This window comes from Furipterus horrens, unplaced genomic scaffold (genome assembly GCF_987537825.1).
Source record: "Furipterus horrens unplaced genomic scaffold, mFurHor1.1.pri manual_scaffold_17, whole genome shotgun sequence".
NCBI lineage: Eukaryota > Metazoa > Chordata > Mammalia > Chiroptera > Furipteridae > Furipterus > Furipterus horrens.
Genome location: NW_028327187.1, coordinates 56,471,487 through 56,543,575, shown reverse-complemented (window position 1 = coordinate 56,543,575; position 72,089 = coordinate 56,471,487). Strand labels below are relative to the sequence as shown.

At 39.8% G+C, this 72,089-nt stretch overlaps 1 protein-coding gene across 1 annotated transcript; it reads left to right on the top strand.

Moving 5' to 3' along the window:
* Positions 1-39,294: 39,294 nt before the first annotated feature.
* Positions 39,295-70,613, top strand: FAM199X (family with sequence similarity 199, X-linked). The gene is made up of 6 exons (XM_090264365.1): positions 39,295-39,825; positions 51,811-52,030; positions 61,622-61,771; positions 62,019-62,180; positions 63,619-63,885; positions 68,606-70,613. The coding sequence occupies exons 1-6, from the start codon at positions 39,629-39,631 to the stop codon at positions 68,774-68,776; spliced, it is 1,167 nt and encodes a 388-aa protein (XP_090120491.1). The 5' UTR covers positions 39,295-39,628; the 3' UTR covers positions 68,777-70,613.
* The last annotated feature ends 1,476 nt before the right edge of the window (positions 70,614-72,089 follow it).

Here is a 72,089-nt window from a genome sequence, read left to right as displayed (position 1 = left end):
AGCTTAAATGTACTGCAGTGGAAGAAGGAATGCAAAAACTAAAAACATGCCAGGGAGTCAAAAAGAACTCAGTGGCCAACTTGGGCTTTCCATAGCCCCAACTATTCATTTAATTTACAGTCATTTTAATTTCTCTGATTCAGGTGTAGATTGTTGCCATCTTTACAAAGACATCAGGATGGCAATGGGCTGGCAATGAGGAGTCATTTTTGCAGAAACAGAATGGACTTCATCCACAGATTGATATTCAGGTTCAGTCGTTTTTTTGTTTGTTTGTTTGTTTGTTTGTTTTGGGGGGGAATCAGGCAATGGGTTTATTGAGGGAAAAAGAGGAAATGGGGGTGGAGGGGAGAGGCAACTCCCAGACCAAATCAAGGGCCCATAGGAGCAAGAGGAATGGGGAGCAAGGGAATGGGGAATTGGGAATGGGGATTCCCAGTCCTCCTCGTGGGCCCATAGTAGTCCCCAGGTTCAGTCGTTTTAAGTGTGTTCCTCAATTTTGATGACAGATGTCTGGGTATCTCATAGTTCTACAATTTTGTATATATTTCTGGAACATTTACAACATATTTACATAAATACAACATAAAGAAGGTTCAATGTCTTTTATTTTATTTGATAATGCTTCCCATGGAATTTCAACACACCAAAATAAGCCTACTTAGTTTACTATTTCTTCCAATCTTTTGAAGTGTTCCAGCAGCTCTTCTGGAGTACCCCAGAGTTTTTCCTGGGTCAAGACTCTGTAACTTAAATTTTGGGAGATTTCTCAAAATATATCAATAAGTTTGGACATTTGGGTAAATATTATCATATATCATCATAAAAATATTAGATTATTCACTTACCTAAGGTGACAATAAAAAAATATCAAGAGGGGAAGATGGCCGCGGAGTAGGGACAGTGTTCTCAGCTCGCTCCTGTTAAGGAGAGACTCCAGGAATGAATGCGGAGAGGAGTGACTGAGTGAGTGTGGATCTCCAATAGCGTGAACAGGGAGAAGAGCGTGGGAGCAGCATGGAGGGAGGTGGATGGGTTTACCACACACTGCAGGCTGAGTCATTCCGAGACTTGGTGCGTCTGCAGTAACAAGCCGGAGAACTCACTAGCCTAGAGCTCCGTGGAGGCTCCCCCTGCTAGGGGCTCACCGATAAGTGAATTCTTGTAGGGAGTTAAGGAGAGGAGTTGGCCGAAAAAGCCAGAGGAGGGAGAGAACAGTGAACAACCAGGACTGGGAGAAACTGTGTGATCTGAGTCTAGAGGGAAACCTCCTCAGCTGCAACCTCCGACCGAAGGCACTCAGGGCACGCACAGCACTAGAGCTAGGGCCCTACAGAACAAAGGGACAGGTTTGGGGCAAGGAGACTGGCTGCACAGAAGAGCTGCTTCGGAACTCCGGACGGGGGTGGGGAGCTCCTAAGCAAGAGAAAAGTGCATGCCCCTGGCGCTTTGAGCAATCGCGATAGAATCCCACAGAATAAAAGGCGGGTTTGGGGCTAGGAGAGAAATAGGACACACAGGGTGTGTAAGTATGGAAGAGAGCGGAGGTGGTGGTTCTGGAGTGGAGACAATTATAGGGCGGGGAGAAGGGCCCGCAGGGAAAGGCTGCTGCAGAGCTCCAGACTAGGGGAGAACTCCTGGGTAGGAGAGTGCTGCGCTGGCCGACCATACTAGAATCCTGCAGAACAAAGGGATGGTGCTGGGGCGGGGAGAGAGATAGAGCGCGCAGGCCTATAGACAGGGAAGCCAGCGGAAGCTGTAGCTCGGAATAGAGACAGTTTTGGGGCAAGGAGAAGAGCCCACGCGGGAAAGCCACTGCAGAGCTCCAGACTAGGGGAGAGGCCCTGGGCAGGAAAGTGCCACTGGGCCTGGCACTTTGACCGACTGTGCCAGAGTCCTGCAAAACAAAGGGATGATCTTGAGACAGGGAGAGAGGTAGGGTGCGCAAGCATATAGACAGGGAAGAGAGCAGAAGCTGTAGCCTGGGAATAGAGACACGACTGGAGGCAGGGCAGGGATTGCTGGCAGGCACAGGCTGGACAAACTGGGGGAAGGAGTAGCTGGACAAGCCTGAGGAGGGCTGAGGGTGCCTCAGGAGAGGACAACTAAACGCAGCTCAAAGCAGAGCGGCGGTAGGCCCACAAATAAAATACTAGCAATCCCAGAATCAAGCAGAACCCTCCTACAGCCAGCCAACAAACCAGAAAAGATTTGAAATTCATGGAATTTTGAATATGGGTGGACTCAGGAAGGAAGGAAGGAAAAACAAAGAAACAAACAAACCAAAAATACCCAGAGACTGTGCCTAAAAGTTGAATTGAGTTAAGATCCTCTCATTCTTTTATCTCTCACTCTCTCTCTAACTGCCCCACCTGTCCTTTCTTATTCTCTCTTCTTTTCTCCCCTCCTCTTCCCTCCCTTCTCTCCCCTTATCATGTCTCCCCTGCATCCTATTCTCAGTTAACTTTTTAAATTTAAGTTCTCTCCCTTTCTCTCTCTCTCCTTTCACTGCGCCAAGCACCTTCAATTTTATTAAATTTCTTTCTTTATTTTGTCCCCCTTCAGTCTACATTCGTTTTTCTTTCATCCCTTGCCCTTATTTTCCTTCTCTCCCTATAAATATTCGCTCTCTCTTTCTTTCTCTCTCCCTATTCCACTTTATATTCTAATCTTTTAATATTCAAATTATAATTCTAATCTATCCCCCTCTCCCTTCACCCTCCCATTCTTACCCCTTCACTCTTTCCACCCCATCCCCTCACTTCTTTCTCTCCCTCTTGTATTTCTCTCCTTCATCTTATCTTTTGTCAACTCTTCAATTTCAATCTTTCCCTCCCTAATATCTCCTGTTCCTCCTGATTTCCTTTCCACCCCTGTGTTCTTCCCCTCCCCCATCCTCTTGCTTTCCCATCTCTTATTCCTCTCTCTCTATAGTCTCTCTCTCTATCTTGCAATTTTATATCATGTTTTAATTTCCTAATCTTTTTTATAATATTTAATTTTTTAAATATTTTAATCCAGTCCCGCCTCTTCTTCCTCCCCTTCTTCTTGCGTTCTCTCTCCTACCCTTCTCTTCTCTACTTTCTCTCTCTCTTTCCTCTCTCCCTTCCTGTCTTGCTATTTTCTACTCTGTATTTTTATTCTTGAAAAATTCTTTCTCAATCTGTTTCCTACCTTCGAACCTCCTCAGCCCTCTCTTTCAATTTCTGGCTGTCTGTCTGCCTGGAGGTCTGTTGTGTCTATCCTCCCTCCCACGCTAATCATATAGCATATACCGATTATATAATCCTAATACTACCCACTTCCACTTTCTCACTACACACTGTAACCCTCTCCTCCTTTTCAAACAGACAGTGTAAATGTTAATTGCTGTCTTACATACCCTAGATCCCAATTGCTAATATTATTACTCTATCAACTTCCAGCTCAAAAATTACCCTTCCTTCATTTAAAACACTCCTATCTCTTTCTCCTATGAAATAAGAGTCCCAATATCTCCACAAGTATATTAATACGAGTCATTTGCAGCCTATATGAGATTTTAGTTGGGGGAGATATTGGAGGGTGTGGGTTTCTTGCCTGGGTTGTGTGATTATGTTTTAGCAGTACCTCCACAAAATATTTCAAGACAAGGTGGGCAGAGTGACTCTCAATCAACTAACCAGAGAAAAAGACCCACCAAAGAGTAGCTGAAATACAACCAGACAGGTTAAACAAATAACATCAAGGACAACACAGACGGAGATCCAAGAGGGCAGAGGAGTAAGTGGAAGCTACACTAACCTCCTCCCAGGACCAGCCAGTGTTGACTCAGCCCCACTACAACAGACAGACCGTTCCCCTCCAAGTGGCATCAGACTAAGGGGAAATAAAAGCCCTGCCTACAGGAATTAAGCTGCCATAACCACGGTCCTTAAGCCCAACTGCTAATCACAGATTGAGTAGATTAACAACCAAAGAAGACAGACAAAGGCAGTAGATCACTGGAAGTCTCCAATAGGCTGCCAAGGGCCAGTCTGGTACATGATCTGACGCTACCAGAGGCAGATCTAGGAAGAGCAGATCATTCTAAGTAGCACAAACAAACAATAGGAATCACAAAAATGGGGAGACAGAGAAACAACCCCCTATGAAAAGGAAAGGTAGGATCCCCAGAGACAGTGCTAAATGAAATAGAAGGGAGCAAAATATCAGATACAGAATTCAAAACATGGATTATGGAGAAGCTGAGTGAGCTCAGTGGAAACTACAAAGAACTCCAGGGAAACTAAAAAGAACTCCAGAAAAACTACAATGAACTTACAGAGAATTACATAAGCATGAAAAAGGACATAGAAGCTATCAATAAGAGCCAGGAGGAAATGAAGAATATGATCTCTGAATTGAAGAACACAGTAGAAAGAATTAAACGCAGGCTAGAGGAAGCAGAAGATCGGATCAGCGAGCTGGAGGACAACGTACACAAAAACTCCCAGACAATGGAACAAAATGAAAAAAGACTGAACAAGACTGAAGAGGTTCTAAGACAGCTGCAGGACAACATGGAACGTAATAATATCCGTATCATAGGAATTTCAGAAGGAGAAGAAGAAGAGCAAGGGATAGAAAACCTCTTTGAAAAACTAATGACAGAAAACTTCCCTAACATGAGGAGAGAAAGAGTCACGCAAATCCAGGAAGCACAGAGGGTCCCAATGAAGATGAACCCCAACAGGCCCACCTCAAGACACATCATAATTAAAATGGCAACATTCAAAGACAAAGAGAGATTCCTAAAAGCAGCAAGAGAGAAACAACTAATAACATACAAGGGAGCTCCAATAAGGCTATCCACAGATTTCTCAGCAGAAACACTACAAGCCAGAAGGGAATGGCAAAAAATATTCGAAGCAATGAAAAACAAAGGCCTACAACCTAGAATACTATAACCAGCAAAGCTCTCATTCAAAATGGAGGGTGAAATAAGGAGCTTCCAAGACAAAAGAAGGCTAAAAGAATACATCTCCACCAAACCAGCAATGCAAGAGATGCTAAAGGGTCTGCTTTAAGAAGATAAAGAAACAGAGAGAGACAGAGAAGAACACGAGTACAAAGGGGAAAAATGACAATGAATAAGTACTTATCGGTAATAACCTTAAATGTAAATGGATTAAATGCTCCAATTAAAAGACATAGGGTAGCTGAATGGATTAGAAAGAATGACCCACATATATGCTGTCTACAAGAGACCCAACTTAGAACAAAAGATCTACACAGACTGAAAGCAAAGGGATGGAAGAAAGTATTTCAAGCAAATGGACATGAAAAAAAGCCAGAGTAGCAATACTTATATCAGACAAAACAGATTTCACAGCAAAGTCCATAAAAAGACACAAAGAAGGGCATTTCATAATACTTAAGGGAAAAATGCACCAAGAAGATATAACCCTTATAAATATATATGCACCCAACTTAGGAGCACCCAAATATATAAGGAAAATTTTGAAAGACTCCAAGAAAGATATAGAAAGCAACACACTCATAGTAGGGGACTTTAACACCCCATTGTCTACAATGGACAGATCTTCGAAGCAAAGAAACACCAAAGATATTGAGGCACTGAACAACACTCTAGATCAAATGGACTTAGTTGATATATATAGGAGTTTTCACACCAAAGAAGCAAAATATACATTTTTCTCAAGTGCACATGGAACATTTTCCAAGATAGAACACATGGTAGGACACAAAACAAGCCTTAACAAATTCAAGAAAATTGAAATTATATCAAGCACCTTCTCAGATCACAATGGCTTAAAATTGGAAATCAACCTCAAGGAAAAAACTCAAAGACATTCAAACTCATGGGGAATGAATAACATGCTATTAAATAATGAATGGGTTAACAATGACATCAAGGAAGAAATCAAAAAGTTTCTGGAAACTAATGATAATGAACTCACAACAACCCAAAACCTATGGGTTACAGCGAAAGCAGTCCTAAGAGGAAAGTTCATAGCAATACGGGCCTATCTAAAAAAGCTAGAAGAATCTCTAATAAAAAATTTAACCCTACAGCTACAAGAACTAGAGGAAGAACCACAAGCAAAGCCCAGATCAAGTAGAAGGAAGGAAATCATCAAGATCAGAGCACAATTAAATGATATAGAGTCTAAACTAACAATTCAAAAAATCTACAAAAGTAGGAGCTGGTTCTTTGAAAAGAAAAACAAAATTGACAAGCTTCTAACCAGGCTCATCAAGAAAAAAAGAGAGAGAACCCAAATATATAAAATCAGAAACGAAAGAGGAGAAATCACAACTGATACAACAGAAATACAAAGGATTATAAGAAATTATTACGAACAACTGTATGGCAAGAAATTTGACAACCTAAAAGAAATGGACAAATTCCGGGAAACCTATAGTCTTCCCAAACTGAATCAAGAAGCAGAAAGTCTGAATAGACCAATAACAGCTAGTGAAATTGAAGCAGTAATCAAAAAACTCCCAGCACACTAAAGCCCTGGACCGGATGGCTTCACAAGTGAATTCTACAAAACATTTAGGAAAGAACTAACTCCTATCCTCCTCAGACTATTCCAAAAGATCCAAGAAGAGGGAAGACTCCCAAACTTGTTCTATGAAGCCAGTATTACCCTAATTCCAAAACCAGGTCAAGACACAACAAAGAAAGAAAACTACAGGCCAATATCGCTGATGAACATAGATGATAAAATCCTAAACAAAATATTGGCAAACCGGATCCAGCAACACATTAGAAAGATCATACACCACAATCAAGTAGCATTCATCCCAGGGATGCAAGGATGGTTTAATATTCACAAATCAATAAACGTAATACAACACATTAACAAAATGAAACACAAAAACCGCATGATCATATCAATAGATGCAGAAAAAGCATTTGATAAAGTACAACACACATTTATGATAAAAACTCTCAGCAAAATGGGAATAGAGGGAGCATACCTCAACATAATAAAGGCCATATATGAGAAACCTGAGTCAACATCATACTCAATGGGAAAAAATGACAGCATTCCCCCTGAGATCAGGAACAAGACAAGGATGTCCACTCTCTCCACTCCTATTAAACATAGTCTTGGAAGTTCTAGCCACAGCAATCAGACAAGAAAGAGAAATAAAAGTCATCCGAATTGGAAAAGAGGATGTAAAAATGTAATTATTTGCAGATGACATGATAGTGTACATAGAAAACCCTATAGACTCCACAAAAAAACTACTCAACCTAATAAGTTAATTCGGCAAATTAGCAGCATACAAAGTCAATATTAAGAAATCGAAGGCATTTTTATACACCAACAATAAAAACTCAGAGACAGAAACTGAAAGAAAAATTCAATTTACCATAGCAACAAGAAAAATAAAATACCCAGGAATAAACTTAACCAAGGAGGTAAAAGACCTGTACTCAGAAAACTACATAACACTGAAGAAAGAAATTAAAGAAGATACAAATAAATGGAAGCATATACCATGCTCATGGATGGGAAGAATCAACATCATTAAAATGTCCATACTACCCAAAGCAATTTATAGATTCAATGCAATCCCTATTAAAATACCAGCAACATATTTCACAGACCTAGAACAAATACTTCAAAAATTTATATGGAACCAAAAAAAAAAAAAAAAAAAAAAAAGCACAAATAGCCACAGCAATTTTGAGGAAGAACACAGTAGGAGGAATCACAATACCTGATATCAAACTATACTACAAGGCCACGGTAATCAAAACAATCTGGTACTGGCATAAAAACAGACATATAGGTCAATGGAACAGAATAGAGAGCCCAGAAATAAACCCGGGTTCATATGGTCAGCTAATATTTGACAAAGGGGGAAAGAACATCAAATGGGTTGAAAAGAGCCTCTTCAACAAATGGTGTTGGGAGAACTGGACAGCGACATGGAAAAAAATGAAACTAGACCACCAACTTACACCACACACAAGAATAAACTCAAGATGGATTAAAGACTTAAATGTAAGCCGTGATACCATAAAAGTCCTAGAGGAAAAAATAGGCAGGAAAATTTCAGATATCCCACGTAGCAACATTTTCACTGATATATCTCCTAAGGCAAGGGAAATAAAGGAAAGAATAAACAAATGGGACTACATCAAACTAAAAAGTTTCTGCTCAGCTAAAGAAAACATCAGCAAGATGAAAAGGAAACCAACCATATGGGAAAATATATTCGCCAATGACATCTCAGACAAGGGATTGATCTCCAAAATATATAAAGAACTCATACGACTCAACACCAGGAAGACAGACAACCCAATTAAAAAATGGGCAAAGGACCTAAACAAACACTTCTCCAAAGAAGATATACAGAGGGCCCATAGACATATGAAAGTATGCTCAACATCACTAGCCATCAGAGAGATGCAAATAAAAACCACAATGAGATACCACCTCACACCAGTCAGAATGGCCATCATCAACAAATCAACAAACAACTTGTGCTGGAGAAGATGCGGAGAAACGGGAACCCTGGTGCACTGCTGGTGGGAATGCAGACTGGTTCAGCCACTATGGAATACAGTTTGGAATTTCCTCAAAAAACTAAAAATAGAACTGCCTCTTGAAACAGTAATTCCATTGCTAGGATTATATCTGAAAATTCCTGAAACACCAATTCAAAAGAACCTATGCACTCCAATGTTCATAGCAGCACTATTTACAATAGCCAAGTGCTGGAAACAACCTAAATGCCCATCTGCAGATGAGTGGATCAAAAAAACGTGGCATATTTATGCAATGGACTTCTATGTAGCAGAAAGAAAGAAGGAACTTCTACCATTTGCAGCAACATGGATGGAACTAGAGAGAATTATGCTTAGCGAAATAAGCCAGGCAACAAAAGAAAAATACCTTATGCTGTCACCTATTACAGGAAACTAATGAACAACACAAACAAATGAGTAAAGTTGAACCAGAGCTATGTAAACAAGAAATAGACTAACAGTAATGTTGCGGTGTGAGTGAGAGAAGGGGGTAAGAAGGGGAAGGGTCAAGTCAAAAAACATGTATAAATGACCCACGGACATGGGCAACTGAGTGGGGACTGAATGTGGGGGAAGGGAGGGGCAAGGTGCAGGGAAGCAAGAGTGGGGAAAAAGTGAGACAACTGCAATGGAAAAACAAACAAAAAAATTTTTTTAGTGGGGGAAAAATGAAAATATGAAGAATGGAAATGCCAGTTCAATGAATATTAGGACAAAGATTTTCTTTCACGTTGTATATTTTTCTCCTTATTTGATCCGTCTGGAGTTTGGCATTCTAAACAAGTAAGTAATGACATAAGTTTCTTTGCATAGAACTAATAAGACCAGTTGTTAATAGAGGTTCTTTTTTTTTCTTTTTTTTTGGACCAAGTCTTTGACTGGAATGTCAAGCCTAAAGGAGACATACTTGGGCTCAGGTTGTTACCAAAAAGCCCTGAGGAACGGGGAATGACTTTCAAAGGTAATAAAAACCTGCGAGATAAAAGGTCTGGTACCATGGTTGGTTGTGCGGTCCACAGCAATCTTTCCAGGGAAGGAATGAAGGTTGTTTTCCTGAAAGATGGCTAGAAGGGACCTTAAGGCACAATGAAAAACCAGAAAGACTTGGAAAGGACAGGTGTGTACAGGCAAGGATGAATGCCAGGTATGTGGCTCAGCTTTTGTGCTATGAACAGCAGACTGAGGGTCAGCCTAAATGTTCCTTGGGTAAGTTCCAGCAAAGCAGAACTAAAGATCGTAAGTGATCATTTGCTGCTCTTGTTGTGTTTATGCAAATGAGTAGGATAAATTAAAAATGGACTTAATGTAGTCCCTTTAAAGACAAGGAGGGTAATCTTAGGGAGAAAAATCATTATTCAAGGAAAATCACAATGATCAGTAGTAGACTATAAAGTAGGGCAACTAACAGTCTTAAAAGTTTCTTCTCATTTAAAAAATGGTTTCACTTGAAAATTAAACCATGTCTGTGATATCATCAAAGATATTCAAGTTGCAGGCAAGTAGAATGTCAAGTGCCTTGCCACTGGATGTCTTCCCAATAAGACAGTCTTACAGATTTAGAGACTTGTTTGTGGGTTATGTTACATAAATTAACATGTGTTTTCTGTTTTCAAAGGGCATAAGCCTATGACTGCATTACCTGAGTGATTGTCTGTACACATAAGCCTCACTTAATCCTCTCTGCAGCGCTGCCTCCTGAGACTCAACGGTTTGACTGAACTAAATGGCTGGGTTGGTGAAGAATGGAGTGGTCTGTGGGCTTCATTTTAACACTGGTTTCTCTTTTCTATCCGAATGGCTTGGACAGAAAGGGCCCAGAGGTCTGAGAGGGGGGAAACATAAACTATTTCCCTCAGCCCAAACTAAGTATGGTGGGCAAAAGGGTTTTGGACAGGTGAGAGGTGCCTAGCACACCTTCCTCCAAAGAAGCCCTTGTTTTCTTTTTTTCTTTTTTCCTCTTTCTCCTAATGTGGAACATTGAAAAATTAATCCCTGCCTTTTGTCATCTAGTAGTTATGGATTGAATGATGTCTTTTAACACTTTTTACCAAATCTGTTGCCACCAGAACACAACAAGGATGCCAGGCTGGTAAACCAAGAACGCCGTTGTCTGGGGACAGCCAACTGACCTGGAGTCTGCACGATCCTTTCCCATGTGGGAAGGCCACCCTCCCCTCCACACTCCCACTATTGTTAGGGTTTTCTGGACCCAAGAGTAGGTAGGACGACGACCATGTCCAGCTTGAAGCAGCTAGAGGAGCTTGAGACCTTCGCCCATTGTCCTTTACAAGATTACAGAGGGTCTTAATATCTGAGAGGGAAGGATAGTGATTTTTCACGAACCATGGCTATGGACTTGGGGGGCGATTGCTGGGGGAGGGGGATGCTGGGTGGAGAGGAGTAAAGGGGAGAAAATTGGAACTATTGTAACAATATAATCAATAAAATGCATTAAAAAAGATATCAAATAAAAATATAGGTTGGCAAATATTAGTTGTTAGAATTCAGAAGATTATTTCTTAAGTAATCAAGGACTAGATCAAGACAATATAAAACTATTTTAATAAAACATAGACTCTATGCTTCCTAGGTAGAAAACTTTCCATAATATCATATCTGAAGTAGAATAAATACAAAGCAGTGTGGAGATACCTCAAAACATGAAAAATTGATCTGCCTTTTGAACCAGCAATCCCATTTTTGGGAATATATCCAAAGGAACCCAAAACACTAATTTGAACACTAATGTTCATCGCAGTGTTATTTACAATCCCCAAGATATGGAAGCAGCCTAAGTGCCTATCGGTAGAGAGTGAATAAAACAACTATAGGATATTTACACAATGGAACACTACTTGGCTATAAAAAAGAAAAAAATTTCCTTTTGTGACAGCATGGATGGACCTGGAGGACATTATGCCAAGTGAAAAAAGCCAGTCAGAGAAAGACAAATACCACGTGATCTCACTCATATGTGGAATCTAATGAACAAACTGAACTAACAAGGAAAATGGGAACAGACTCATAAAGAGCAGGATGACAGCGAAGAGGGGAGGTTGGGTGGAGGGATTGAGAAAAAAGGAAAAAGAACTCATGGACATGGACAACAGTGTGGCGCTTGCGAGTGTGAGAAACGCTCACAATAAAAACTGGGACACAGGACTTGAGCAGTAAAACGAGGCCTTTATTCACGAGTCTGCAGAGCCGGGCGCACCCTCACAGCCAGGAGAATGTGCGCCCCAAGTAGACATAGGAAACTGGTTTTATAGTCTTAGCTTCCCCACCCTGAAATTGCCACCCTAAAGTGATTATCTTTTCCATCCTGAAATTGCCACCCTAAAGTGATTATCTCTCTTGCCCTAAAGTGAGAGCGATTAGCTTCCCCGCCCTAACGCAATTAGCTCCCCCTCCCCGCTCCTTCTTCCCCGTTTCTCCATTACTGGTTACTCCGGAGTTACAATCTAACACGGTTATCTAAATGCCCCTTCTGTGGTTTGTAGATATGCCAGTGATGTCAGCTCCCTTCTCAGAGACCCTCTAATTACATTTGCCCTTAAGACCCTTTAATTACATTTGCCCTTTGTTACTAATGACTTTTCACTGGTTTGAGAGTCACTATGTCCTTGTTTCTAACAATTCCCCCCTGTCTCTTTTGGTAAATTGACTACTCAAACCATTCTATTTATCCCTTCAAATTTAAGGAGGATTTCTCAACTTTCTTCCTCATAGTTAGGATTTCCTTTGGTCTCTTGGAGGAGGAGATTATGAAAAGTTGCTGGCATTTGTTTAGTTAGTGCAGTCTCAATTAGCCTTTGAACCAAACCTCTGACGCATGGAATAATACAGCAGCCTAAAGCTGTTAGGACACCTGCTACCACTATGAGGGATACCAGAGCTGATGAGATCATTCCTTTCCAGTTGCCAAACCAGTTTTCTAACCATCCTGTTATGGGATTATCAATACCTGAGTTTTCTGCCAGTTTATTTGCTAAGATAGTTAGTCCCTGCAGGGCCTTAGTGATAGATCCATCAGGGGCTGTATTATTAGGGATAAAGGTGCAACACTGCCCCCCAAGCATTACACATACACCTCCCTTTTCTGCCAGCATCATATCCAGTGCCATCCTGTTCTCCCAAGCCACTCAACTGGTGGCATCTAATTGTTGAGCGATTCCTTCTATAGTATTCCTAGTATAATTGATAAACCTCTGTTGGTTATAATAAATATAGTTTATCTAATCAACAGAAGAGCACTGACTCAAACCCTGCTGCTATCTGATTTCTAGCTTTAAACTCATCTGGAACTCCTCTGGGGACTCCAATGGTGTCACTATAGATATGAGGATTATAGGATTCACCAGGCGCCACTGACCTTTTTTTTTTTTCCTAACAGGGGCAGTCTGGATCGGTTTTGGAAATGCTAGGGTAAATGGGATAGCCAATTGAACAGGGCACAGGTTCCACTCCACCTGTTAGGCAGGATTTTCCAGAGACTCCTCTGCCCACAATACCACCAGACATCTGTTCTGGGGATTCGGAGGGGAATATAGTTGCCGGCCCCACTGTAAAGCTGTCTCGCATTTCTGGTATGAGTGCATATTAGGAGTTCTTCCACAGGGGTACCCAAATTCGCTTCCCACCTAGAGAGGCAAGAAGAGTAATTCATGGGCCCCACTGAGTATGAAGGGAGTGAGTGAGTTCCATTAGTCCTTATAGGAGGAAAGAGGAGAGACAAGCTTCTGCAAGTCTCATTTCCCCATGCATTCTCATCCTGGTAGAGAGCGAGCATACAGGCCATTCCCGAGGGGTCAGAGTCCCAGCCTAGTGGAAATGGTACAACCTGTGCCTGGGGTCTTCCTGTGGTACAAGCATAACAGTTGCTTTTATTCAGGGATTTAATGGTAAATTTGACCCATTCTACCCAAGCATTTGCATCCCCGTATCCAGTCTCTATCTCTAAGGTCTGTCTGAGGTTTAATACCTTAAAAACTTTTACCTTGGCTGGATTATTCTGGGGTCTTTTCTGAGGTGTTTCTGAGATCTAGCTGAGAGAAGTTAGATTTTCTAGGGAAGGAGGAGTTGTCACTAAGTGAAGACCTAGCCATCCTACTGGATCTATGCCAGATATTTCCACTCCTAAGCCATAAACTCTGGTAGCCACATGGGGTTTCTGACTTAAGGCCTGTGGCTGCTTAAGTGTTAGAAGAGGGTTGCACTGGAGAGGCTGGCAGTTTGGGGGAGGAGCTTCTTTGCTTAAAGTTATTTTAGGCAAAGGAGACCAGTTTTAAAATGAAGCCCATTGACCAACCCGTACTTCGCCAACCCAACCACTTAGCTCAGCCAAACCGTTGAGTCTCAGGAGGCAGCAATGCAGATGGGCTTCTTAAGTGCGGCTTGTATGTACAGACAACCACTCAGGAAATTAGATCATAGGCTTATGCCCTATGAAAACAGAAAGACACACACATGTTAATTCACACAACACAATTCACAAACCAGTCTTTAAATTTGCAAGACTGTCTTATTGGGAAGATATCCAGTTGCAAGGCATTTGTTATTCTTCCTGCCTGTAAATCAAGCATTATTGATAATGTCACAGACCTGGTTTAACTTTTGAATGAAAACAAACTTTTAATTAAAATAAACTTTATAGACACAGCTGCACTAGTTTATAGTCTACCACTGATCATTGTGATTTTCCTCAAATCACGATTTTTCTCCCTAAGATTACCCTCCTCGTTATTAAAGGGACTGCATTAAGTCCAGTTTTAATTTAGCCTGTTCATTTACATAAATACAACAAGAGCAGCCATTGATAGCATAAATCTTTTAAGTCTGCTTCGCTGGAACTTACACAAGGAACCTTCAGGATTACCTTTAGTCTGCCCTCTGGGCACAGAAGCTGAGCCACATACCTGCCATCTGGCCTTGCCTGTAAAACCCATGCTTTTTACAAATTCTTCAAGCTTTCCATTGTGCCTAACGTTTCCTCCTAGCCATTTATCAGGGAAGCAACCTTTGTTTCTTCCCTAGAAAGATTGCCATGGACCGCACAACCACCCAAGGTGCTAGGTCTTTCCCTCATGGGCTTGCATTAGCCTAGGCATGCCTCCTTCAGGCATGACATTCCAGTCAAAGCCTCGGCTGACATTACCACCATTAGCAACTGGTCTTATTAGTTTTATGCAAAGGAAACTTATGTCACTTCTTACTTCTTTACAATGCCAAATACTGGAGGGTTCCAGTAGGGAGAAAAATATAAAGGCGTGAAGGAAAATCCTTGTCCTTCAAAACTGCATTTCCATGCATTATACCTTCTATTACTAAAACCATACAATTTCTTCTCAAAACCTTCATAAATTTCCAACAAATTTTTCATTTACATGCTTTACACTTCTTTTGGTTCCCTTTCTTTCATGTGAAGTTTTAAAATTTCCCTGGGAAACCTCAACTTTTCCTTTCAGAGCATAAACAGAACACAAGCAGCTGAGGTTTTCTTTTCCCAGGTTTAAAGCTTCCATAACTTTCTTTCTTTTTTATAATTACAACTTTCCTCAGACCTTCTGCAACATTCACAAACTTTCTAAATACCCTTTACTGCTTTAGATTTAACCATAACATGCTTCCAATCCTTGTTCTTTTCCACACGGCGAAGAACTGTACTTAAACTCAGTATCTGGCAGCTAAAAGTTCCTAGATTTGCAGAGATATTCTGCAGCTTTTTGAAGTTCCTGCTTCTCCTCCTCTCTTCTAACATACGCTTTCTGAGCTTTCCTAAGGAGTTTTTCAGTTGCTTTATTTGGCCCATTCATTTACTTTTTGCAATTTCTTACAAATATTTGGCCAGTTTCTGTTACAATGGTGACTTTTAAGAGTCCCTGTCCCACAGCATTCTCTGGATTTAGACCGGAATACTCCCTCATTTTGTCCCTGAGCTTCTGCAGGGATCTGATGGAGCTGTATTTCGAATGCCTTGGAGACATTCTGTGCATGGGGAACGGACTCCTTGATTTCCCTGATGACGAAGCTCCTAAGGTCTTTCATTTGAGCCCTAGCCTCCGGCCTGTTATCCCAATCAGGGTCTATACTGGGAAACTTCTGTTAGGCCGGGACAATTTCCTGACCGGAGGGATGTTCCCTTTCCCATATCCTCATAGCAGCCCGTCTGATCACTCCCTTCTCTTCCCCACTGAAGATGTCTAGTATAGACATTAATTCTGTCCACATGTATATGCTGGGTTCGGGGAACTGATCTAATTATTCTGCCAGTCCAAGGGGGTCCTTTACCAAGCGCTTCATATTGCGTTTGAAGTTTCTAACTTCAGTGCTTGTTGAAGGAGCATTTGACATATCTAATATGTCCTGGACCCATGGAGACCTCCCTAAGGGGAAACCGGCTGCTCTGAGGGAACGGGGAAGCTCTTTAGGTCTTGATTACATTGTTTCAATTCCTTTCTTAATTTAGATAAGTTGCCACCAGCGCCATAGGTGTCATGGGGGCGGATACTGGTGGGGTATCTGCTAGGTGTTCCTGGCCTCTTCCGTCTGTACTATCCGTCCACGGTGCCTCTGCCCAGTTGGCTGCCGGCTGGCCAGGGCTATAAGGCAATGGGAGACAGGACAGAGGGTTCCAGGCCTTATCTTTTTCTTTTTTACAGGGAAGAGACCTGCGGATCTGCTGGTAGGTGGTGATCAGCAGAGAGTATATTCCCTCTCTTCCTTAAAGGCTGATGCCTGGCCCTGGCTGTTGTGACCCAGTGGACCAAGCACCAGCCCGTGAACCAAGTGTCACCGGTTCAACTCCCAGTCAGGGCACACGACCAGGCCACACGCCAGGTCCCCAACTGGGGGCACGAGCGAGAGGCAACCACACAGCGACGCCCCTCTCTTCTTTCTCCAAAAACAAACAAACAAACAAACAATCCAAAAAAGCTGAACACACATATAAGACCAGGGCTTGACAAACCCAACATTCATCAGACCCAAATCGGGGCTAGGAGACAGATTTCCCCTAAATGGGTTCCTTTGGCCAAAGGAAACAACAATAATTTACCATTGTCTGTTCTTCCTTATTTTTGGTCCCCAACCCTAGGCCTAAAAGTTCCATTTCCCATTCTCAGCTGATTCCCGTGGCTGAATCCGGCTGTGTTCTCAACCTAACGGACCCAGCAGAGGGGCACTCCACACTCGCTTACTTGCACACAGACCGAGATGCTTCGTTCATCTCCGGCCGCTTCCCTCACAGGACAATGGACCCAGCGGAGGTGCACTCCGGCCGTTCCCTCACGGGAGAACGGACCCAGCGGAGGTGCACTCTGGCCATTTCCTCACAGGAGAACGGACCCAGCGGAGGTGCACTCCGGCCGTTTCCTTCATGGGACAACGGACCCAGCGGAGGTGCATTCTGGCCGTTCCCTAACGGGAGAACGGACCCAGCGGAGGAGCACTCTGGCCGTTTCCCTCACGGGAGGACGGACCCAGCGGAGATGCACTCCGGCCGTTTCCCTCACGGGACAACGGACCCAGCGGAGGTGCACTCCGGCCGTCTCCCTCACAGGATAGCGGACCCAGCGGAGAGGCACTCCACACTCGTACCAGCCACACACACAACTCGTACCAGCCACACGCACAACTCGTACCAGCCACATGCACAATCAGCTTCCTGAGGATGCCCAACCACCAAGGCAGTACTTAAGTCCAATTTTCCTACCTTGGCCCGTGCACGAGGTTGCCTGGTTGCCGCGGTGTTTGCTTTTGTTTCCCCCTGCGTCGATCCACTGCTGTCCCAACAAGTAGTCTCGGGTCGTTTCCGGACACTGAGGCGGGTGGGCCCTGGGTCAAGCGGGCCACCCAAAAGCGGGTAGGACGCGTCTCCCCATCTTGGCTCAGAGCCCTTCCCACACACAGGCGGAGGATCCCGGACGAGCCCCCAAATTGTGAGAAACGCTCACAATAAAAACTGGGACACAGGACTTGAGCAGTAAAACGAGGCCTTTATTCACGAGTCTGCAGAGCCGGGCACACCCTCACAGCCAGGAGAATGTGCGCCCCAAGTAGACAAAGGAAACTGGTTTTATAGTCTTAGCTTCCCCACCCTGAAATTGCCACCCTAAAGTGATTATCTTTTCCATCCTGAAATTGCCACCCTAAAGTGATTATCGTCTTTGCCCTAAAGTGAGAGCGATTAGCTTCCCCGCCCTAACGCAATTAGCTCCCCCTCCCCACTCCTTCTTCCCCGTTTCTCCATTACTGGTTACTCCGGAGTTACAATCTAACACAGTTATCTAAATGCCCCTTCTGTGGTTTGTAGATATGCCAGTGATGTCAGCTCCCTTCTCAGAGACCCTCTAATTACATTTGCCCTTAAGACCCTTTAATTACATTTGCCCTTTGTTACTAATGACTTTTCACTGGTTTGAGAGTCACTATGTCCTTGTTTCTAACACGAGGGGATGTGGGGGTAGAAGTAGGCTAAATGGTAATGAAAAAAATAAAATAAAATATTTAAAACCTTTTTTTCTTTTAGCAGTGAAAAAGATCTAGTTACTCAACATTAGCTTACTTTTGATAGTTAAGTTAGTTCAGCTAATTAAATTTCAAGTTTTTCCAGCTTAACCATATATAAAATTTCCTCTCCAGAGGCCTCTATAACTTTGTCTTTTCTACAACTTAGTTTGCCTCTCCTTAATACATTCAGAAATAGCCAACCTTATTTTAGGACAAACCTAGATCTTTAAATTCCTTCAAAAATGTATTTTTATGCCTTATATCTTCTGTTACTAAAAACATAGTTTCTTTCCATCTTAATTAGGAATTTTAATTCTTAGGAAACTTTAATTTCTAGTGACAACAAAAAAGTAAGCAGTTAGTATTCTTTAAATTGATACCTTCATGAACACATCGGATAATTTCTAAAAATATATTACCACATAGCACAATTTTTAGTGTGGCAGTACAAGACACATTTACTAATAGACTCAAATATCTTTAAATTCTCTAAAATACAGAGCTAGTAGATAAACCTATGTTCAGTAATATTTCATTAGTTTATCTTATTTGGAAATGGTCTAGATATTCAATGAATATCCGTTATTTAATTTAGCTAGCAAATCTTTAGTTTCAAGCTACCAAAGAGATTAATAAAACCACTTAAGTACAATATAGTTATTGCTGAAGAGTTAACCTAAAAGAAACCTTTTATCCAATTTTTACTTACTTAATTTACTTGCTCCTAACAATTATGTTTAAATTACCAAGGTATTTTTCTTGCAGACAAGTTTTGTAACAAAGATAGCATGAACTTATTTAACTTATACACTGAAGTGTTGAATATGATCGTGGACGCTGAGATAAATCCAGCAAGCAGAATGATTGGCCAGTAACGAACGGAGGACTGTGGCTCACTCTGACCATCAGTGGAGAATGGGAAGCCTCATCATCCTTTTATTAGGATTTCAAAAGTTACTAGAACAGGGGGTGTGACATTCCAGCCAACAATAGAAGAATTTTACAAGTGAAAAAATTCTTACAAAGTGTCATTAATATGTAAAATACAGCCAGGGTAACTCATGGTTTAGCAAGCACCTATGGGGAAGCAAAGCAGACCCACTAATCCTCAATGCCAGCTCCATTTTAAGACTTTATTAATAAGGAGGCAGATGGAGTACACAACAGAACTCGCTGTTCCCAGGATTCCATGACCCGGTGGCCTTAACAGCCTAAAGCCAAAGGTGGAGACAAGATTAGCTCATTATCTCCTGGGTCATGGGAGGATACCTGGGCGGAGAGGCATGCCAGTGCCCCTACCCAGAGATCTGTGTTCCTGCAACAATAGACCCAGGTAGAATAAAATATTATTTAATGCTGATTATTTTAAAGATATGCCTACTTAATTAAATCAAACCCAACCAGCCCAAATCATGGGATTCTGAAAAGCATTTGGATTAGACTGTTTACTAAGTTAAGATTTTGCTCAGATCACCAAAGCTTTTTATACTGCAATAATTTTTTAAAGCCATTTTTAAATTATAATCAATCATAGAATGCATTCCATTGTCTCCAAGAGGCCTGACAAACACAAACAGCAGAAAATGGAAAATGAGTGTGCACAACAAAGTTGAAAAGCTCAGAAGGCAAGAAGAGCAGCTTCAGAATGCCTGAATTTAAGGTGGCAGATTTTCTTAGAGGAGGATGGCACTGGAAAGGAGCCTGAGCACAGTACAGTTGCTGCTACATGTCTGGAGATGAAGAAGCAGATGAAGAAGATGTGGAAGGGTAAGAAGCCTTGGATGCCATTTTACTCCTGTGCTTGATACTTGCATGGGAGCAAGCCACAAAAAAAGAGGGCTTCTTCCCCTTCAGGATGGCTGCAGCACACAAGTCATGGGACAAGCTCTGACTGGGATTTGAACTCTGGCTGTTACAGTCAAATCATTTAAAACAAATAATATCAAAACAAATAATTAAAACAAATAATATAATTCAGATGTTGGTACATTTAAAGTTGTCCCAGAGATTCCTAAGCTTCTCCTTATTTTTTTGAATTCTTGTTTCTTCATTCTGTACTGATTGACTGTTTATTTCTCCCTTATGTTGGAAATCATTGATTTGAATGCAAGCTTCGTTCCTTTCACCATTGGTTTCATGTAGGTTTTTCTTTATTTTACTTAATGTAGCCTTCATTTCTTCCCTTATACATTTGCTGTACTCCATAATTTCTCTGAGCATCATTGTCACCAGTGTTTTCAACTCTACATCTTAGGTTGGCTATCTCTTTTTTGCTTAGTTTTTTTTTTTTTTTCCTTGAGTTCTGATCTTTCACTTGGGCCATTCTTCTTTGTCTCCTCAATTTGACAGCCTCCCTGTGTTTACTTCTGTCTATTAAGTAGAACTACCACACCTTTTACATTGTGAGGAGCAGAGCCTTAGGTACTCCTCAGTGTGGGGCAACCTAGTTCACTGCTTTGTGGTGCTGTGGGGGGGGGGCAGAGAGGGAACAATGCTGCTTGTTCTGCACCCACTCCTTTTTTCATCACTTCAGCCCCTTCCTATATGTGACTGGCACCCCTCTAGCTGTTGCCCTAGTGATGGTTCCCAGAGTCAGTGGGTTTACAGATGTTCTAGGACTGCAGGGCCTCTAAACAGACTCTTAAGAGACATAGGCAGTTTCTTCTGCCACCCCCATCCCCAGTTTTTCATAGCCAGAAGCAATGTGGCTTTACTGTCCTGGAACTGGAACTGTGAGCTGCCTGGTCTAGCCTGGGACTGAGATTACTCCCCAGGTGTCCCTCATGGCTTTTATAATGTGTGACTGCTCTTTCTGCTGGCCAGCCATAGCCACTGCCTTGCTGCTGCCACAGCCACCACACCATGTCCTCTCTGCTCTGGCTTTGCCCCCTGACCTGTCTAAATGAGTATTGTTTCTTTATATCTTTGTGGGTTTTTTTGGACTTCCATGGAGTTCGATTTTCTGGTAGTACTAGTTTTTTTGTTTTGAAGTATATGTAATCCCTCTTATGATTGTGGGAGGAGGCAAAGCATGTCTAACTATACCTCCATCTTGGCCAAAAGTCAGAAGTTTCATTTAGCATACTGGGTGACTTCTCTTTCCACTCTTCCCTCTTCTGTCCACTTCTGTCCACATTGGTGTGTCTGGGACCAAAGAGCCCAGCAGCAGCAAAGCTAAATGCTTTGTCATTATACTGTTTTTCCTCTACCAACTACTTGCCTTCCTTGTTTCTTATACTCCATTCCTTTTTTGTTAACCAATTTTCCTACCTCTGTTTGGGTTACTATTGCTTTGTGATAAACCAGTCCAAAACTCAGTGGCATAAAACAATCATTTTACTTTTTTCTCAGATTCTGTGCTTCTGGAACTCAGGGCACAGCAGGGATGGCTTGTGTCTGTTTGCTCCATATGTCTGGGGCCTCTGCTAAGAAGACTGAGCAGCTGGGGTCTTTAATCATCTAGAGGTGTCTTCATTCACAGGTCTCTTAGTTGATGTTGCCTATTAGCTGGAACCTCAGCTGGAGCTGCTGCCCAGAGGACCTATAGGTAGCCTCACCTTGGGCCTGGGATTTCTCAAAGAATGGCAGCCTCAGGGTAGTCTGACTTCTTACATGACAGTTAAGAACTTTAAATGTCAGTGTACCTGCAGATAAGGCAGAAGCTGCACTGCCTCTTATGGTCTAGCCTCAGAAGTCAGAGTCTCATTTCTCCCTGTCCTATTGGTTAGTACAACCAACGTCTTCCCAGATTCAAAGCAGAGGGGACATCAACCCTACTTCTCAATGGAAGGGTGACAAGGTCACATTATAGAAGAGAGTGGGGGATTAAAAATGCTGTTGTGGCCATCTTTGAAAAATACCCTCCCATCTACTTCTCTTGGCTTAAGTAAATAAGTACTCTGATCTGAATTTTTTTTTTTTTTAAGGAAAACCACCCTCAAGAGACTACTATTTTTACTGAGGCTCCTAAGTTCTGTTAGAGGGTAACCAGATGCTTTCATCCATATCCAGCCCCCAATCTTTCCTGTTCAGTGCAACTAACTTATTTCTCTGCTATATATGGCTCCTGGCAGAAAGGGAATTCAGTCTCTTACAGGCTGCTGGACCCAGCACTGATCACTCTAAGGAAAAAGCAGCCACTGACATATGGGAGCTGGCCTGACCCTCACAGTGAGGCCTTGGTGTTCTCCTGATGAACACAAACAAGTTTATAATCTATCAACATCAGACAAAGCCACATGTCACTGCAGTGACCAAGACAAATGCAAGACCACTGCAAAATCATGTCTGAAAAGATAAAACATAAATTTGACAAAACGACAAAAATAACAAAACATCCCCCTAACCTGGCTAATAGAGACTGCTGCTTCTTTACCAATTAGCCTCCTTCTAGTCTATTCCTCTAGGTAAGATTCATTAAGATGCCCAATATAGAATTGGATAACAATATACTTGTTACTTCCTAACAGAATCTAATCTAGAGCAAAGATTCACTTCTTTAAACCATCCCCCCATCACCTAACAGAAGTCCCAATCCTATAATAAATCCTTTGTAACGCCTCTGAGATGCCCCCCTTAAGTTCCCTATGGTGTGCATTCTCCCTACATGCACTGAGTAATCAACCTTATCTGTTCAAACAGGTATATGTTTGGTGATTTTTGGTTAGAGGGCACTGACAACTCCTCCAAGGACCTTAAAATTGGAGAACACATTTCTGCTGAGGTCAGTTCCAATCGCTTGAACTCCAGCTTTCTGTCAGACTTTGTGTTTGGCTTTTTCACAATACAGTTTTGAAAGACAACTATATGAATTCCTTTGACCTCCAGAAGCCATTAAAATGTCCCTATTTTTTTTACACACACACAAACACATATGTAATACACATATATGTTAAGATTAGGTCTTCCAGGTTTCCTCATCACCTTATTAAGTGCAGACAGGTTACTGTGCTAACAGTGGCAATAGCTACCCTGTCCCCAACACAGTCATGGGACCCAAGGGCAACCTGGCTGCATGCATACAGGTACTTAAGCCTCTGCTGTGGGAAAAACAATAGGTATGGACCTGGCCACTGGTTCATCAGTTGCAGATACCAGATTCTAGAATATATTTTGCCCCCTGCCAGTGAGTTATTCATTTTTCTCTAAACTTGTTTTACACAGAAAAACGTGACATTAATTATAATTACTCACTTTCCCTCTTCTTTACAGTTCTCACTCACTGATACATGGACTCTCATCCTCAGAAAAACTGTTTCAAATAAAGCAATGACCTCTCATAGCCTGTGCTTAGGTGCCAAACCTAAAACCCCACTCTACTTCAGGTCAGAGACACATACTGATTTAAAGTTGTTTAGAGAACCAGCTGTCACAAGCAGGAAATATGGACTGGAAACAATCCTGTCTGAATTTGAATTGTGGAATGATCATGTGTTTATTGCTCTGACACATATGGTCCAAAATTCTCCTTAGCATCCATCTGTCATCTATCTGCCTGCTCTCAGGTCTGTGAGATATTGAGTGTTCAAGTAAAAAAAAAAATTAAATCACTCCTGCTTAGAAATCACTTAGGACATAGTGATACATAGTTCAAACATAAGTTTTATTTGTAAATAGAAAAGTATCCTGTCTGTAAGACTAGGTGCAGATTAGATAGAGATGAAGACTGGTGAGGAGGAGAGGTATCAGGGCACAAGTATAAGTTAGAGGCTCACCAACTCACAAAACTTAATTAATAGTCAAGTGTTATGTGTGTGAGTGTTGATGGGATTCACGATATGCTATCCCAAAATATTAAACCTTGACACATTGAATATTCTAAGCTGAAGTTTGAGAAAATGGCAAAAGCAGGAAGGTCACTTTGACTGCCTGTTCCGTTCTCCCTTGAAACAGATGATAAAACCCTCATGTAAAAGATGTCCTCCTTATACCCAGAAAAAAAAAAAAAAAAACAAAAAAACCACGCATGTTTACCTCTGAAGACAAAGAGATGCCTAGAAGAATCCTAATAAACAGGCCTTACTAAGTATACTCAAGTTTACTACACTTGCCTGATGCTCCTTAACCTCTTCTATTCCTTCCATGACTGTCTGTCTACTCTTCATAAAACCTAGAATAAAATACTCAGGTCTATTTCTCTGAGTCTTTATTTCCTTATGAAGGCTCCTGTGTCACATAAAACATTAAATGCATTTGTTTCTCTCCTGTTAATGTCTTTGTCGCTTTAACTTTCAGATCCAAGTTTGGGATCCTACGAGAGTCAAGAGAAACCTTTTTCTCCTGTACCGTGTCCTGCTGACTCCCTTGGAATGTGAATATGACAGATCTTTAGATTTCTGAAACATCTAGGGAATTGGTCATCCTAATATCTTACTGGCCCCTGCAAAGGCTAATAGACCCAGACCAGTTTTTTTGGACTTTTGTGTTATGTATATATGCATGTTTGGTTTGGGGGTTTTACTTGTTTGTTTGTTTTTTTTGTAACTGGTCTGGGGGGAGATATGGAATCCAACACTGACAGCCATCTAGAATGATTAGTGTGCCCTGGTCTTTTGGGGGCTCATGGGAGGCTTTTCAAGGTAGGTAGAACTGTGGACTGCCACCCTCCTGGAAACTGTTTATGTTAATCCCTAAATGGAAGTTTCAAGTTACACCGTGGCACAGTAAGATTTGTTTTCCTCTGGGCTCTAAAGTGAATAAACTATTTCTTTTGAGGAGGGGGTTTCATTGAGGGTAAAAAAATCTACTCATCACGACTTCTCAATTCTGACTCTATCTTTCTGTGTCAACTAGATCTTCATAGTTTTTCATTTTTAACTTCAAACAATTTATTACCAGAAATGAGGAACACCTTTTTCTTTTTCCTTCAGTAATGACACAAGTCGGGGTGTGAGTTCCACTATAAACAACTAGCTACTTCTATATAACTCAGCAAAGCATCTGAAAAGAAAACAACTAATTTGTTTTTTTTTAAACAATCTATGGTAGGAGGAACACTGACATCTATGACTTAAAAAAAACGGAGGCAAATCTTGCTTTATTTTTAGTTTGGAAAGACTCTTCTTTGCTCATCTATTCAAAATATACAAACGAACAACATAAACAAAGCCATTTTATTTCATATCTACTGTGACTTAATTCAGGCATGTCTAACATTTAGGAGTGTGCCTAGTCTTCCTTAGAGATGTCCTTTCTAGTTTACTAGTGTCAGTTTTGTTCTCCAAGTGTGGTTCCAGAACCAGCGGTGTCAGCATCTCATAGCAACTTGTTAGAAATGTAAATCCGGGGGCCTACCACACGCCCTCAGAATCAGCAACTTTTCAAGCTCCACGTACAAGGGGAGGCCTTGCTCTAAGATAAGTCTGACCATTTAGCAGGGGTACTGGAGGTGCCATTGTGGTGGACAAATACTCTCACCAGGAGCAAACTAGTTTGGGCCTTAAGTGCCATTCAGTTCTCAATGTAACTGTATCTGAGCTAAGTAAGCAGGGAGGGAACATGCCTGGGAGAAAATTGCAGTTTTGCCCTGCTTATTTTATCTTCAAAATATATGTCAAATCACCCTATCAAAGACCATTGCAGATCGCACATTCAGGCGAGTTTGGTGAAAAACCCCTGTAGGTTTTCAAAACACTTGATGTATCATCTCTATCTCCTTGTATTGTAATTGCCTATCTCCAAATGCATATAGAACTAACAGGCCGTAAAGGTCGAGGATAAAGGCTAAGTTCTTGCCTCTATTGCAGTACCCAGTACAGGGCGGTTTTTTATTAAAGGGAATCAATCAACACATCAAAAATAGAATCTTAAACCAAGGACCCAATAAAAACATCCCTTAAAGGTACAATTCATATGTGCTAGTGCCCAGCCAACAATATATTTTACCCCCCTTATTTTACCCATCAGTCATCTGCTCGCTGCATGCCCCATCCCCAAAAAACCAGAAAATTCACACAGCTCAACAACACCTACACAACATAGTTTCATTCCCCCTTCGGTCACCAATTTCATCAACTCGCCCCGGGGTCCGGCAGTCACCCAGTTCTCAGTATTCCTCAACCCCTCTTACTTCCGTTCCCCTCTCCCTGCGTGGCTGGAGAAAAGACGTGCCTACGTGTTCCGCCCAAAAGAAGTACTACAAACCTCTGCCTCATCTGCTCTCACAGCTGGGGCCAACGGCCCTACTGCATGTCCTCAGAGAGCACCTGCGGCGGCACCGGCCAGATCCCAGCCTGCTGCCGGCCCTCATTTAGGGTCGGTCATAATACAGAAGCGTACCAAATATTTCCCAGGGGCCCACTGGGGTGATGTATAATGGAGCTCCCACAATCCTCCAGGCCTCAGCTCCCTCGCCATCCTGGCATTAACCCCTTCACGTCCATGTTCAGAGGTCCATCGACCTTACAAGCTGCAGATTGCTTGATTGAAAGATCCAAGTCACTTCTCTGTTAAAAGACACAAAGACCGTGCTTGTCTCCTGAGCCATAGCCATCTATTGAACCTTTTCTCAATTGGCTTGTAAGCTGAACCAATCATTTTAAAATAGGAGCTTAACTTGTTAAATAAATTAGTAACATGAGCACTTCATAATTAGGCCGTTAAGGTTCCAGATCAAACCAAACTCTAAATTTGCAGTTTCTGATTATTCACCTTGAACCTGTGCCCTTTCTACCTTCCAGTTCCCATTTCCATTTGGTTCTTATCTGACTAACGTTATACCTCAATGGTTAAGACCACAGACTTTGTAAACCTGACTTTCTGAGTTTGAATCCCTACCCTACCACTATCCAACTATGGAATCTTAGGCAAGTGATTTAAGTATCCTATTCCTTGGCCTTCTCATCTGTAGAATAGGTATAATAGTAGTAACTACTCTCAACAGAAGTTTACTGCTACCAATCCAATGTCAACAAAAGCCCCAAATCAGGGGTGAGAAAGGAAAATATACTATTCAAAAGAACAGTTTGCGAACTGTAGAAATGAAGTCTCTGGCAGGAAGGCCAGGTTCTGTTAAGAACCATAAAGGCAGCAGGCAATAAAGCAAGGGTCTCTCTCTTGAAGGCTGGCAGCAACAGAGATGACTAAAATAGCAATCGTAATAACCAGATTATGTAGTGTGTGCTCTACTATGCCACACAGGCCCCATTACTGCCTATACTGTCTAAGGCCACCAGAGATAAAGGTGCAGGATCCCTATCTCACCCAACCATTCCGCAAAGCTTGTATATTATCAAAGATTTTGCTTGTTTTAGAACAGTACTAAGAGATTCTTTAATATAATATCCTGACTCTGGCCAAAGTGGTAGTAATTTCTACATTAGCAGTCCATCAAATCAGGTATTTACCTCAGCCCAAGAGCAAAGGGAAATATCCTCTTGCACAGATTAAAACAACAACAACAACAAAAGAATCCCCATCCTTTCCCTCAGAGTCTACAGTACCCAGGGTCTTGTTATTCTTCTTGCACAACTGCCTACTGCCACTTCCAAACTTATCCTCAGGCAGTCTCCAGCGATGTTTTCAGGAGAAAGCTGGTGATGGCAAAGGGACTGGAGAAGGAGGAGAAAGTAAATACCCAAGTTTGCTGATGGTAAACCAAGCACAGATTTGTTCCCACCCCTGTACCAATTTTGTAGCTCCCTGATCTTCACTCCCTCTTGGCACTTCAGAATCTATTACTCTGCACACCTCTGGGCTTGAATTGCAGAAGAATCAACATCTTGTCTTTCTTTTTCCCCAAAACCCAACAATAGCACACATGTCTGGCCTTACTTAAAGTGTATAAGCTGAAAAAGAAAATGGAGAGAGAAAACATAAGAAGGCTTTTTTACTTAATTTCCCCGTATTTCTAGCTGTCAAATTATTAGAAAATGTCAACATAGTGGTAAATCTGTGAGAATTCTAGTTCCAGAGACCACGAAAGATAAAAATCCTTGTGTAAAGCAAAAGTGTTGACAGAAGAAAAACAGCAGACATGGGTGCCTTAAGGTCCAGTAGAAATAAAAAAAAGTCGGGGGAGGTTGGGTGCAGATCTCAGACCCAAACAAGAGATCCTACATTTACAGCTTCTTTCTCCTTAAACTCCATATCCCCATTCCAGAGACTTCATTTGTCTTGAATTCTCCTAACCAACGTGGCTCTTTCACTGATGGGCAAAAATCATGGATGCTACCACCATGTGCTAATGCTTAGCAAAGGGAGTAGGTGAGGAGACAGGATATTCCTAAACCCAATGTTAGAAAGGGAGATGGGTTCTCAGCATCCCTAGTTGTTTTCATAACATAGTTTTAGAAAGCACATCAGACATACCTTATTTTCTTTTATTTTTTACATCACACATAGTTTAAGTGTGCAACTTCTGTAGTGCTTCCTATAGTATGTTTCAGTTACATGTTTTTAAGGGCTGATCAGGGGTCCTAGCGCCCTCGACAAGACTTCTATACTGTAGTGTGTATTCACTGCTGGTGACCAGTTTAGGCCCCCTCTATAAGGCAAATAGACCCACCCCTCAGCAGTTGTGGGTGCTAGCTCTTAATTCCAGCTGCTCTCTTCTCTGGAGTATTGTACTCTGCAGAATAAGAGCTTCAATACTCTACAACATCCCTACTCTCCACACAACACTGCAACCTGCAGTCAGTGACTGGCTGATGATGATGGTACATAATGCCAACCACCTTGCCTCAAGGTGGGCCAACTCTGTTGTGCAAGTCCTAGTCCAGCTCTCCTAGTGGGGTCATGCTAAAGCTGGTCTCCAACTGGCTTAGTGTTTTTTCCCCTGCACTATCCTTCATTCCTCATTCCTCAAACATAAGACCCAAACACATCTGAAAACCAATTTCTGAGTATATTTGTTTTTAAAGTATATTTTATTGATTATGCTATTAAAGTAATCCCATTTGTCCCCTTTTCCCCCTTTTCCAGGTAACCCCCTTCCCTCCAGCAGTCCCCTTCCCTTAATTCATGTCCATGGGTCATGAATATAAGTTCCTTGGCTTCACCTGTTCCTGTACTATTCTCAACATCCGTCTATTTTGTTCCTACCAATTATGCTTCTTAATCCCTTTACCTTTTCCCCTATCACTCCCCTTACCCCTCCCAGCTGATAACCCTCCATATTATCTCTATATCTATGATTCTGTTGCTGTTCTAATTTTTTGCTTAGTTTGTTTTTGTTTTTTAGATTCAGTTGTTGATAGTTGTGAGTTTGTTGTCATTTTACTGCTCATAGATTTGATCTTTTTCTTAAATAAATCCCTTGACATTTCATATAATAAAGGCTTGGTGATGATAGACTCCTTTAATTTACCATGTCTGGGAAGTATTTTATCTGCCCTTCCATTCTAAAGGATAACTTTGCTGGAGAGGGTAATCTTCATTGTAGGTCCTTGCTTTTTCATCACTTTGAATACTTTTTGCCAGTCCCTTCTTGCCTGCAAAGTTTCTTCTGAGAAATCGTCTGACAGCCTTATGGGAACTCCTTTGTGAGTAACTCTCTTCTTTTTCTTGCTGCTTTTAAGATTCCCTCTTTATCTTTAACATTTGGCATTTTAATTATGATGTGTCTTGGTGTGGTCCTCTTTGTGTCTAGCTTGTTTGGGACTCTCAGTGCTTCCTGGACTTGTATGTCTATTTCCTGCACCAAATTTGGAAAGTTTTTCTTCATTATTTTTTCACATAAGTTTTCAATTTCTTGCTCTTCCTCTTCTTCTGGCACCCCTATGATTCAGCTGTTGGTACGTATAAAGTTGTCCCAGAGATTCCTAAGCCTCTTATTTTTTTGAATTCTTGTTTCTTCATTCTGTATCGGCTGACTGTTTATTTCTCCCTTATGTTGGAAATCATTGATTTGAATGCAAGCTTCCTTCCTTTCACCATTGGTTTCATGTGGGTTTTTCTTTATTTCACTTAGTGTAGCCTTCATTTCTTCCCTTATGCATTTGCTGTACTCAATAATTTCTCTGAGCATCGATATCACTGGTGTTTTGAACTCTGCATCTGATAGGTTGGCTATCTCCTTTTGCTTAGTTCTTTTCCTTGAGTTCTGATCTGTTCTTTCATTTGGGCCATACTTCTTTGTCTCCTCAATTTGACAGCCTCCCTGTGTTTGCTTCTTTGTATTAGGTAGAGCTTCCATAACTGTGATGTTGTAAGGGGCAGAGCTTTAGGTATTCGTCAGTGCAGGGCAACTTGTTTTACTGCTTCGTGGTGCTGTATGTGGGGAAGGACAATCCAGAGAAGGGACAATCCTGCTTGCTTGACACTTGCCCCTTTCCAGTCACTTAACCCACCTCTCATAGGTGACTGATGCCCCTCTAGCTCTTGCCCTGGTGATGGTTCCCAGAGTGGGTGGGTTTATGTACATTCTAGGACCATGGGGGCCCTCTCTAAACAAACTCTCCTGAGAGACCAGCAGTTTCTTCTGCTTGCACCAATTCCCACTGGTTTTCAGAGTCAGAAGCAATGAAACATTACTTTCCCTTGTGCTGAAACTCTGAGCTGTAGGGTCTAGCCAGGGGTTGGGATAGCTCCCCAGGTGTCCGTCCAGGCTTTTATTTGCCAGACTCGAATGGGATCACTTGTTCTGCTGGCCACAGCCACTGCTTTGCCACTGCCACCTCCCCTCCAGCGCACTGTGTCCTCTATCCTGGCTCCCCAGCTCTGCCCCTCCTACCCATCTGTATGAATAATTCCTTAAATCTTTGGTTGTTGGACTTTAATACAGTTCAATTTTCTAGCAGTTCTGCTTGATTTTTTGTCTTGAGGTAGTTGTAATCCTTCTTATGGTTGTGTGAGAAGGCAAAATGTGTCTACCTATACTTCCATCTTGGCCGGAAGTCCTGAGTATGTTTGAATACATTTCTTTGGTTGTGACGTCTCATAATTAGTTCCCTTAATTATTTATTAATTTTATTTATTTACAAATAATTATGTATTGACTTTAATTTATGATTGTAATTATTATAAAAATGTGTAATTTAGAAGAATATTTTGTTCATATCCTCTCTCCAAAAAATCAGATTATAGAGAGCTTTTGAATTGGTTGCTTTTGATTTTTCCAATGTAGCTGAAACATTCTCTATTTCATGAGGATAGATAATTAAACTAATTAAAATAATTAAAATTAAAATAATTAAAATTTTCTACTCATGTGAGAAAGGTTGGTTGTTTCTGAAAAGCCTTTTTTACATTAGTCAAATAAATTATAGTATTTATAGGTCTTGTGTGGTAATTTACTTGTGTATAAGACTGTCAATATAGCATAGGAAAGAATACTATATGAGCTCTACCTGGGAAAAGTCCAGCCGTTGTTAATGTAACAAGAAGAGTTTGCACAACATCGATGTGACCTGGAAGCCAAGGAAAGTGGACTGGAATATGCATGCATGAATAATGATGACTTCACTGTACTAGTCAGTGGGGGCAGTAGACACTGTTGAGTGAGCATGTGTCCTGTGTGGACATTGCATTCAAAATGACTGAGTAGAGCAATGAATCTACATCAAATTTTGCGTTAAGCTTGAACATTTCTCCCCTAAAACTATCTGGATGATTCAGAAGGCCGCGGCTATGGGCAACTGATGATTGGCAGCTTCACTGCGGCAATGCACCCATTCATGCATCACATCTCATGCAGAGTTTTTCAGTGACACATCAAGTCACGAAGGTGACTCAACCCCCTTACGGTCCAGATTTGGTGCCCTGCAACTTCTGGGTTTTCCCAAAAATAAAGTCACCTTTGAAAGGGAAGATATTTCAGACAGTCGATGAGATTCAGGAAAATACAATGGGGCAGCTTATAGTGTTTGGGAGAACTATGTGAGATCCAAAGAATGACTACTTTGAAGGGGACTGAGATGTGTACCTTCTTCAATAAATGTCTCATATTATGTGGCTGGATACCTTCCGGACATACCTTGTATCTATACAAAGGAGTACAGGGAGTGGCAAAAGTAGGTTTACAGTTGTTCATATGGCAAACAATACAATAATCAATAAATAATAATATAAGAATAAACTCTGTGATTCATGAACTAACAACTGTAAACTTACTTTGTCCCACACTATATATATTATTTAGTAACTGAATACATTATTCAGCAATTGGAAGATTTATTTTTGTCAATGAAAAACAACAAAGTATTTATGAGGCCTGTCCAGAAAGTATCCAGCCGCATACTATGAAAAATAGAGTCATTTATTCGAAGAATATACAAGATACAAGAAACATTGGACATAGGACAATGATGTGTCAGTCCGCTTCAAAGTAGACACCTTGGGACCTCACACAGGTCTCCCAGCATCTCTTCTACTGTTCAAAACACTCTGTAAAGTCCTTTGTTGAAATCGCCACCAGCTGCCCCATTGTCTTTTCCTGAGTCTCATAAATGGTCTGAAATCTCTTCCCTTTCAAAGGTGATTTTAGTTTTGGGAAAAGCTAGAAGCCACAGGGCACCAAAACTGCGCCCATAGTGGGGCTGAGTCACCTGGGTGATTTGAAGTGTCACCAAAACATGCTGCATGAGTTGTAATGAGTATGCAATCATGCTGTTGTGTTAAAACTGCCAATCAGCAGTTGCCCATAGCTGGGGCCATTTTTGTTGTATTGCAATCTCTCAACCAATAAAGAACATTGAGGTAGTACTCTTTATTAATTGTTTGGCCTGGAGGGGCATACTCGTGATGGACAACACCTTCCCAATAAAAACAAACAAACAAACACATTTGACATGGTCTTGATCTTGCTGCGACTTTTCCATGCCTTCTTTGGGCGTGGAGAATCAGGTGACTTCCGTTTGGACAACTGGTCCTTTGTTTCTGAATCATAGCCGTAAAACCACGATTTATCTTCAGTTATGACCTTCTTGATGAAATGTGTTTCAGTGGCAGTGGTTGGAATCAAATCATCAGCAACCGCAGCATGGTGTTCCTTCTGCTCTGGTAGCAGGAGCCACAGAACAGATTTTGCCATGACACAGTTCATGCCAAGATCCTACATCAAAATCTTGGACACAGTAGTTTTTGTGAATCTCCAGATCAGCTTCTAGTTCTCACACTGCCAGTTGCTGATCTTTGTTGATTGCAGCCCATACACGTTCAACATTCTCAGGTGTTCTGCTTGTTGCAGGCCTTCCAGAACATGGATTACTTTCAACAGATTCTCAACCATCTTTGAAGCACTTGTGCCACACTTTTCTTTGCATTGCACTCATTGCTTCACTCCTGAGAGACTTCTGATCATCTGGATAGTTTCCAAGGAGGAATGGTCTAGCTTAATGAAAAATTTGATGCAGATTTGTTGCTCCACTTACTCAGTCATTTTAAATGCAACGGCCACACAGTACACATGCTCACTCAATGGCGTCTACCACCCCCACTGACTAGTATAGTGAAGTTGTCATTGTTCATGAATGTGCATTCCAGTCCACCTGCAGTTGACTGCCAGGTTACAGCGAAATCTCACAAACCATTCTCATTATATTAACAACAGCTGGACTTTTTCTGGACAGACCTCATATGTATACTGATGAGGATATTAGTTTCCTAACTTATCTATAACAACGGTTAAATAAAAGTTTAGCAAGAGTAATTGAAGAAGGGTGAATTACCCATTCATTAAAAATTTTAAAGTACTTACGCATTGAGATGGATAGAACTACACAGGGAAATAATATATGTTATTTTCTTTTCAGAAATAAGAAGAAAATTACATGGGGCCAAATATATCAATTTTATTGTAATAATCCCCTTGTTAGTGCTTCTCAAAATTTGTTGGCAATCACCCTTTAAGTGTTTCCATAATTAGTTATGATAAATGTTACATCATCCATTGCTAATCAAAAATGTTTTCTAAGTCCATCATTTATCTTCCAAATTGCACTAGTTTTACCACAGAAATTACATGGAATTTCAGTACCACAGTGTTTCATCTAAAATACACATATTTTCTAGCCTAGTAGACAGCTAGTCATATTCTAAAAGCCCAGGTAAAATGTCACTCCTTTTGTGAATCCCTCCTCAATCTCATTTCTCCCTGGCAAAACTCATCTTTCCTTTAAATTCACTTATAAGCCTTAATACATACCTCTTTTAGACCTAGTTTCTCACTGTACTACAATTATATGCTGCATTGGTTACCAATTTTGTTTGGTTCATTAAGAACCCATTATTTTTCTATCACATAAAATACATTCAAAGGTAGGCAATTCAATACTGTCATGGTGGCTCCTTTATCTTTCTGCTGTTTTCCAGAACCAAGCTCTGCCTTCCTAGCTCAAGTTTTCCTCAGTGTATCATTATGATTGCTGTAGTTCCAGCCATCACATCCATACATGGTTGAGAACGAGTAAGAAGATAACTAAAAAAGGTGCCTGAGCTTAGCAACCTGATAGGCACCATTACTCCTACTCCCCCGCACACACACACACACACACACACACACACACACAATTATGAAGCTTTCTAGGAAGTTCCACCCAACAACTTCCACACACATACCATTGTCTTTAGTCACATGGGTGCCCCTATCTGAAAAGGCTGGGATATTACATTTTTTTTATCTGGGTACATAGCTACTCCCCCCAAAAATCAGATTTTATTACTTAGAAAGAAGTGGGAGAAAGGGTATGTGATGGTCAACTAGTGATCTCTGCCCCCCCACCTTCTTTTGTCATAACTGTTTCTTTACCTAGATTAATTCCTGGAAGGTCTAGTGTATGTCACATTCATTTTGTATTTCCATGGCCTAGAACAGTACCAGAAACTCAATTGTTTACTGTCTATTTTTTTCACCTGCAATATGAAGCATTAGTTTGTGTAATCTGCCTAGGTAAAAAAGATTCCATCTTTATCACAATAATTTTTGGTGCTTTATATTAACTATTTATATCCCTAATTAGTTAAGAAAACAAAGCTTCCTCACTTATGAAAGAGCTAAGATTCTTGATCATCATGTTACTTTATATATTTTTTAAAATATTTTATTTTTTGACTTTTAGAGAGAGGAGAAGGGAAGGAGATAAACACCAATGTGCCGGAGAAGCATTGATCGGTTGCCTCTTGCATGTCCCCAGCTGGTGACCTGGTCCACAACCTAGGCATGTGCCCTAACTGGGCTGGCACTCAATCCATTGATCCATACCAGCTAGGTATGGCGGAGGTGCCACACACCCCCTAGGCTCAGTTGGAAGTTGCTCTGTCCAGCAGAGACTTCATGACCACGGCGGAACAAGCTTCTACCCAGGACACTTCGTTATGTCTGGGGGAAGGAAGGTGACTGCCTCTCTAGTGGAGACCAGCGGCTAAACCTTCATCTAACCTTATGCCTTTTATTGAGGAGAATACATACGTGAGATACAAGGTTAAAATTCATAAATCGTCAATAGCCATTAGGCGTTTGACAGTAACACATTACTGAAGTGTTAATTATGATCTCGGATGCTGAAATAAATCAGGCAAGCAGGATTATTGGCCAGTAACAAATGGAGGACTGTGGCTCGCTCTGACCAATAGGGGAGAGTGGGAGGCCTCAGCCTCCTTTTATTAGGATTTCAAAAGTTACTAGAACAGGGGGTGTGACATTCCAGCCAACAATAGGAGAATTTTACAAGTGAAAGAATTCTTACAAAGTGTCATTAATATGTAAAATACAGCCAGGGTAACTCCTGGTTTAGGTAGCACCTGTCAAGGAAGCAAGGCAGACCCACTAATCCTCAATGCCAGCTCCATTTTAAGACTTTATTAATAAGGAGGCAGATGGAGTACACAACAGAACTCGCTGTTCCCAGGATTCCATGACCGGTGACCTCAACAGCCTAAAGCTGAAGGTGGAGACAAGATTTTCTCATCATCTCCTGGGTCATGGAACGACACCTGGGCAGAGGGGCATGAGAATGCCCCTACCCAGAGATCTGTCTTCCTGCAACACATTACACATACCAGTACAGGGGTCACAGTGACCAGTCTGTGTCAGGGTCCATAAAACATCTTAACCTGATGCAAGGTTTCATGTACTCCTTGCTAGAGATTGTTTATGTTACATTACTGATAAGGAAAGCAGAGCAAGTTCTAAAATATAATGAGCATCCTTTGATCCAATTCCCATGGCAACCCTCTGAGTGGTTGTCAGTCATGTTTCACACACAGCCTTATGTTGAGACTTAGAGACAAGCACGGCCAGAATGCTGGCGGCTCATCATGCTCAGGCCGGGGCTATAGTTTCTTAAACCACGAGGAGTGGTTGCCCAAAGCCAGGGCTCATATTACCTTAAAGTTTTTATTTTTTAAAGTTTTGTTATTCTCTAGGAATAGTCAAATACAAGGGGGGAACCCCCCAAAAGCTGAACTTATTTATAGAAAAGTGTGTATTTTTTCTTACATGTTTAAACTTCAGTTGCCTTCAAAGTACTCTCCATTCGATGCAATACACCCATCGAGACTTTTATTTCCACAGCTCAAAAGAGTTTTTGAACTTATTAATTTTGATGCCTTTTAGTGCTTCTGTCATTTTTTGTTTCACCTCTTCCACATTGGCTAAATGTTTCCATTTGAGGACGTTTTTTCATCCTGGGAAACAAAAATAGTCACTTGTTAGGAGATCGGGTGAATAGGGAAGGTGGGGCAAGGGGGTCATCCTGTTTTTGGTCAAAAAACTGGCGAACACTCAGTGTTGTGTGGGCAGGTGTGCTCGTAAATCACCGATCATTAAATGGACAAAGGCATTGAAAGAGTATTTTAAAAAATCCACTAAAGCTGAATGCAACCTCTCACAACAATGCTAGCTCGTACACTGATACAGATGGGTTCCTAGAACACTCACCCAGTGGGGGAAGCCTGTACTACAAGGGGCCTGCCCTCCAGAAGATAATTACAGATATTTTTTGGGGTTCACCCTCATGTTGTTTTGCATCACCAACAGTCCTATTTTAAATGTCAAATATCCTGACAACTTTTGATTATTTGTCCTTCCTAAGATTGAATCCTAAAGGTAAAATGAAATAAAATAATTTTCAGATTATCTTTAGTACCTAAAGCTATTTTTGAGATTTTCTAAATGCCCTCTGGATAGTCAGATGTTTTCTTTCACCTTATAAAAAGAGAGGTACTAGAAACTCTTATGTTCATTCAGTGTTGGTATTGATGAGTTGTATGTGAAGACCTGTGCAATCAGAAAAGATGCTAGGCCTTCCTGAGATTAAATATATTGGGTTGGCCCAAAAGCCCATTACGTTTTTTCTGTAAAATAAAACACTTTTGTTTTCACCAATAACTTTATTGATTTGGATATTTTAAGTATGTTGGCCATCTCCTGCTAGTGGTTTCTAGTGGGTAGAGGCCAGGAGTGCTGCTAAACATCTTCCCATGCATAAGACAGCCCCACAGCAAATAATTATTTGGCCTAAATGTCAATAGTACAAGAAACTTCACAAACCACTTTTGACACATTGGAAAAGTCACAGTACCTTTTCCATACACTGCACAAATCATTTTGCATTTTGGTTGTGTTTTTACCTTTCTTGAAATAATAAAGCATGATATGCCAAAAATGTTACGGTTTTCTTCCATCTTCAACATTAAAATACCGACACAAAAATTCAATTTTGATTTTTTTAAATGCATGCTGATATGACAGCTGTCACAATACAATCTAACAAAATTGTTTCAAATGAAGTTAAAGACAACTAAGTGCCACTAAAGCTATCTTATGGAAAAAAACCAAAGGAGCTTTTTGGCCAACCCAATATTTAATGATTTATTGAGACATTATGCCCATGTTGTCAACCATGGTTCTTGGCATCAATTCAAACATCAACAGGAATCCCCGACTTGATTGACTGCAAACACGTTAATGGTAATACAACATGGCTATGAAACATCACTTCTGTGGAACAGCTGTGACAGGGCTATAGGCGGCTGCTGTGAAAACAGCAAAGCCCAGAGGATAGGCCCTTTTTCACTAGGCAGATCCCTGATGTTCTGCTGTGCTTTGACCCACCAGGGTCCGCGCCTCTGTTCTCTGCTTCTGTGTTTCAGCTCCAGCCTGCCAATGGCAATCTTCAATGCAAAGCGCGCCCGGAAAACCGGAGGAGAGCTGACTTAATCCACAGAAGTCCCCACTCCTTATTCCTGATTGGTCAGAAGAGAACCACTCTGATTTGTCAGAGCTGCACAGTTCTGATTGGATGGGGAAAACTTCAGTCCTATTGGTTGAATTAGGACTCCAGGAACTTGTTTTATAAGGGCTGGTTCAAATAGCAGAAGCAGTGCAGGCGGGGAGTTTAGCATAGAGGTTTTTCTGCTAATTGCGGTTTGCAGTGTGAGCCCCTTGTGGAGAAATGGCTGCGAGGCTCTGGTTTTTTGTTGCTGCTTGAGCCCAGTTAGACACCAGGAGCCCTTCTTAGTTCTCAGGGTTCACATTTCTATAAATGTGCTTCCTTTTACGAATAGCAGTAGTTTTAAAATTTTGCGTTCATTTGGCAAAATAAGAAATTGGCAATATTGTGTTTTCCTCCGAATATTAAAAGAACACATGCACCTAAGATCTGGAACCACTTGTCTGGAATACAGATAAAAGAGAGGAAGAACGACAGTATGTGATAACAGTAAAAGTATTTAAATTGAACAAATTAAGCACCCTTTCTATAGGAGCATTGGCAGGTATACTTAAGTCTCCTTTGAGAGTCAGGGAAGATTTCACATAGGAGGTAACGTTTGAGCTGGGGCTTTAAGAATTAGCAAGGGAGAAACCGCAGGACATTCCAAGCAGAATGCATAATGCAAGGCACAGCACAGAGCACAAAAGAGCTCTACGTGTCCAGCAGCTCTGAGTAGCCTGGGGGCCGCTGCCTATAATTCTCAGGGTTTGGTGACCAGAGATGAGGCAGGGACTATTTTTCTCTACTTGGCTCACTCTCCCTAAAGCACAGTGCTGGGCACACATCGGCAGGAGCTCAATAAATACTTGTTGAATTGGGACAGGGTGATCGAGTGTGCTAGGAACCAGGGCATCTGGATTCTTTTTCACGCAGCCACAATGTTACCTTGGTCAAGTCCCTTTTCGAAGGCCTGCGGCTTGTTGTTTAGTAATCAGCCGCGGGTGAGAAGGCGGAGGAGCCGGTTGACCTGAAGTGCAGGACTTTTTAATTCCTGGAATCCCTCACTGGCTGCTGGGAGGGCGAAGTGGGCGTGCGGCGGTTCAGTTCCTCCTCCGCTCCAGCAGGGGGCGCGGGGAGCAGCTTCCCGCAGTTCCTCCACCCCCAGCCCACCCCGGCGGACGCCGGGCGGATTGCAGCAGTGGCGGGCAGCGAGCGCAGTGGGCGCGGGGGGGCGGGGCGGTGGCGGAGGTTGAGGGAGCTGTGGAGGCCACTGGGGACTGACTCCAGGGTGGTAGGTTGCAGTGGCCTGGAGCAACCTCCGTAGCGCTGCATTCCCGGAAGCAGCGGCGGGCCACGGTGCTCAGCCTGCTGGTGAACTGCGGCTAGCACACCCAGGCGCGGCGGCGGCAGCGGACAGGTTATAGAGTGGGGGCAGGGGCGGACGGGGGAGCAGCCCGGGCCCAGAGAGGTAGCCCGAGCCGGGCCATCTCCAGCCATGTCCGACGAGGCGTCGGCCACCACTTCGTACGAGAAGTTTCTGACCCCCGAGGAACCCTTCCCGCTTCTGGGACCTCCTCGCGGGGTGGGCACCTGCCCGAGCGAGGAGCCAGGCTGCCTGGACATCAGCGACTTCGGCTGCCAGCTGTCCTCCTGCCATCGCACTGACCCGCTCCACCGCTTCCACACCAACAGGTAAGCACCGCCGCTGGGGGTAGGGGCTGATTGCCCACACCCCTGCCTCAAGTCCGGGACCTCTGCGTCGTCCCCTAGCCTGGCGCTCCGCCCGGGGTCTGCACTGCTATTCGCCCCTCCCCCATCTTTCTCTTTTACTAGCGCTCATTCCCGGGCTCCTTCCCTCTCACCCTCCCTCTTTTCACCCGTGTCCTCCCGATCTTCCTTTCGGCAGGCATTTTACTCTTCCCCAATTCATCTTCTGACCGTAGCGACTCCTCCCTTCCCTCTCCCCGTCCCCTCTTTCTGTCCCCTGTGAATTCCAAACCCCTACTTTTGTTTTTTAACTGTTCGCCTGTTCCCTTCCACCTGCAAAAGTTTAATCCTTTCCATTTCTGATGGCTCAAAATGAATCTATGGCTCTTTTGAAAGGTGGCACTTTTAAAGCTATAATCTTAATTTTCCCAATTTCTAACCAGTCTTACAACTCTATTTCCACTCCTCCCCCATTTTTTAGTGAAGCTCCAGGAAACCGGACAATTCTCTCTTTTTTTTCTCTCATTTATGAACTCTTTGCATTCACGCGTTAGGCCCTCCCAAAATGTATAAGCTTAAATATGGAAGATTCCCAATTCCTTCATGTAGCACATTCCTTGATTTGTTCTCGGGTTGAAGGATGGAGCAAGGCTTAGGATAGACTTGCTTAATACAAATATATATGTTCAGAGGGTGCATCCCTTAACTGGTTGTACAGAAGGGAGTATTCTGGAGGATTCTTTCATGGAAGCATTTAAGTGTTAATACCGAATGTGGGAGGTTTGAAGATGTTTTACAGGTAGCCAGCCCCAACCTTTAATATAGATGAATGTTTGAGATATATATGCAAAGGCCTGGGAGGGTGTGTGAAGAAAAAGAAAAAGGGAGGAGGAGAGGAGTTCAGCTATGGAAAATACTGTAGATGACTTAAGGAGTCTAGTTCTGATTTCTGATTCAGTTTATAATATGAGCATAAACAAATCCTTCCACATTTTATTGTCTTTTGTATGTTCCTTGCCATCTCTTAAATCAATCTACAGATTTACTGTAGCGATACAAGTAATGTATAAAATATGATTGTCACTTAAAAGACAGTTATATAGTCTGGAAATAAGATGCTATAATTAAGTAATCATCCAGAACATCAGTATGATACATTTGAAAGGGAAGTGGTAGTAAACTGAAGCCCAGAGAGAAAAGACTGAGTTCAAGGTTATAAAACTGAATTAGGCAAAACCAAGACTCCTCCTTTCGAGCCAATGCTGAAACTTGGGAACAGAGTTAATGGCTCCAGTGTTATAAATGGTGTTATAGTTTCTTAGACTAACTCACAGAATGTTATTTAGTTTGTGAGGTAACTGTAGCACAAATGTCACATATTCATGAAATCAAGTGTCCTTAGGATTGTTTGCATCGGAAAATAGTGCAAATGAACACTTCTACATATATTTGATATTTATACTTTGCAGCATTGGATCAAGTTTAAATACACAGGAAAGTAAAATGATTTCATAATTAGTTTGGTCTGATGATGAGCACAAGGGAGTATAGCAACAGAGGCTGAGGGTAAGCACTGCCAAAATGGGTTGGGGTGATGGGGAGTGAAGCAAGGAGAATAATACATTTTCTACAGCTTTCTCCTCCCCACTTTTATTTGTGTTTTCCTACTGGTTTTCTTAGAGACTGTGGTAAAATCAAGGTTGTTTTGCAGAAAGGGGCAGTCAAGCTAGAGAGGGAAGTTCCTGTTCAGCCTTAGTTTTTCCAAGTCAACCATTATTTTTCCTAGTTACTGCCTGCTTTTTAAAAGCCTTCTTCACCTACCCTATTCTTCTCAAGGCTTGAAATGCCTGTGGGAGCTCTAATGTATCTTGCTCTGTATCATTTTCAGCAGATATTAGGGGAAGTAGAATTAGCAATACTTACAGCAGATGTTTTCTCCTTCTGGAATATTTTTTCTGCCTTCTTACCTGTTCTCACGATGGTGTTTGAGAGGACCATATGCTCCAGTTATTTCTTTTCAGGGAGAAACAAAGAGCTAAATCATGTATATGGGCAAGGATTAGGGAGGTCTTTTATTTTGGAGTTTTTTCAAGTATATTTTGTTGATCATGCTGTTACAGTTGTCCCAATTGGTTTTCCCTTTGCCCGCCCCCCCCCCCCGTACCCGCTTCCCTCCAGTAATCCCTCCCCACTTAGTTCATGTCCATGGGTCGTGCATGTAAGTTCTTTGGCTTCACCCTTTTCTATACTATTCTTGACGCCCTCCTGTCTATTTTGTACCTACCAGTTATGCTTCTTGATCTTGGTACCATTTCCGCTTTACTTCCCATTTCCCCCTTCCCAGCTGATAACCCTCTAAATGATCCCAAAACCTATGATTCTGTTCCTGCTCTGGTGGTTTGCTTAGTTTTTCTGTTTGTTTGTTTGTTTAGATTCAGTTGTTTATGGTTGACTTTATTGTAATTTTAATGTTTATAGTTTTGATCTTTTTCTTAAATAAGCCCCTTTAACATTTCATATAATAATTGCTTGGTGATGATGAATTCCTTTAGCTTTACCTTGTCTAGGAAGCACTTTATCTTCCCTTCCATTCTAAATGATAGCTTTGCTGGATAGAGTAATCTTGGTTGTAGGTCCTTGCTTTTCATCACTTTGAATACTTCTTGCTAGTCCCTTCTTGCCTGCAAAATTTCTTTTGACAAATCAGCTGATAGTCTTATGGGAATACATTTGTAGCTAACTAACTCTCTACCTTTCTCTTGGTGCTTTTAAGATTCTTTCTTTATCTTTAACCTTTGGCATTTTTATTATGGTGTGTCTTGGTGTGGTCCTCTCTGTGTCTAGCTCTTCGGGACTCTCTGTGCTTCCTGGACTTATATGTATATTTCCTTTGCCAAATTAGGAAAGTTTTCTTTCATTATTTTTTCAATTAAGTTTTCAAGTTCTTGATCTTCCTCTTCTTCTGGCTCCCCTATGATTTGGATGTTGGTACCTTTAAAGTTGTCCCAGAGGTTCCTAATCTTCTCATTTTTATCAATTCTTGTTTCTTCTTTCTATTCTGGGTGAATGTTTATTTTTTCCTTTTGTTTCAAATCTTTGATTTGAATCCAGGCTCCCTTCCCATCACTGTTGGTTCTCTGTATTTTTTTATTTATTTCACTTTGTATGACCTTCACTTCTTCCCTTATTTTTTGGCCATACTCAATCATTTCATTGAGCATCCTGATCACCAGCATTTTGAACTCTGCATCTGATAGGTTGGATATCTCTGTTTGTTTAGTCTTTTTTCTGGGGGTTTGTTCTGTTTCTTCATTTGACCCATATTTCTTTGCTGCCTCAATTTGGCAGCCTCTCCATATTTGTTTCTGTGTATTAGGTAGAGCTTCTTTGACTCCATGTCTTTGTAGTGTGGCCTAATGTAGTAGGTGACCTTTTGGGTCCAGTGACAGTCTCCGCCATCACCCAAGCTGGGTGCTTGAGGTGTGGCCTTCCTGTAGGCTGAGTACACTTTCCTCTTGTAGTTGAGCCTTGGTTGCTGTTAGCAGGTCATTGGGAGGGATTTACCCAGGCCAGTCAGCTAGCTACAAGGACTGGCTCTGACCACTGACCACTAACCTTCACCCTCCATGGAGGATCAGCTGTGCAGGGGCAGGGTAGTGGTCCTCCAGTGTGGCCTGTAGCTGTCCACTGGGTGCACTGGCCTTGGGGTTTCCCGGGTGGTGCAGGCCACAGTTAGCCCCCACCTGTGTTTTGTCTGGGGCACCCTGACTGATTTATAAAGCAGTTTGAGATGGCTGCTACTTGTGTGGGCTTGGAGATCACCAGGCGAAGCCAAGCTGTGAATCTAGGTTGGCTGCTGGTACTGCTGGGCCTCGAGCTCACTGGGGCCAGCTGTTGCTTGTTATAGAGGATTTAGGAAGTTGTGAAGCATGAGCCAAGACCAGCCAGTTATATGGAAAAGCAGCTTGGGTGGTTCTGTAAGTTGGATGAGGCGGAATGTCTGGGAATCTCCAAGGTGGGTCAGTGTTAGCCAGGTTGTTGGAATCTCAGATATGGCACCAACTTCTGGCTTTGTTTGATGGGTGTGGTTTCTTTAATTCCATAGTTGTCAAACTTCCATTCAACTCAATTTCTGATGGTTCTGGCTAAAGGCTGTTCTATATTTCAGTTGTAATTTTGATATGCTTGTGCAAAGAGGGGAGCCACATCTGCCTACGCTGCCATCCTGACTGGATCTCTGTATTTTGGAGTTTTATGTGTTAAATATTTTTTCCTTCACCTTACATCATTCACCAGTTAAATCAAGGATCTGAAAATCATATCTGTATAGTTGAGTACTGATATTGTGCTTCGGGTTTAGTCATAAAACAGATTTCATTGACAGTAGAAAGCTTGTCAGCGAGTAGACACTTGATTTACCTTTATCTTGCTTCTTCCTTGTTGCCTGATAAGAACACTGTGGAGATTGTTTAAATCATGCTGTTGATAAGGGCCTTACTATGATGACATTTCTGTGCCTGTTCATTTATTGAACTCTGGATATATTTTCAACCTTCATTGACCAGGAGAGTCAGGCACTATTATAATTCCTAAGGTTGAATGTTTGTAGTGTTCACGTTAGTTACCTGTGACTTAGGTTGGTATGTCACTGGTCTAGGTTCAGTGGAAAGCAAATTACACGAACACAGCCAGATTTGTAAGAATTCACACTTTCTTTTAGGATTTTAAAACCAAGTAAGGTTTGTCTGGAATTTTGGGAGAATTAAATAAATTTCAATAAGCAAAAAACTTAAATGTTTTTTAAATTGAAATGTCAATATGGAATCTGTATAGTGATAAAGACATTTTATTTTGGTTTTGGGGACAGGATTTTTTTGATATAGTTGTGAGTTTTCTGTTAGCAGTTGTTCACCACAACCTCCAACATCATCAAAACAAAAAAAAAGGATGTCATTTAGCGAATTAAAAAAAATTATAATGTTATTGGTTGACCTTATAATTAAATTGTCAGATGAAAGGGGTTAATATGAACTACTTGATGTGTTATTTTCTTAGTCTTTCAGGAGTTCATCAGTACTTTGACACTGAACAATTGTGAAAAGTGTGTGGGAGGATAGTGCCTCACTTTTGTATACCCTATTGGCAGGATATGAAATGAATTATTGTATAAAGCATTTATTCAGTTAAGTGACAGTAGAGCCCTGTTTTCAATCACCACTAACCAGAAAAACCCATGGTCACTGTGTTTTGTTTTGTTTTTTTGTACCACTCACAGTTTTCCTATCTCTGAAGAGCTGTCAGTTGCAGGTGAGAGAACCATGTTCCATGAAGTGAGAATAGGTTACAGAGGCAGGAGGAATTTGGTTTGGGGACTTGTTGAGACAAGGTAAGAATGGGGATCAGGTTTTGGATAACTAACCAGGCTAGAAATTTAGATTTGAGAGTAATCAGAACGAAAATTCCCATAGCATGACATGAGTGGAACTGTGGGAAACAAAAGTTGAGACAGTAGGTGAAACTTTTCAGTAAATTTTGCAGTGAAAGGAAGGAAAGGAGATGTAGTTTTTGAAAAAATAAAGATTTGTTTCTTTGTTTGTTTTTGCTTTGTTTAGTTTTTCTTTTCCAGGAATAAAGATTTTAGCTCCTTGAACAACCCACAGGAAAGGGAGAAATTGAAAATACAGGAGAGGGTGATATGATAGGAGATGGATGGGTTGAACTCAGAAACCTAAATGGAAGAAATGACCTTAAAAATGACCTGGAATGTTTTTATTTTCAGGACTGTAGAGGGGCTACGAGGGATGTGTAATGATCCCAAGAAGTTGAGGTCACTAGGAGGAGAGTTGGGGATCTGAGTGAGTCAAGTTATAATGGGGGCTTATGTCATCTGCTCTAACTTGGAACCTTGGGGCTCCAGAGGAGTAGCCGAGGTCAGGGCTCTATGCGGATTCTGGCAGGGAGTCAGTGATGAATACTCATGATGTTAGGGGACTCTTCCCTGAGATTGAATGGCATAGATTTAGAATGACTTTCATCAGCCTTACTGTAGGACTTTATTCCACAGGGCTCATTGGTGGGATTCTGATCCTGAGAGGTAATGGCAAGGTCTGCCTGAGGGAAAGGGCTGCAGAATAATGGATATATGGGGCACATGCAATTCTTTTCTTTAATTTTATTTTCATTGTTGACACTGTTACAGTTGTCCTCATCCACAACTGCTTTACCCACCTCTACCCATTCCCTGCACCCCCTTCCCTCTGGCCATCACCACACTGTTGTCTGTGTCTATGGGTCATGCATATATGTTCTTCCTCTAATTCCTTCATCTTCTTTCATCCAGTCCCCCTTCCCCCTCCCCTCTGACAGCTGTCATTCTGTTACATGTATCTGTGCTTTTGTTTCTATTTTGTTCATCACTTTATTTTGGTCATTAGATTTGACATATAAGTGAGATCATATGGCATTTGTCTTTCACTAACTGGCTTATTTCACTTAGCATAATAATCTCCATGTCTATCCATGCTATTGTAAAAGGTTAGAGTTCCATCATTTTTACAGATGCATAGTATTCTATTATGTAAATGTACCACAGCTTTTTACCACTCATGTACAAATGGGCACTTGGGCTACTTCCATATCTTGGCGATTGTAAATAACCCTGCAATGAATATAGGGGTGCATATATTCTATCAAATTGGTGTTTTGGGATTCTTAGGATATATTCCCAGAAGTGGGATTACTGGATCAAAAGGCAGTTCCATTTTTCATTTTCTGAGGAAACTCCATACTGTTTTCCACAGTGGTTGCACCAGTCTGCATTTCCACCAACAGTGCACTAGGATTTCCTTTTCTTCACATCCTCACCAGCACTTGTTGTTTGTTGATTTATTGATGATGGCCATTCTGACCAGTGTGTGGTTTTAATTTGTATCTTGGATGATTAGTGATGTTTAACATTTTTTCATGTATCTATTGGCCTTTGCCCATTTTTTAATTGGATTGTTTGTCCTTCTGGTGTTGCGTTATATAAGTTCTTTACATATTTTGGGTATTAACCCCCTATTGGATGTATCATTGGCAAATATGATCTCCCATACAGAGGGTTCCTCTTCTGTTTTGTTGGTTTCCTTTGCTTAGCTTTTTAGTTTGATGTAGTCCCATTTATTTTTTCCTTTGTTTCCTGTGCCCTAGGAGATACATTGGCAAAAATATTGCTATAAGAGATGTCTGAGATTTTACTGCCTATGTTTTCTTCCAGGAGTTTTATGGTTTCACAACTTACCTTTAAGTCTTTTATCCATTTTGAGTTTTTTCTGGTGTATGGTGTAAGTTGGTGGTCTACTTTCATGTTTTGTTTTTTTTTTTGCATGTACCAGTCCAGTTCTCCCCACACAATTTATCGAAGAGACTGTCTTTATTGTATGCTCTTGCTTCCTTTGTCAAATATTAATTGACCATAAAGGTGTGGGTTTATTTTTATTTCTGGGTTGTCTATTCTGTTCCATTGATCTATATTCCTGTTCTTATGCCATTACCAGACTTTTATTTCTTTTCTTTAGAGGTTTTATTTATTTATTTTTAGAGAGAGGGGAAGAGAGGGAGAAAGAGAGGGAGAGAACAACAGTGTGTAAGAGAAACATGTATCAGTTGCTTCTAGCATGCCCCCAACTGGGAACCTGGTCCACAATCCAGGCATGTGTCCTGACTGGGAATCAAACTGACAAACTTCCGGTTTGCAGGCCAGTGTTCAATCCATTGAGTCACACCAGCCAGGGTTTTTCTTTGTTTTTTCTTTTTTAAAGATTTTAAAAAGTTATGTTTTAGAGAGAGGGGAATGGAGAGAGGAATAGGAAGAGAATATGGATGTGGGAGAGAAACATCGATTAGTTGTCTCTCACATGCCCCCGATTGGGGGTGACCTGGCTCATAACCCAGGCATGTAGTCTGACCAAGCATTGAACTGGAACTCTTTGATTTGCAGGTCAATGACCAACCCACTGAGCCACACCAGTCAGGGCAGTACCAGGCTGTTTTGATTACAACGACCTTATAGTATAGTTTGATATCAGCTAGTGTGATACCTCCAACTTTGCTCTTCTTTCTCAAGATTGCTGAGGCTATTTGGGTTCATTTTTGGTTTCATATAAATTTTTGGAATATTCTGGTTCTGAGAAATATGTCATTGGTATTTTAATAGGGATTGTGTTGAATCTATAGATTGCTTTGGGTAGTATGGGCATTTTTATGATGTTAATTCTTCCCATTCATGAACATGTTATATGCCCCCACTTACTTGTATCTTCCTCAGTTTCTTTCTTTAGTGTTCCATAGTTTTCCAAGTACAGGTCTTTTACCTCCTTGGTTAAATTTATTCCTTGGTACCTTTTTTTTTTTTTCCTGAAATAGGAGCACATGCTTCTCTTAATTTTACAAAAACAGAATTGAAACTCCTTTGTTTATTCTTAGTGAAAAAACATGTGGATAAATGTTCTTGGCTTTACCTTTTTAAAAAATTTTGGGCAGCAAGCCTAGTCACTGAGTTAAAACCCATTTCATTCGGATTCTTTACAACATTTTTTTTTTTTTTTTTACAGTATGGAGAAAGTCTCCTTTGTGAATAATTTTATTGTTATAGCTAGGATGTTTGTCTTAGGTAGCTTTCTCTTAGTGGAATAAGTTGTAAAGGCTTTGTAAATTTGAATAGTTCAGTACTGAGCGCATGCACAAAGTGATCATTTGTTGCACATTTGAAACTGACAAAAGAGTCTAAAAGAATAATGCGAATATTTATTATGAAAGTTCGTTATAGATATTGTAGGCATATACAAAACTAAAGCCCACTCATGATCCCTTTCAATAAAGATAACTGTCAACATTTTGATGTTACTTTAAAAAAATTTTTTTGTTTTATTGTTTATGCTGTTATAGTTGTTCCCTCTTTTTCTCCCTTTACCTACCTCCTTCCAGCCCTACCCTCTCCCCTCCCCAAGCTAGTCCCCATGTTGTTGTTTCTGTCCACAGGTTGTGGATAAATGTTCTTTGGTTAATCCATTTACCATCTTTCATCCCGTCCCCCTTCCCCTTCCCCTGCTCCTTTCCTGCAGCTGTCAGTCTGTTTTATGTAGCTAACCTGTTACTATTTTGTTCTTTAGTTTGTTGTACTCATTAGATTCCACATAGACGTGAGATCATGTGCTATTTTTCTTTCACTGACTCACTTATTTCACTTAGCATAATAGTCTCCAAGTCCATCCATGCTGTTGCAAAAGGTAGGAGTTTCCTTTTTACTGCTGTGTAGTATTCCATTGTGTAAATGTACCACAGCTTTTTCATCTACTAATCTACTAATGGGCACTTAGGCTGTTTCCAGCTCCTGGCTATTGTAAATAATGCTGCTATGAACATAGGAGTGCATATAATCTTTTGAATTGGGGTTTTGGGATTCTTGGGATGTATTCCCAGAAGTGGGATCACTGGGCCAAAAGGCAGATCCATTTTTAGTTTTTTGAGATATCTCCATACGGCTTTCCATAGTGGCTGTACCAGTCTGCATTCCCACCAACAGTGCACTAGAGTTCCCATTTTTCCACATCCTCGCCGTCACTTGTTTGTTGATTTATTGATGATAGATAGCCATTCTCACAGGTGTGAGATATCTCATTGTGGATTTAATTTGTTCCGTGAATATTTGTGGAAAGAGACGCTGAGATTAAGTCCAGCAAGCAGGATGAGTGGCCAGCAATGAACGGAGGGCTGTAGCTCTCTCTGGTAAGCAGCGATTGTTCACAGCCTGACCATTCCTTTTATTGGGTTACAGAAAATATATTTTTTTAAAAGTAAAACTAAATACAAACTAAAAAGGCTTACATGGTAACAAACATTCTTCCCACTAAAAGGGATATACATTAACCTATAGAGCTACAGAACTAAAAGGCTTATGTGATCCCACTAAGAGGGATAAACATTAACCTATAGGGCTACAGAGCAAAGCGGTAAATCACAAAAAGTCCAAGAGTCTGTTCCACATCCAATATAGTCGCTATGGGAGAGGAGACACTAATTTTCAAGCTTCTTTGTTCTTAGAGACTTGTAAACTGGCCCCCAAGAATTGTGTGCGGGTAAGGGTCCAAGGGTCTGCACCACATCCAATGTTATCACTATGGGAAAGGAGGCTTAGGTCTTCAGCCCTCTTTGTTCCCTTGATTCCATGACTCAGCCACCAGGAGCCGTGTGCAGCTGCTGGTGTCGGCAAGACTCGCTTGCAAGTTCTTGCAGGCTGAGGTCACAGGACACCTGGGCAGGGGGTGGGGGGGCCCGCTTGCAGGCCCCCCAGCAGAGGGCTTGTGACTTTCACCTACATAATTTGTACTTTTTTTTTTTTAATTAGTGATGTTGAACATTTTTTCATATGCAAAAAGAGGAACGAAAAGTGAGGAAAATCAGGAGAGGCTCAGAAATCTATGAGACAACTATAAGTGGGCCAACATCCAAATCATAGGGTTGCCAGAAGGTGAAGAAGAACAACTAGAAATGGAAAAATTATGTGAAAAAATAATGAAGCAGAACTTCCCTAACTTGGGGAAGGAAATAGACTTACAGGTCAAGGAAGCACAGAGAGTTCCAAAAAAATCTGGACCCAGGAAGAACCACACCAAGACACATTATAATCAAAATGTCAAAAATTAAGGCTAAAGAGAGTCTTAAAAGCAGCAAGAGAGAAGAGAATTACGTACAAAGAGGTCCCAATAAGGCTATCAGCTGATTTCTCAAAAGAAACTCTGCAGGCAAGAAGGGATTGACAAGAAATATTCGCAGTAATGAAAAGCAAAAACCTACAACCACGATTATTCTATCCAGCAAAGCTGTCATTCAGAATTGAAGGGCAGAGGAAGTGCTTCCAGGACAAAGTAAAACTGAAGGAGTTCATCAGATCCAAACCACTGTTATATGAAATGTTAAAGGGACTTGTTTAGGAGCAAGAGTATCAAAACTATGAACATTAAAATGAAAACTGTATCACAACAACCAACAACAGAAGTTAGGGAATGGAAACAAAGGCAAACTAAGTAGATAACAAGAATGGGAAAAGAATTATAGGTATGGGGAACATTATGGGGGGAGGTCATCTGGGAGGGGGAAGAGGGGAAAGGGAGGGAGATTGTACAGGAATTAAGCATAGTAGGAGGGAGTGGGGTAGACAGGAAGATGTTGAGAAGAACAATATGCACAACCAATGGGCATGGACTAAGGAGGGGGGGACCACTGCAGGGAGGGGTGTTGCTGGGTGGAAGGGAACAAAGGGAAAAGAAATTGGGACAACTGTAACAGCATAATCAATAAAGCATATTAAAAAAAAAAAAGACAACAACAACAACAACAACAATTTTCCTAGGACATAACACAGTACTTGCACATAGAAGATACTGGCGAAATGTTGAGTGGGTGAATGAATAAGGTTCAAAAAATGTCATATACAATTTGAAGACAGAAGAGAAAAAATAGTTTGCCCAGGACACAATGTAGATATAGTTTACCTGTGTCTAGGACAGAACTTACTATTGCTATTCAGAGCTTTTATATTGTCTTATTGCATGACCTGGGTAATTTGGTGAATTCTACTAGGTTTGTTGATTTTTTAAAAAATGATTGCTACGTAGAAAGTATCCTCATTTAAATTGGGTGAATTCTGAAGCCCTGGCTGCTGTGGCTCAGTGGATTGAGCGTTGGCCTGCGAACCAAGTGTTGCTGGTTCGATTCCCAGTCAGGGCACATGACTAGATTGCACGCCAGGTCCCCAGTTGGGGGCGTGTGAGAGGCAATCACACATTGATGTTTCTCTCCCTCTCTTTCTCCTTTTCCCTCTATCTAAAAACAGGTAAGTAAAATAAAAATAAAATAACCTTGTTAAAAAAATAAATTGGGTGAGTTCTGTTATTCCTGTTGTGATTTCTTTTGTGTTCTGTTTTTAAGGTGGAACTTAACTTCTTGTGGAACAAGTGTTGCCAGCTCAGAATGCAGTGAGGAGCTGTTTTCATCAGTTTCTGTTGGAGATCAAGATGATTGCTATTCCTTATTAGATGATCAAGACTTCACTTCTTTTGACTTATTCCCTGAGGGGAGTGTCTGCAGTGATGTCTCTTCCTCTATTAGCACATACTGGGATTGGTCGGACAGTGAGTTTGAATGGCAGGTAGATTTTTTGTCCTTATATTGTCATCGTTACTTCCTAAGTACAAACATGAATTTCTATTTTTGTAGTTTCATCTCTACCTCAAAGCAAATTTCTCTAGTGTTTATCCATTTCTACAGAGACTCTGACATTAAGAATTAGATGCAATATGTAGCCTTTATTTTTACTAATGTAACTTTTAGGCTTCTGATGCTACTAATATTCTTTTGTAAGTTTTCAAGTAATTTAGTATTTGTAAAATGTTCTGATTATTATGTATCATCATTATCTTTATGCATGAATCTGAGCAAATTTACTCTTCCTACATTATAATAAATAGCTTTCATGTCTTTATAGGCACAGTATCCTTATATCAGTCATTTTATATGTCTAAGATCACAAACCACTATTATAAATATGTAATTTTGAGTCCTGTTATCAGAAGTGTAATTTATCATTTTGTATTCTCTTTGTATGTAGGGATGTTTTTCTCCTGATAGAGTTTTTTCTTCTTATGACATATATACCATGTAAAATGGCTTTGTGGCAAGTTGTTTGGAAATGCTGCCTGATAATTAATGCGATCTATCAGAAAATGTAGATCATGTTATTGCAACATCCATTTTCTGATTTTGTAAAAGACAGTAGCATTAAAGAAGTTTCCTTATATTCAGCAAATGTTATATTCAACAGAAACGTGAATGCTTGATATGTTTGAAAGCCATCTAAATACTTGAAGTTGTATTCCAAAGAGAACTAAATATTACCTTATTTCAAACAGTTTTTTAATTACAATAATATAGAATGACATAAAATGAAAAATAAGAGTTTCCAGGCTCCACTCTGCTGTGGTTAGCACTTTTGCAGATACAAGTTTGCTTGCATAGAATTAAATCATACATCAGCCACTGTTTCTCCTTGTGCTTTTTTTAACTAATATATCTTGTTCTTTCTGACAGCTGCATATTAATTTAATAAGTTCTCTACAAATGGATATTTAGATTGGTTTCAGTTTTTTTCTTATTATAAACAATGCTACAATGAAATTTGAAAGTTTTTAAAGAGGAAAGAAATAATCCATAACTTCTATATGTTTATATTTTATATAATTTCAAAGGCTTCCTTTTTATGTATAGTTGTAAATATTATTTGGATAGAATTTATAATTTTTAAGTTAAAAATTTGAGATAAAAATTCAACATATAAATAATTTTACAATGTATTATTCAGCAATTTTTAATATATTCACAATGCTGTGTATCCATCACTACTAATTCCAGTACATTTCCATCACCCTCAAAAGAAATTCATATCTATTAAGAGATAGTCCCAATTTCCCCTGCCCCCATCACCTAGTAATCACTGATCAACTTTCTTTGTGGATTTGCCTTTCTGGACATTTCATATAAATGGACTCATATGTAGCCTTTGGTTTCTGAATTCTTTCACTTAGCATGTTTTCCAGGTTTATCTACATTGTAGCATGTAATAGTGCTCCATTCCAGTCTTAGCTCAAGTTGCTATAATGGATACATTGGCCTGGGTGGCTTAAACAACAAACATTTATTTCTATAGTTCTGGAGGCTGGAAGTCTGAGATCAGAATGCCAGCATGGTCAGGTTATCTAGTGAGGGCCCTCTTCCTGGTTTGCAGGTGACTGCCTTTTGCTGTAGCTTCACATGGAGGGCTGGGGGCAGAGCTGTGGTTTCTTTATTCCCTTATAAAGTCACCAGTCCCATCATGGAACTCTACCCTCATGAATTATATAAACCTATTTATCTTCTAAAGCCCCTCCTTTAAATATCATCACATTGGGGTTTAGGGCTTCAAAATAGTTTTTGAAAGGGAGGCACACATTCAGTCAGAAGCAATTTCCTTCCAAGGCTGAATGTTTCATTCATTGTATGGATGCACCACATTTTGTTTATTCATTCATCAATTGATGGTCATTTGAGTTTTTTCCACTTTTGGGTTGCTATGAATATTCAGGTATAAGTTGTTAATGTGGATGTATATTTTTATTTCTCTTAGATATACAAATAGGAGTGGAATTGCTGGGTCATGTGATGACTTTATGTTTAACTTTTTGAGGAGCTGCCAAAATGTTTTCCAGAGTGGCTTGTGTACCATTTTACATTTCTACCAGTAATACAGTCATGCCCCACTGGACAAGGATATGTTTTGAGAAATGCATCGTTAGGTGAATTTTGTTGTGTGGACATCATAGAGTGCACTTACACAAACCTAGATGGTATAGCCTACTACACCCCCAGGTTCTGTGGTATAGCATTTTCCTCCTAGGCTACAAGCCTGTACAGCATGTTACTTTATAACAACTCCAGGTTAAATCCAGCATAGAGAAAATTATGTAATCAAGAGTTGCGATAAACAAGATGTATGAGGCTGCTGCTGGAGTAACATGACACCCTGTTTTACAGAAAACTTTCTAAAAATCATCATGCAAGGATATGTTTATTGATTTTAGAGGGAGGGCATTGATGTGGGAGAGAAACATTGATCAGTTGCCTCTTGTATGCCTCCTGACTGGAGATCAAACCTGCAACCTAGGTATGTGCCCTGATCGGGAATCAATCCCTAAACCTTTTGGTGTATAGGATGACAATCCAACCAACTGACCCACCTGGCCAGGGCTACAGCAAACTTTTTTAATGAGTAGAAAGTACACTATACAATAATGATATAGTAATAAAAGTACAGTATAGCAAATACATAAAACAGTAATACAGTCATTTAGTATCATCAAGTATTATGTACTGTACATAATTCCACGTGCTGTACTTTTATACCACTAGCAGCGCAGTAGGTTTGTTCCATTAGTATAGCAAAAAACATATGAGTAATGTGTTGTGCTTTGATGTTGTGACTGTTAAGACATCACTAGGTAATAGGAATTTTTCAGCTCTGTTATAATCTTATGGGACCACCCTCATATATGTGGTCTGTTGTTGACTGAAAGTAATGCAGTGCATAACTGTATGAAAATTCCAATTTCTCCACATTCTTGGAGACAGCACTTGGTATTGTCTCTCTTTGGGTATAGCCATCCTACTGCTTGTAAAGTGGTATCTCATTGAGATTTTGATTTGCATTTCCTTAATGACTAATGGTTTAGAGCATCCTTTTTTGAGCTTATTGGTCATTTGTACATCTTCCTTGGAAAAAATGTATATTCAAACCTGTTGCCCATGTTTAAGTTGTATTATTTGTCTTTTATTGTTCAACTGTAAGAGTTCTTTATATGTTATGACTACCAGACCTTTATTGTATATATGACTTGTAAAATTGTTTCCCATTCTGTGTGTTGTCTTTTCGCTTGATAGTGTCTGTTCATGTAGTAACTGTCCTTTGACACACAAAAAAGTTTTTAATTTTTTATTGTATTTATTGGGGTGACATTGGTTAATAAAACCATGCAGGTTTCATGTGTACAACTCAATAACACATCATCTACACACTGCATTTTGTGTTCACCACCCAAAGTAAAGTCTCTTTCTGCCACCATTTAATCCCCCCTTTGCCCTCTTCCACCTCCCCCAGTCTTGAAAGTTTTTAATTTTAATGAAGTCCATTTTATCTGTTTCTTCTTGCATGCTGTGCTTATAATGTAAAGTTAAAAAGAAAACATTGGCTGTGCTTATTTTCACCTATTTTTTTCTCAGTTTTAGTTCTTACATTTAGGTCTTGGATCCATTTTTATCTATTTTTTTTTTTGTATATGGTGTAAGATAGGGGTCCAAATTCATTTTTTTTTTTTTGCATGTAGATATCTAGTTGTCCCAGCACCATTTGTTGAAAAGGCTGTATTCTTTCCTTGTCAAGTGATCTTGGTATCTTTGTGAAAAATGATTTGGTCATAGATATATAGGTTTAGTTCTGGACTCTTAATTCTATTCAATCAAGATGTATATGTCCTGATGCCATTACCACACTTTTTAATTACCCTGGCTTTGTAGTAAGGTTTGAAATCAAGATATGTGAGTTCTCCTACTCTGTTCTTCTTTAGCAAGATTGTTTTAGCTATTTGGGGTCCCTTTTGCAACTTCATATGACTATTAGGATAAGATTTTCCATTTCTGCCAAGAAAGACAGTCAGAATTTTGATAGGAATTGCATGGAATCTGTAAATCAATTTGGGGAGTATTGCCATCTTAACACTATTAAATATTCCAGTCTATGGACATGGGAGGGAATGTCTTTATTTAGGTCCTCTTTAGTTTCTTTCAATGATATCTTGTAGTTTTCCGTGTCGAAGTCTTGTACTTCCTTGGCTCAGTTTATTCCTAATATTTCATTCTTTTGCTGCACTTGTATAAATCCTGCAACTTTGCTGAACTCATTTGTTAGCTTTAATAGTTTATTTTTCCTCTGTGGATTCTTTAGGGTTTTCTGTTTTTAAGATCATGTCATCTGTGGACAGATAGATTTTCTTCTTTCTTTCCAGTTTGGGTAGGTTTTTTTTCTTGCTTAATTACCCTGGCTAGATCTCCAGTACATTGTTGAAAAGAAGTGTTAAAAGCAGGCATCCTTTTGTTTTTTCTAATTTTAGGGGGAAAGCTTCCAGTCAGTTTTTCACCATTGAGTATAATGTTAGCTGTAGATTTTTCATAATGTCCTTTAATATATTGAGAGATTTCCCTTTTGTTCCTAGTTGGTTCAGTGTTTTTTTCTGAAAGGCTGTTAGATTTTTTTCTCATGCTTTTTTTTTTTTTTTTTTTTTTGGTGTGTTTATAGAGATGATCATGCAGTTTCTCTCCTTCCATCTATTAATAGGATATACAACATTGAGTGATTTTTGTATGACTCACCCTTCCATTCCTGGAATTAATCCTATTTGGTCATAGTATATAAACCTTTAATATGTTTCTGGGTGTTGTTTTTAGTATTTCGTTGAGGATTTTTACATCTGTATCCATAAGGGATATTGGTCTGTAGTTTTCTTGTGATTGTATAACTTTAACCTCATAAAATGAGTTACAAAGTGTTCCCTTCTGCATAAAATATTGCAATAAGATTTTCTTACTTAACACATAAAATTTTTCATAATCTTCATAATGACTCTTTTAATAACTACATGATATTTCTGGTACTAGATGTGCCAGACCTTATGAAACCATTCTCCTCTGTACATGTGTTTAATTATTTTTCTATTAAAGTTAACACAGAAGTGAGCATCTGTGTGTAGGTACCTTTTTATTCTTCAGTGCTTCATTTTTTAAGCTTATACTTTGTACTTGCAATCAGACTACAAGGATTCTTAATAAAATTAATCCTGATAGTTCAGAGAAACATTTTTCTGCTTTTTTCATGTGATTTATTTAGAGTTCTTATAATGTTGCAAAGTGGCAAGTATTTTTTAATTGCTGACTTTTTCTACTTATTTTATGAAGAGTTACGGTGGAGAACTGACCTCCGTTACTTGCTGTTAATGTACATGACTGACTAAGACACTGGAACAAAAATCAGGCCTGCCTTAATAATGTGTTTTTCCACTTAAGAAATTGGAGTGTGGGTACTCTGTTGCCATGGATATTTGCTAGTTAAATATGCTGAAAAGTTTAAAATGCTTTCTTGTTTTTGTAGGACCTCATAATAATGAGCAGTAAATTATCCAAGAAGATAATTATAAATTATGTGTTAGGATTAATATAGATTAAAAAATTGTCGACTGTAGTTTAAAAATTAGTGTTACTTCACTTGTGATTAAAAACTATTTTAAAAAATATTTCTTTTAAACATGTTTCAGTTACTACTAAAGTAAGGATAAGTAATTCATAAATTCTGGGAAGAGAATACTAACTACTTAATAAGGCAAGATTTTAACCTTAGAATGAAGTAAGCATCTTAGCATTTGAAATAGTTTCAATGCATTTTACTTTGCTGATTGTTTTCTTTGATATTTGTGAGTAGTCTTAAAGCTTGAGAAATTATTTAATTGTTGAGCAGGAAAGCAGAAAATTTAATGAGTGAGTAATTCAGCTGTCACACTTACCTAGAGGCACAATTTGAAATTTCATATCAGCTGTTACAGAAATGAGCTTACTCATAAAATTTTGCTGCATACTACAAAAAATGTGGCAGAAATTTGATTTAATTCTCCCTGTGTGTCACAATTCCTAATTATAATATAAATATGCCAGATATTGTTTTCTATGGAAAATATGGGATGAGAATTATTAAACAATTTATCCCGAAATACTCAATATATTATCAGTTATAAAATGGAATATTGCTGGTCTAATAAATATACAGGAGCCCATATAGTTAATTGTCATATACATCTGTTGCTCTCATCTCATATCTCCATTTGACTACCTGACATTTCCACTTGGATGGTCTTATTATTTAATGCTAACCTATTATCTGATGCTGAGTCCTTGATTAATAATGAAACTTCCAATAGTGTTTCTGTGGGGAAAAAAGACATTCTGCTTTGTGACATGACTTAAGAGTATAGTGAAAAATGACTTATCATTTCAAAGGACACTTGTACTTGCTTCTCTCATTATTACCGCAAACTCTTCATATCCCAAATTGAATTATTCTCTCATTCCAAATACTTACAAGGCAAGACATCCTTGCATAGTTGAAAGCACTGGGTTTGTGTCCCATTTTGTGTATTGCCACTAACTTTGTGATCCTCTCTGGACATCACTTTTCCTTATTTTTAAGGACATGGACAGCAGGGTGGGGATTGCCTCTGCGAGTTGGGACAGGGCAGGGGAGAGCAACGCGGGGAGGGGGGAGGGCGGGGAACAGGACAACCAAAAGAACAACAAGAAAAGACAAAACAAGTAAAATGAGGATGTTAGACTAGAAGATATATAACATTGCTTCAGGTTTCTTGCTCTAAAAATTGAGGTGTTTGAGTGCATCACCCTGAATGGGTTGTATGACTGAAATGTTGCCAGCTTTCCTCTGGTCTCACGTTGGTCATCTGTTACCCTTATCTGTTCAGTTATAAAGAGCCTTGTAACTAGTTTTTATTCAAAAATTCCTGTGTTCTCATTTCTCTTTCCATTTTTGTTTACCTTAGTCCAAGCCTAGACCAAACTAGAGCTCCATTTCTGGTCTTTCCTCACTCTTTTGTGCCCCCATACTGCTTTTTAACTCATCTTCCCCCAAGATCAGTTTCATCAAGTTACTTCTACTTTTAAAGTGTTATTAGCTTACTTCCACATATCATATAAATTTTTGTTTTTTCTGTTAGCTTTCAAATTCATAGCAAGATTTTCTTTTAATTGTATTGGTTCCATTAACCTCATTCTGTTTTTCCATCTGTTTTACTAAATTATTCTCCTTACCTGAATGCTTTTTTTCCTTTTCCCTCCTGCCATTCTGAAAGACTACCTTGTGAAACTTAACCCAGCCACTTTATAGTAACATATGACATTCTTTGAGGGTTTGTGCTACCTTTTTAAGGATCCAAAGCCATAGCAAGAGATAGAAAAAGCAAAATATGCCTATTTATTGAGTGTCACCTATGTGCCAGACATGTTATTTAATTTAAACCTTTCAACAGTCCTTTGAGGTGGATGGCATTAACCATAGCTTCTACTGAAGATTTTGAGGCTCAGAGAAGTGAACGAACCTCCACAAGATCACATGACTAGTGAGCACTGGAGCTGGGATTTGAACTCTGTTTGGGATCTTTTTACTTCTCCTTAAAACAATGGACAAAGGATCGTTAGTTGCCCTTTTTACACCTCCTCCCCCACAGAAACACACAAATTGAATTAAAGACACAGATTTAAGTGCTTAACATAATCAACATAACCTGGCACCTAGCGTATATTTGCCCAAAATTTAGATGGAAATTTTCTTAAATTTGGAGAGTATGGATATTTTGAGAGTTCCTTTCTCTACCTAATTTATCAAAGGAGTTTGAAGTAGGGGAGGCTTTTCATCTGATGAGTGCCTGATTTTCTTTTAGGAACCCTAGGGAGATCCTTAATGGAGTAATGTTGTGATTTAAAGTCTTTCAAAGATAAAATAGTAAAAGCTGAAAAAGAGATAACTAGATAACATAAGGGCTATGGGTGAGCAATTCAGGCAGTGCTGTTAATGAGATTTTAAAGGAAGTCACAACTTGTTAGAAGTTACTTATATACTTGGATTCATGATGACTGTCAAAGTGAAAATGTGGTTTTTAAGAATAGTAGCTAAGTTGGACAGTTTCCTTCTAAACACCATGGTCACTGCGCATAGTGATCAACCCTATTTTTCTGGTTTTACTCCTCTTTTGTATGCGATTGACTCCCCAATGCCTGTCCCCTTTAGCTCTCCTGAGCTTTAATCCTGCAGCTTCAACTCACTGCTAGATCTTTACACTGGTGACCTGTCATCTCAGACTTAACATTCCTAATTTGCTATGTTATATAGTTGTATGTTTATGTTATTGTATTATGTTCCTGAATATAAAGTTCTTGTGTGAGGATCATGACTTAACACTCCTTTGAATCTCCTGTATCCATTATAGTGCTGTGAGTACAATAGGAAGCCAAATACATGTGATTACAGTAATCTTCTTGGCAAAAGTAGCTTTTCTCTTTTGGTAACTTCAGAAGCCCTAGTATTCACCCAGAGTTCAGTTATAATTGCAAAGTGTATAGAACCAAACAACGATGATGACAAGATTCTGTTTTGTATCTTGTAAAAATAAAAGCATTATCTTTGAAACTTGTTATGTACTCATTGTAGAAAAAAAGATTTTTACCTTTTTTGATGAATTACTTAAACACATGTATTTAAAATTAAATCCATTCTGAGTTTTGAAGATGATGGATATATGTTTATTACCGTGATTGTGGTGATAGTTTCAGGGTATATGCATATGTCCAAACTCATCAAATTGTATACATTAAATGGGTTATAGTAGTTATAAATCAATAAAACTGGTAAAACTTCATTCTCACTAGGTTTTAATAGGCAATACAAAATTATAGCACATATTTTTTGCTGTTCATCTCACTTTAAACTGATTTGATTACCTGTGTATTTCTCCTTTGCCTACACATTGTCTCTTACCTTTTTTTCCTAGTTTTTCTTTTGTAATACTTCTAGTCTTTAAAGTGTTTTGCTTTATATTAAGGGCATATTTTAAATTATTTAATTGTCTCCAGGTTGCTAATACAGACTTGAGAACAAGGACCATGATCTATTTTTCTTTATATTGGCAGTATGTCTAGTACAGTGTCTGACAAAGAACCAGGTAATGGCAGATCACGCAGGTCTCCTGAGATGGAGACCAGTGCTCCTTTTTCATTATGCTGTGTGAGCCCTAGCCTACCTTCACATTATGAATTAAAAATGTTAATTATGACTTACTTTTAAGTTAGCACTTCGACAAGTCTTGATTATGATTTTAAGCTTTTGGAAAATATCTCTCATTGAATAAGTGACTATATACAAAGAGTATATTGGTGTTGCTGCACTAAAATAGGACTGAATCAGAATTCATGTCTTCTGATTCTGTATTTGTCATTAGTCTTTTATTAAAGTAATTTTTAATAAATATAAAATATGTTGTGGTATTTAAAATACGTTTTAAAAATTTTTTTCCTTCCCTTCTCCCTTCTACTTATCTTGATAAAGTTACCAGGCAGTGACATTGCCAGTGGGAGTGATGTGCTCTCTGATGTGATACCCAGCATTCCAAGTTCACCTTGCCTGCTTCCTAAAAAGAAAAACAAGCATCAGAATTTAGATGAGCTTCCTTGGAGTGCAATGACAAATGATGAGCAGGTAAGAGATCTCAGCATTCTTAATTAAAAGCACATATGTGGAGAATATGTGAAGCTCAGTTTGCCTGTTTCAAGTCACAGGTTAAATGTGGATTGCTTTGTAAATCTCAATTTGAGCTATAAATAACTTTTATAGGGAACAAATATAATGTTAAGTGCTTTGATGTTTAAAACATTATAAATGAGACACTATAAACAATCAGAGGTTTTGGCATTGATTTTGTTTATTATAATTTTTCATCACATAGGTGGAATATATTGAGTATCTAAGTCGTAAAGTCAGTACTGAGATGGGTCTTCGGGAGCAACTTGATATTATTAAAATAATTGATCCTTCGGCTCAAATCTCCCCTACAGACAGTGAGTTTATTATTGAACTTAACTGTCTCACAGATGAAAAACTGAAGCAGGTAAGTAAAGAAAGTACAGATTGTTCAGCTGTTGAAACTAACATTGTTTTTATAACATGTATACTTAAATAATCATATGTAGATACATGTATAATTAGGGTCAAAATCAAAGCTGTGAAGTGTAATACAGTAGCTCCTCTCTATATCATGATTCACTTATCGTGGCCTCACTGTGTCGTGGGATTTTTAAAAATATTATATTTAGTTATTTATCGTGATTTTTTGCTATATCACGGGATTTTGCGGTACTGTATACGTATGTTGTTAAAGTTACATAGGTTTAAGAGTGTAGAATATGTTTAAGAATAAAAGTGTTTATAAAAGTGTGGAAAAGGTTAATAAGGGAGTGGGAAAGGTTAATAAGGGACTGGGAATGGTTTATAAGTGTGTGGGAAGGGTTTATAAAGCCTTAAAATATATATATAAATATTAAAATAAATGTAAGGTTCCAACTTCGTGGATTTTCACCTACCACGGCGGGGTGGTGGTGATCTAGAACATAATACCCACGATAAGTGAGGGAATACTGTATTAGAAAAATGATGGTAATATTTGAAAATACATGGTTTTATGTACATCTCAACTGGCAGGACCTTTCTGGGATCATGTGGGTCTAGAATGAGCTTCTTAGTTGTGTAGGCTTGAAAATTTAAATTCACCACATTAGGGGTGGTTACACTCAAGTATAGATTTATTCTAACTCAGCTTACAAAAGACTGACAGAATGAAAATACTGATTATTGAGAGGTATACTTGAACATCTGAACTGAAGGATTTGAGTAGTCTTATGGAGTAATTGAGCTTGGCTAGGATAAAATGTAATTAATTTTTCCTTCTGCTATTCTGAAATACATATTTCTACTATCTTCTAAATAGTCCTTACTGCACTCTGTTTTTTGCTGGTACATAGCTAAAATGAATTTTTAGAAAAATTTTTGCATTTATCATCATTTACAAAACATTTTTCTCATTTCAGTATTTCTCCCAACAGACATACTATAATTTTCTATATTCCAGCCCATTTTCATTAGTATGGTAAATGATGCCTTGCATTTGAGGCTCTTGCCATGGGCCCCTAGCTAAGATTTCTAAAACACCCCAGTGTTAGGTATAATTAGCAAGTTACTTAAATTGCCTTCAGTGAAGACCTTTTTAAAAAACCTCATCTATTTTATTTTATTTTATTGTTAGTTATTCTCTCTGAATGTTATCTTATATTCCTAAATTCTAGAGACTAGTAGCCTTCTATTCACTGATTATATTTTATGTGCTCTAGAATTTTGAACATTGTCAAGAGGTTTCCTTTTGTCCTTATTTCTACCTATGTATATCTGTAACACTTTTGATAGTGTTAAGTACAGCACTCTTCTGTTCACCAGTATTTTGAGGATAATATGTCAACTAACAACCTAACCAGTTTTTGTCTGTGTGTTCCAAGGTCAGAAACTATATCAAGGAGCATAGCCCTCGCCAACGGCCTGTAAGAGAAGCCTGGAAGAGAAGCAACTTCAGTTGTGCAAGCACCAGTGGAGTGAGCGGTGCCAGTGCCAGTGCCAGCAGCAGCAGTGCGAGCATGGTTAGCTCAGCCAGCAGCAGTGGGTCCAGTGTTGGAAACTATGCTTCAAACTCCAGTGCTAACATGAGTCGAGCACACAGTGACAGCAACTTGTCTGCAAGTGCAGCAGAGCGGATTCGGGATTCAAAAGTAAAACATCTAATCAATACAAAACTTTATCTTTTTTTTTTAATGTTTGTTTATTTTTAGAGAGAGGGGAAAGGAGAAAGAGAGGGAGAAAAACATCACTGTGTGGTTGCCTCTTACTCGCGCCCCCAACTGGGACCTGACATGCAACCTAGTCATGTGCCCTGACTGGGAATCAAACCAGTGACACTTGGTTTGTAGGCCAACCCTCAATCCACTGAGCCACAGCAGCCAGGGCTCCCTTTCTTTTTTTTTTTATGTTTTATTGATTATGCTGTTACAGTTGTCCCAATTTCTTTTCCCTTTGCTCCCCTCCACCCAGCAAACCCCCTCCCTCCAGCAGTCCCTCACCCTTAGTCCATGTCCATGGGTTGTGCATAAAGCTCTTCTCAACATCCCCCTGTCTATTCCCCACCCTCCTCCCTCTCTCCCTTTCCCCTCCCAACTGCCCTCCGCCCACATGCTCCCCATACCTATGATTCTGTTCCCACTCTAGATGTCTGCTTAGTTTACCTTTGTTCCATTACATAGCTTCTGTTGTTGATAGTTTTGATACTGTTTTCATTTCAGTGTTCATAGTTTTGATATCCTTTTTCTTAAATAAGTCCCTTTAACATTTCATAGAATAATGGCTTGGTGATGATGAATTCCTTCAGCTTTACTTTGTCTGGGAAGCACTTTATCTGCCCTTCCATTCTGAATGATATCTTTCCTGGATAGAGTAATATTTTTTAAGTATATTTTATTGATTATGCTGTTACAGTAGTTCTAATTTTTTCCCCTTTGCTCCCTCTGCCTAGTACTGCCTTCCCTCCAGCAATCCCACCCCCTTTAGTTCATGTCCATGGGTCGTGCATAAAAGTGTTTTGGCTTCACCCTTTTCTGTATTATTCTTAACTTCCCCCTGTCTATTTTGTACCAACCGATTATGCTTCTTAATCCCTGCACTATTTCCCCATTTCTCCTCCTCCCCACTCCCAGCTGATAACACTCCAAATGATACCCATACCTATGATTCTGTTCCTATTCTGGTTAGCTTAGTTGGATTTTGTTTTTGTTTTTTAGATTCAGTTGTTGATAGTTGTGAGTTTGTTGTCATTTTAGTGTTCATAGTTTTGATCTTTTTCTTAAGTCCCTTTGAAATTTCATATAATAATGGCTTGGTGATGATGAACTCCTTTAGCTTTACCTTGTCTGGGAAGCACTTCATCTGCCCTTCCATTCCAAATGATAACCTTGCTGGATAGAGTAATCCTGGTTGGAGGTTGACTCATCATATTGCATACTGCTTGCCAGTCCCTCCCTGCCTGCAAAGTGTCCCCTGAGAGTTCAGCTGATAATCCTATAGGCACCCTCCTATAGGCAACTGTCCACCTCTCTCTTGTTGCCCCCAGGGCTCTTTATCTTTTACCTTTGGCATCTCAATCATGATGCATCCTAGTGTGGTCCCCTCTGGGTCCAGCTCGCCCAGAACACTTAATGCTTCCCAGACCTTTATGTCCATCTTCTTCACAGAATTTGGGAAGTTTTCATCATTTTTTTTTTTTTTTTGATTCTTGCTTCCTCATTCTGTACCGGTTGACTTTTCTTCCTTATATTCCAAATCATCCATTTGAACCCCGGTTTCATTCCCTTCACCATTGGTTTTGTGTAGATTTTCCTTTGTTTCACGTAGCATAGCCTTCACTTCTTCTCTTATGCGTTTGACATACTCAAGCATATCTGTCAAGCCTGTGAGCATCTTTATCACCAGTGTTTTGAATTTTGTGTCTGTTAGGTTGTATATCTCCTCATCGCTTAGTTATCCTACTGGAACCTTGATCTGTTCCCCCTTTTGGGCCATACTTCTCTGTCTCCTCATTCTGACAGGCTCCTGTGTTTGTTTGCCTCTGTGTCCCAGGTAGAGCTGTTGCTCCTGTTATGCTGTAAGGGTCAGAGCCTTAGGGATTCGTCAGTACAGGGTGACTTGTTTCACCACGTTGTGGCGCTGTATGTGGGGGAGGGGTCTGAGAGGGAACAATGTTGCCTGCCAGCAGTTGCCCCTTTTCCAGGCACTTCTCCCACTTCCCTATGGGACTAGTCCCTCTCTAGCTGCTGCGTTGGCCGTCATTCCCAGAGTGGGTGGGTCTGTGGATGTTCTACGACCATGGGGGCCCTTTAAACAAGCAGATTCTGATGAGATACTGGCAGTTTCTTCCTCTGCCCCAATCCCCACTCGTTTTCACAGTCAGAAGCAATGAGGCCTGATTTTCCCTGGCACTGGGATTGTGATTTGCCGGGTCTGGTCAGGAGCTGGGAACGCACCCCGTGTGTCCCTACCAACTTTTTAAAACGTGTAACTGCACTTTCCGCTGGCCTGCTGCTGCTGCTGCCACCACACCATGTCCTCTCCACCCTGGCTCCACCCCTCCTACCTGTCTGGATGAGTGTTTCTTCTTTATTATCTTTGTTTTTTTTGACTTCCATGCAGCTTGATTTTCTGGAACTTCTGATTGTCTCTAGTTTTGAGATAGTTGTATTCCTTCTTAGTTGTGGAGGGAGACCCAGCCTGTCTGTCTAGGCCTCCATCTTGGCCTGAAGTTCAAAAACTTTACCTTTCAATGTTAACATTAGTACTCCCTCATATAACTTTCTTGAAGAGTTAAACTTACCTTGCTTTCTAGATGCCTGTAGTTTTTGGTTTTATTTTTTCTTGTCTTCCAGTCCTTTATTTATTATACATATACAGATCTGTTTTATATATAATATTTGGTTCTATCAAATAATCACATCAAGGCATTCTGTTGGTAATATTCCCCAAAGTAGATTCAGATAAAATAGATCTTTGTGCACTTCATCGATGAGCAAAACTTGAGCCTTCATTACTGATTTCAGTTTTGAGGCCATACGCGCAATTCAAAGTGTACATAAACTGGTCTAAGGTGATAAAAGTGGGCTGAAAGAAATCACAGGAAAGCCCTGGCTGCTGTGGCTCAGTGGATTGAGCATCGGCCTGCGAGCCAAGTGTCGCTGGTTCGATTCCCAGTAATGGCACATGACTAGGTTACATGTCAGGTCCCAGTTGGGGGCACGAGTAAGAGGCAACCACACAGTGATGTTTCTCTCCCTCTCTTTCTCCTTTCCCCTCTCTCTAAATATAAAAAAAATAAATAAACAAACAAATAAATAATTTAAAAAAAAGAAATCACAGGATTCAGAACAATTAAATCATGTATTTTTCTTGCATTAGAGCCACAATATGAACAGCAAATGTGCATATGGCATAGCTCTTTCATTTTATTGCGAATAACTTCTTTGACAGTGAACTTCGTGACGATTGAACAAAGCTCTCTAGACTGAGTGCTTTGAAATGCTACTGTGATCCACAGCCATAGATAGCATTGAATTTTATATGATTTTTAAAAATGTTCTTTATTTAGAGAGGGAAGGGATGGAGAAAGAGAGGGAGAGTTACATCAATGTGTGGTTGCTGCTCGCACGCCCCCAAATGGGGAGTCTGCCCACTACCCAGGCACATTCCCTGACTGGGAATTGAACCGGTGACCCTTTGTTTACAGTCTGGCGCTCAATCCACTGAGCTACACCAGCCAGGGAAAATTTTATCTGATTTTTGTGTCTATTTTAAGTAAGATAATTGATGGAAAGAATGAGTGAGTATTAGGAGTGAAATATTGATTATAACTTACTACCCAGCAGATCTCAGTATATTGCTGATGTTATTCTCTATTAGCTCCCAAGAATGTTCTGTCTGTCTTTTGTGTGTGCTAAATGTTTTCTTAATATTGTAGTCTTTTTTTAAGTATATTTTATTGATTATGTTGTTACCTTAATGTTGTAGTCTTAAATGTTTCTTCTTAGCCCTTTTAAAAATGTAATAATGCTTTCTCTAATTTATGTCTACTGTTTTTACAGTGAAAAAGTCCTGTATAATATTATTGGGCATATAAAATATAGGAGATTAGTATAAGTATATGTATGGCTTGGTGATGCCAGCAGGGGCGTTCAGTTCTTACAGTGGTGACACTTTGGAGCAGCTTATGGATGATAAGGGTATCTGTATAACTCTTTGGGAGCCAGTGGTGACTAGAAGATACACAATGTTTCATTCTCTGGCTTTTATTGAAATAACAGAACATAGCCAGTTTTGTTGGTTGGCAAGGGACTCCTCTGGATATGTGGTACATCCCTTTTTAGCATCAGTTCAGTAATGACAAGGAATGGAGTACCCACTGGGTTTCTAATGTGCTTTTAAGATGATATTTTCCTGACATGGAAAATACATGATTCTTTTCTAGACAGAGTAAAATTGCTAATGCTTTTGGATAAAAGTCATCTTAAAAGCATAAGCATTAAAGATTTTGGAAATGCTCTCTACATTTGTGTTCAGTATTGTTCAGTACATGTTCACTCTGCACTGACACCAATGTACCTTAATTTGGTTTTTAGATCTTTGAAATGAGTTGTTATCCATAACTAGTCAAAATGATCAAGCTTCAACCCTTTATTATCAGAAGATTCACTGGTCAAATACCATAAAAATAAAATCTTGAAGAATCGTTTTCAGGTTTAAGCCAGTGGCTCACTTACCAGAACCAGGATCATACTGCAAAGGAATTTGAACATCTCTAAAAATTCTGAAAATACAAAATTTGATCCATAAAATACTTTGGGGTGGATATGCCAGAATTAAACCTTACTGATTTAGAAATTTTTATTTTGACAGAAGCGATCCAAGCAGCGGAAGTTGCAGCAGAAGGCTCTGCGCAAGAGGCAGCTGAAAGAGCAGAGGCAGGCTCGGAAGGAGCGTCTAAGCGGGCTCTTCCTTAACGAAGAAGTGCTGTCCTTGAAAGTGACTGAGGAAGACCATGAAGCAGATGTAGATGTTTTGATGTAATAAGGGTGAAATTAACAGCATTCTTTCTAAGCATTACAGTGTTCTATTCTTATTTGTTTATGTGCCTCTTAACCAAACTTTTGGTTAGGGCTGTGCTGATAAACTTAATAATTTAGGGAAGTTCTCAGCAGGTGGTCCCTGGACCAGCATCTTCAGCATCACTTGAGAAGTTGTTAGAAATGCATACAATAGGGCCCTGTCCCAGATGTAGTGAATCAGAAACCTCGGGGGAGAGACCCAGCATTGTGTCTTAACAAGCACCAGGTTATTTTGCTTTAAAAAAAAATCCTCAGCCAAGGATATTTCATTGCTGAGAGAGAGAGAGAGAGAGAGAGAGAGAGAAACATTGATAGGAGATAGAAACATCGATTGGTTGCCTCTCATATGCACCCCGACTGGGACTGAACTTGCAACCTGGGTATGTGCCCTGACTGGGAATCAACCCACAACCTGTCAGTTCGCAGGACGAAGCTCCAACCATCTGAGTCATACCAGCTAGGGCTGTGCGCACTAGTTTTAAGAACCACTGATTTTATAAATGGTTTGACTATTTAAACTTTAGGGTGGTTAGATGGGCTTTTTAAAATACTAGTACTTCTACAGTTAAGATTTCAAGGCATTGCTGACAAGTTGTTTATTACGTCAGTATATGTACATGTGTAGAGATTATAATTCAGTTTCCTTAATGTTACATTTTCTTAGTTTACTTTTTCTAAAGGGTCATAGCATAATTCTCAGTAACTAGTGGAGAGCTATTTTGAGGTTATGGGGATGGAGTATGGTTTGCTGTTTACAGTAGTGCCTTCATTAGGTTTAGTTCTGTCTGTTTTCATTCATTATTAACTCAAAGATGTAAAAACAGGCCCTATTATCTTTGTTAGGTTTGTTTTTGCTTTCCACTTTATGTACATTTAGAATCCTTCCTGTAAATAACAACTACTGAGGAAATAATGTTACTAATAGCTGAATTTCAGACTTGATGCTATGTTGATTAATATTCAAATGAAAAAGCAATTAAACAAAGTGACCCATTCTACTTTTTCACTGCTTTCTGAAGTTTTAGGCTGTGAAACTGTCTTCAAGGCAAAAATATCTCTCTTAAGTTCTTTTGTAGGTCATTTTTTCCAGCACAGCTCTGATTTTTAAATATTTGTTATAATAACGTCTGGCATGTGAACAGGTTAATGTCCAAATTAACTAAAGAAAACCCTTACAGTTCTGCTAAACTTCTCTATAAATTGTTAGAAATACATAGAGCAGTGAGATAATAGAAAAAAAACTTAACTTGTTGACTGTTAAAGGAGAACTAATTTTAAATATTAAATCTTGGAGCTTCTTTAAATGCTTTTAAGGAGCATTTGTTATGAGCTTTCGAAAATAGCATGATTCCTTTTCTTCTACCACAGATCTTTAATCATTCACATAGGCTAAAGAAGAAGGAAACTGATACTACTGACAATCAAGCTGCCTTCTGATTTTCATAATATTCACTTTATTGTAGATAACTTTTGGAAGGTAATCATGATACTATAGGAGTTGTAGTCAATATTTTTAAAACTAGAATAAGAGGTTGATAGGAATTTATACCTTTTTAAAAAACTTTTTATTCATATCAAGTCATTTGTAAAAATGACTTAAATTATTAATTTACAGTTCTTCAAATATAAAGGCATAACCTTTGCTTACAGTCATGTGTTTTGATAATTTGATTTCATTTTGGTTCCTTGAAAGTTAAAGAATTGAAACTGAGGATAAAGATTGATATATTGCAGTGTTGCTGAAGTCTGTAACATTTTGAAGACCATTAAATTCATACTTGAAAATTTTACTAAAATGTATATATGTGTATGTGCTTATTAGTTGGAGTAGTCTTTCAGACTTTCCCCTTACCCTCTCTGGTGCTAAGCAGCTGAGAGGGCCCAAAGAGAGTTTGGGGATAGACCCCAGAACACTCGGAGGAATATGGAAAGGGTCTTCCTCGTTGTGTTTTCCCTTTCAAGTATAGGGAGGGTAAATAGAAAGAAGAGCAAATACAGCTGAATTCTGTCTGCTCTTTTCAGAAGCAAAATTTCTGTGAATGATTGTTCTCTTTATGTACTCTTCAAGAAAGACAGTCCTGTTTTGGAGACCATAGAGCAGAATTCATCTATTTAATACTTGGAAACAGTTGACTTGACAGTGACCAGTAAAAGGAAATTCTAAACAGGTTGTGATGTGAGACAAATTCCTCTCTCCCAACAATCACATAGTCTTACTACCTTTGATTTACTTAAGTCACTATTAAATAAGTTTACCAAAGCACCACAAAGTCAATTTTAAAAATATATAAAATTTCAAGAGTTCATAGTAAAGCATGCCACTGTGTTTTGTGTAAATCTGGATGAACTGTCTTTATAGTTCTATAAATTAGAATTAACCCATAGTTGGTTTGGAGGAGATTGTAGTGCTTCCTCTGGTTAAAAGAATAAAAGTAAAACAACTTGGGATTGCTTTTGATTGAGGAGGGAGATTACAAAGTCTCCATCCCCCTTCAAAAAAAACCCAGCAGAAAGAGACAAAAAGTTCTCTTGTCTTTGCCATGTAGATAATTCAAACCTGAATTATTTATTTTTTGGAATAACTAATAACATTCAATCTGGTATATCTGAGTTCAATTGAAAACAAACACAACTCAAGTGTTTTATTTTCTTTTTAAATATAAGCCCTAACTAACCAATTAATAAAAATGTGAAATTTATTTGCTCCAATGTCAATTCTCCTGCTTTAAAAAAATAAGTCTTGTTAATGAAGAGCGTGATAAAGTCCTCTCAGATTTATCCAGAGACATTTTAATAGAGATCTTGTGTGTATGTCAATTATATCTCAATAAAATTAAAAAAAAAAAAAAGATATCGTGGAAGTCTGTCATTCCCCCTGACACACAGCTTTTTAAAGTATGAACCCTGAGTTAAGTGAAATGGCATGTCTTTTTCTACAGTTTTGCAATGGAATTAAAGTAAGGGCAGTGTAGTATAATGCATAACGGAGTATAAAGGGCTAGTTCATTATGTCCCAACAAGAACTTAGAGTAAAATAACACCTTTTATTCCCCTTGAGACTTGACTCATTTTTTGTTAGACTGTGGTGGTTTTGTCCATTTCCTCAGTCCTATGGGTTAACTGAATATTGCTGAATTAATCCCAGAAACTGATTTATAATTTAATGACTTCATGGGTTGGGTGGGCATCTCATTTTATAGAGTTTTTAAAAGTGCTAAGTCCCCTCATAAATGAAAAATTTCAAGAAATGACAGTATAAAGGTATACAGATTCTG

Coding starts and splice junctions, on each gene's coding strand:
- FAM199X (XM_090264365.1), top strand. CDS start 39,629: ATGTCCGACGAGGCGTCGGCCACCACTTCGTACGAGAAGTTTCTGACC. Junction 52,031..61,621: donor ACAGTGAGTTTGAATGGCAG/GTAGATTTTTTG, acceptor ATCTTGATAAAG/TTACCAGGCAGTGACATTGC. Junction 61,772..62,018: donor CAATGACAAATGATGAGCAG/GTAAGAGATCTC, acceptor TTCATCACATAG/GTGGAATATATTGAGTATCT.